General features: G+C 32.1%; 1 protein-coding gene across 4 annotated transcripts; it reads right to left on the minus strand.

Moving 5' to 3' along the window:
- Positions 1 to 15,271: 15,271 nt before the first annotated feature.
- On the minus strand, positions 15,272 to 59,461 carry LOC124539097 (ichor). 4 transcript variants are annotated; one of them, XM_047116435.1, is made up of 5 exons: positions 59,313 to 59,430; positions 58,640 to 58,705; positions 58,424 to 58,570; positions 29,851 to 29,895; positions 15,272 to 19,116 (listed from the first exon to the last, which is right to left on the minus strand). In XM_047116435.1, the coding sequence occupies exons 4-5, from the start codon at positions 29,868 to 29,870 to the stop codon at positions 17,640 to 17,642; spliced, it is 1,497 nt and encodes a 498-aa protein (XP_046972391.1). In that variant the 5' UTR covers positions 29,871 to 29,895; positions 58,424 to 58,570; positions 58,640 to 58,705; positions 59,313 to 59,430; the 3' UTR covers positions 15,272 to 17,639. The 4 variants fall into 4 exon arrangements, with proteins under 4 accessions (XP_046972391.1, XP_046972379.1, XP_046972384.1 ...); XM_047116423.1 differs by lacking the exon at positions 58,640 to 58,705 and having other exon boundaries at positions 59,313 to 59,461; XM_047116428.1 differs by lacking the exon at positions 58,640 to 58,705 and having other exon boundaries at positions 58,424 to 58,639; positions 59,313 to 59,435.
- Between the last annotated feature and the right edge of the window lie 1,487 nt (positions 59,462 to 60,948).

Genomic DNA, 60,948 nt, shown 5'->3' on the forward strand with positions numbered 1-60,948 from the left:
TCGGAATATTAAATTTCGTAATCAATATTTTCAAATACAACAAAGAAAAATGTTTTATTTGACTGATAAAATTTAATGGTTAATACATAACAATTTTAAGTCGTTGGCCACTAAAGACTTTTTTCTTATATATTCAACTAAGAGAATCTTCCAAACCAAAATACAAATCTTGCTACTCCTGCTGCTTCTCCCACGTACTACAGCAGTCACGGGCCCAGTGTTGGGCCGTCCGTTAAAACGACCAACCCTAGAGTATAAGTAGATATTCCGGTTCGACTCGTATGATAAATGCGATCTGCTTTCCATCTGTGTTGAGCGAAGATACGTCAGTATTTTATATCGATAAAATTGTATTCGGAATTAGTTTGATAAGGAATAGTTATCATATTAAAGATATGAAAAACATTTCCTCTCAAATTGGACAAATTTATGATGTGTAAATACGGTTTCAGTGATAAAATTTTTAATAAGCGTTTTTATAAGAAATACCGGTACACCAAATGGAATCTAGTTTATTGGTCCTAATATTATCATTCATCGTAGGGGTCAGTGCTGGCTGGCTACCTCAATAACAAATCAGTTATTTGAAAATAAATTTATTCTTTTTCTTACATAACGGACACATCACAAAAGTTAAATTATTATTGGCTAATTATTAATAAATTAAAAACTAAAGATTACACTAAATTACAGGTAAAAACACAAAACATTGTCAGGACTCTAGCATTTGGCAAATGAGAATCAGCTATATAGATCTACCAACTTACATTGGAGCAGCGTGGTGGAACAAGCTCGAATCCTTATCATAAGTGAGAGGAACTTTGACAAGAAGAGATGAACTTGAGAACTTTGAGAAGGACTTTGAGAGTGGAACATTAACAAGTTTTAACTTAACTTTATATTTATGAGTGTTTTATCGGTTGTCATGTCATGATCCTTATCCCAACTTTATTTAGAGTCGGTGCAGCAAGCCCTCTTTCATACTACTCTGTATGACGTCCGTGTATCGACATCCCGCAAGTTTTTCCGACTATATCCTCTTTTACTTTATCCATCAATCGCTACTTAGGTCGACCCCTTCCTCTATATCGTTTGAAATCAAGAAGTGTTAAGACAAGTTAAAAAATCCCACAAGAAAAGTCTAGGTTAGCCTTTTTCTAGTCTGCCTTGTTAAAATAAAATAAATAAAATGAATATAATACTTAGTTTAAATCCATATCATGAAAAACTTATTTGTGTCTAACATTGTGTTCACGAGCCAAGTCTCCGCGGCAAAAACTGTAAATAACATCTAATAAAACGACTGAGTAACACATCTTTCGTAATAGCGAACACACAAAACCGTTTACCGTTAGTAAAATCGCAAAAATTCAGCAAATATAAAAGAGTGCCATCGCTAAGTGTGTCAGCTCGGTAAGAGCGAATGCGGGAACAGTTAGTTCTGACTTTTACTTTTATGCGCTCCCCACCACGTGCGTGTACACAGAAACGCCTTAAACTCTACGAGTAGAAAAACAACTGGGCTATGTTATATAGAAACGGTTTTGGTATTATTATTACAATACATTCAATACAATTCAATTATTACATTTGTAATTAGTTGTGCGAACTAGGCACAGATATCAATTAAAAACATATAATTCTTTTTTTAAAAAATGCTCTTAAAAGCTCATGTTATAACGTTGACTTAAATGTAAAGCTATCACCAGTTCGGAAAGTAGACTCTACCGAAAGGAGTTGGCAAGAAAATCTTTGCCACCATTTTTATTAGGTACAAAGATTTTAAGTATAGTACGATTATTTTTTTCATATATCCTGCCCAATAATCAATAAATACTAAGTCGTCTATAATTTCTCCAATATCACGTAGGATGAAGAAGACACGAAGGAGATTGATAGGTATGTATTACATTAGATTTTTTTACTCTATCACCAAAAAAACAGACGTTTAAAACTAAAAATATTGTATGATAAGATTGATGATATTATATTTATGTATGAATATTAAATAAAAATTGTCTTTTTATTAATGGACTTTAATTTTGTTCTACTTAATATTAATACATGAATTAATATAAAGGACTAAAAACAAATGTCAACAATATTCAATATCAACAGTAAGACTTTAAGACAAACATATACAAATATGCGGAACCGTCAAGGCCATATTCGCACATTGAGTGAATCCTCACACTTTTTTTAGATAAATAGCAGTTTGTACCGACACGGGCATGTCGCAACTAAGAGACAGTTTTTGATAGAATAAGAAAACAATTATATTTCTTCGATTACTCTCGAAGGCCTTTATTAATAAATTTTTTTTTTTATTTAACAAAATTTTATCTGTTGTTTTTCTTTTAGTTATATAAAAGTACTGAAAGGACTAATTTCCCGCTTTTGGAGAAGGATAATTTAATATTCACAAGAGACCACCATCAAAGTATAATTAATCTATTCAATAAAGCTGGAATCGTTGTAATCAATACACAATCGACGAAGCTATCGAATAACATTAAACAAACCTATGGCTATTATAAATAAAATTTTAACAAAAAGAAAAACCGACTTCAAACAAAACACTTTTTTAAAACAAATAAAAATGTACTAAAAAGTAATAAAAATAATTGCATATTTAACATATTTTTGAGAGTCCTCCTAGGTAAAATGAAATGAAAAATATTAGACTACTTAAAAGTCGATTTACGATTATATAATGTAGTTATAGTTATTGTTATATTTGGAGCCGGTGTCAGCGACGGGCACACGCTTCAACAATCGAAAGAAAGAAGCGATACGAGCCTCTTGATTGACCCAGTATAATATCGTATAAAAGGTAATTTGTAAGAAACATATTTCTTAAAGTATTCTCGTATTGTTTTTTGATAGATATAGTATAGCATTGGCTGACACCGACTCCAAATATAGCAATAATTATAACTACATTATATAATCGTAAATCGACTTTTAAGTAGTCTAATATTTTTCATTTCATTTTACCTAGGAGGACTCTCAAAAATATGTTAAATATGCAATTATTTTTATTACTTTTTAGTACATTTTTATTTGTTTTAAAAAAGTGTTTTGTTTGAAGTCGGTTTTTCTTTTTGTTAAAATTTTATTTATTTTTTGATTTTAAGTGAAGCTGATGTAGACTAACATTTTTTCTTAATATGGATAGATTAAGCGTGCCGTTTATATGAATCAGTAACTACTTCGAGGACAATTTCAAAAGGAACTTTCGAATAAAGCAAAAATAGACTTTCGAAAATGCGGATTTAATACGTCACGCGGCGTAAACTACAAGGATCCCTCGAAAGAGCTGTAATCGAACTCAGCAAAAAAACTTTGAAAAAGACCAACTATATTTCGTACATCATATGACATCACATCACATACACAAAATTTAATTAAAGATAGTAAGAAATTCTGCTCCATATCGCACCTTACCTGTGAGGCGTATAGGAGTTCCATCACTACATATTATAAAACAACGTCGCTTTCTCTGTTCCTATATCTTTAAATCTACGCAACAGATTTTGATGCGGTTTTTTTTTAAATATAGTGTGATTCAAGGGGAAGGTTTGTGTATATAATACATGAACAATATAGTAAAGAAACACTGATAATTTTAGAAGTTTGCGATGTGATGTCGCAAATAAACAAATTCTGTAGTATATTTAGTATCAGTATTGCACCCGTGCGAAGCCGGGGTGGGTAGCTAGTTGATTATAATATTCGACTATGATAATTACATAAACATAACCACATTACGGAAGGTGACTCAAATATCCAAATAACCTATAAATAAAAGATTCGACTGAGTATCGCTAACGTGCTCCTCAGAATTGTTCCGTTCCCTTCCGTTCCGTTACTTTGTCATGGATCCTATGCTCAGAACCTTACCAAACTTTCACCAAATTACCCTTGAAGTATATATTTTATAATAAAAAAAGAATTATCAAAATTGGTTAACGTGATTTTCAGTTATTCACCTATTTGTCGTGCATATACATAATGCAAATTTAAGACTTATGTCGTTTTCATATGGATACCATCATCGGAAAAAAATAAAAAAAAAATGGGACCCCACGGGAAGCACTACCTTTCAAACAAAAAAAAATTTATCAAAATCTGGCCACCCAGTGAAAAGTTATGAGGTAACAAACATAAAAAAAAAAAAAAAAAAAAAAAAAATACAGACGAATTGATAACCTCCTCCTTTTGGAAGTCGGTTGAAAAGGGTTATACACTTACAGTCCTATAGTAATCACAAATCTAATAGTAATAGTAAAAAGTAACTAAAGTAACAGCCTGTAAATTTCCCACTGCTGAGATAAGGCCTCCTCTTCCATTATGGAGAGAGATTGGAACATATTCCACCACGCTGTTCCAATGCGGGTTGGTGGAATGCACATGTGACAGAATTTCGATGAAATTAGACACATGCAGGTTTCCTCACGATGTTTTCCTTCACCGCCGAGCACGAGATGAATTATAAAGACAAATTAAGCACATGAATCAGCGGTGCTTGCCTGGGTTTGAACCAGCAATCATCGGTTAAGATGCACGCGTTCTAACCACTGGGCCATCTCAGCTCTCAGTAATAATTCATCGAATTTTTAATATTTTAATTACATACATTATTTTTCCATCCATCCATCGTGCTAGAGATCCGAGTGTATCTTGTACTTACAAACCTACACCATTTCCTCTGCCCCCGAGTTGCCAGGAAGAGATCGCTCATTAGCGATTTCCCTTGCGTACCCATATTAGATAAAAATTGGTCGTATAGTTTCTAGTATTAATATATCTTTAATTATAATACAACTCTGTTCCACGTTAATAATTACATCCACTTCAATTATACTAACAAAGTTCCGATGGAAATTTTGTTTATGGTAGAAACGCAAAAACGAACATCATAGATTTTAGCAAGGTCTCGACCAACCAGCGCATTATTTCGATGTCAAACGTTGTGTATGTTGTGTTTTCTTGTGGTTAGAATATACTACATAAACACACATATAGAGTGGATAAAGAGCCTTTCCGTTTTTAGAACTTTGTTATAATGACAACTCGATTTTTAAATGTGTCTATGGTGTGTTTTCATTGTAGAAATTACCAATCTCTGTGTTACTCAATTCTTTGCAATTCTTCCCTCCACCTTCTGAAAATAATTGCAATCTAATCTGAATTGTAATTGGTAGATCTCAAGTGATGATGTAATAGGAGACCAATGAGCGTTCAGTATTTAGTGGGCTTAGATAATCTGACATTGATCAGTTTTCTGCATTCGAAGGAATATCTCAAGTATAAAATAAAAATACCATAATGAGTTGTGTTATCACAAAAATACATTGCGTAGTAATAAACTAATTTACATATTTCAGTAGGGTGTTCAGTTAAAAAAAACTGTATACCTACATTCTCATGTTTGTGATAAAAATCTGTGGACAGGAAAAGTCACTTTAAACTTAAAAAGATCTGGCAAATCTAACTGTATTTTGAGAATACGTGACTCCTCGGGCGTGTTCAGACGTGTTGTGATAAACATTGCATGGTTATGATGCAATTAAGTTAAAACAAAACTTAATACGTTAAAATGAAAGGTATTTAAATGACAAAGTTTATTGAGAAAAACTTTGTATGAGTGGCGTTTTAAATAATAAAATGTTTTTATCTGGTTGTGTTGAATAAAATCACAAAAAATCAAAATGTAATAAGGTGATAAATTAAGGCATGAAAATTAAATATCCTCACCTTTTTATAGTGTTGTTTAACCTAAAAAGTTAATCAATATTTAATTCATTAAAAAGTCTAATAAGTAATATTAATAATTATAATAAGTATGGATTTTATTATATGTTTAACTAGCTTCTGCCTGCGACTTCGTCCGCGTAGATTTCGGATTTGTGACAGGATTGCGTATCTCAAAAGAAAATCAAAATAACACAATACAAAAAAAAATAGAAGACAATTCTGCTTGATTTTTTACACCTTGTGTCCTAAAAACCCAAATATCTTACGGAAACCTATTTTATCCAAAATAAAATTGCCTATGTTACTCGTGAATAATGTAGCTTTCAAATCGTGAAAGAATTTTTTAAATCGGTCCAGTAGTTTTTGAGCGTATTCATTACAAACAAACAAACAAAGTTTTCCTCTCTATAATATTAGTATAGATAAATGAGACATTCTTAGAAGGTATTTCAGCAAAGTGTGAATATTTATCAACTGCGAACACCTATCAACAAACCTTAGACTCGATATTATCTTAAAGTCAAGTTCACGCACAAAACAGCCCGTAGTTCCCACCACGGAGCTATCGTGTTTACGGATGTGGCACACGCGTCCGCGATCCGTGCCACTGGCCCACTTTCCATATCTGCCTCTCTCTCGCGCGCTCTCGTCGTCTCGCTCGTGTCGCCCGCGCAAACGGAACTTCCGTTTAGGTTGCACGGTCAAGGTTATGGGTTAGAGATTCGGTAGCAAGATTCACTTGTTTGCTGGTAATCATTATAACGTAATCATCTTTATTTGCCAATCGCGATATAATCTCTGTAGTCTTAAAAAACCTTTAAGATAATAATGGGCAAACCAATATTTATACATATTATTTCATTTCTTAACTGTTTTTTTTTTATTAAAATTGAATTTTTATCGCGATATATCAACATACACGTAGGGCGTGGTCCAACCATAAGGAACGAACGTTTGTAGACGGTGCGGGATTTGATGAGATGTGGGAGAAGGATACCCGAAAGTTTTGGCAACCCAGGGCCTATATTCAGCATTGGATCAACATTATTTTCAAAATTTGCCCCTAATTATGATGAATAAAGTAGTTATTTCAATTTAGTAACCGTCTGTTAATAATTACTCTTAGTAAAGTCTCTTCTTAGAGAAAGTTTGGAGTTAACTGCACCAGCTACTTCAATGCGTGATGGTAATAGATGCGAATCTACCAGTGAAGGCATTTTTCATAATGTTTTTTTTTTTACAGCGGGAGATCAATTATAAAGAGAATTTAGTACATGGATTCAGCGGCACTTGCCACAAATTTTGAGATAGAAGAGCCGATTCAAATTTAACTTTTATAACCGGAGTTCTACGATTCTCAATATGTTTCATATCGATATCTTAATATCCTCATCTCATCATTTAACTTTGTTTACTAAAGAAGTTTTGGAAAAGGAAGCCAGCCTCCCATGCAATGAAACTACTTGTTTACAGGATGCGTGTGATTGCACTGTTTTATAGATCGGGTTTTCCTGGAATGTTTCCTATTGAAATATAAAATCTCACATTACATAGCAATTTTTAATAATTAAATACCTATGGATGTGTTTCTATATTTATATAGATCTATATGATCAGAAAACAATCAGCCCAATTACACATATAAATGATTGAGGTTTGTAAAGATCACAATCAAAAATACCATAAATACTCCTCATTCAAAGAGGCTCAAATTTTTTTTCAATTTAAGATGACCAATTATTATATAAGTTATAATGTGCTTTCAATATATTTCAATAAATTATATTACAGGAAAAGTATATATTTCAGTATCTTCAGGATACGCCTAAAAATGTAAAATTATTTTTGTATGCAATAGTTACAAATATGTGTTGTGGGCAGTAATTAATGAAATGCAGGAAAATACAACCGAGATTTAATGGTTGTAGTTGTAATAAAAAATTATCTGGGTCTTAAATACAATTATACAATATTGAAATAAAGTCATAATTGCACGTCTCATTTTTAATTATAATGCAGATTCTATCAAAATTAACCTCTAAGAAAATCATTCATAACACATTTCTCAAACAATACAAAGCGAACTATAAACAAATAAATAAATTACAAATATTTGTCTTGATCAACTGAATCTGCTTTAATAATATCAGCTCTGAAGTATCACTATGTATTTGATATATGTCGTATAATGTGGGTCAACGAAACACCCGACCCCAAACGGCAGATCTATACGGTAATCATTTTGCAAATCCTGTGTTGATGTTTTGCATTTTCTCGAGTATAATCAAGTATCAAGAAATCACACTCCGAGCTCGCGTTCACAGTATACATTGATCGTACGAACAATTAATGGTATTAACCTAAAACGCAACTTATCGCGGTGCAAGTTATAAGAATCTTTTAAATATCTTGAATAATAAGATATCCATAGTGGAACCTATTTTATGTAATATATTTGCAAGTTAAAACATTTATTTGGTGACAGGGCTTCGTGTCAGCCCGGCTGGGTAGTTACCACCCACACTTCTGATATTCTACCGCTAAGCTGAAATACTTATTGATGTTGTGTTCCAGTTAGGATGAGTGGGCCAGTTTAACTACATGCACACGGGAACATTTGAGTTGCCAAGTTTGGTAGCTTATATGATAATATTTCTTACATTATTATGCCTATGGGCATGAACATTCTATTAGAAGAAAAATAAATAAAAGTAGATATATACTTCAGATATAAGTGCATACATAATAGCATACACGCCTTTTTAACAATATACGAGTGCAGGGCTAGACTTACGTGTGTGAATAACATCACAGTACGATATTTACGTATACTAGTGTGAGTGTACTTTTATTTGTAATCATTTTTCCCAGTGTAAAATTTCTATGCAGTTGCGACATTCTCTGTTCTAATGAAAAATTAGTATTAGAGAAAGAACAGAATATAAGAACTTAACTATCTTTCTTGTCATCTTGCTTTTTTATTACTTATTGATTTTGTAAAAAATGATTTTAGATCCTTGCATACGTTTCATTATATTGGATATTATTATACTAATATATTCCATATATTTAAAGTGATCGTAAATACATGGAGCCATTATGATCCAGTTAGAGCTTCTTCTCGGCTGAAGATAGCAAGTTCCAACTCGTTGAAGTACAACTAAATCTTTATTAATTTCATTAGTATTTCATAACTTTACTGATGTACGGCGGAAAAGAGAAATATTGCGAGAAAATCTACATGTACTGCATTAAGTAATATGAATCCACAACCCCTTAAAGACTCAAGAAAGACTTACTATAGACACTTACTGTATGTAACTTTATTTTAAAAGTTCAAAACCATATTTATTTCACGTATCAATGAACTCGCCGCCGTCTCCATACGTAACGTCGCCACCAGGCTAAGCCTTAGCCCTCGAGAGGTCGCGAGACGCAGGTTCAAGTATGAAGGGCAAGGCGGCTGCATTTCACTGTTCCTAAAGGTTGCGCTGACCTTTCATTTATTACCAGTTTCTGATATGGGTCGATGACACCGATATTTCGCTGATTTATCGGGGTTAATGGAGTTTCGCGGTATGTGTTTCAGTAAATTTCATCCTACTTAATAATGTACATTAATTCAAGTTTCTTACTTATTTCAATGAAGAGTTTGTTTTAAGATTCACATTATTAACATTCATTAAATAAGTAAGATTTATTATATGAAAGAAAACATTTTAATCAAAACTATTGGTTTCACATACAGAGACGTGCAATTTTTTGTAGAGGCATTTGTTAGGCGCCGTACTTTTTTCAATTACATTGATCAAATATACGTTTGCCTCCTATTATTACCTTTCCCTAGCTTAAATCTTATACCCGCTGTATTCAAGAGAGTACCTCTTAGAGCACAATATATATATTTCATACCATCTTATGACCTACTTTTAAGATACAGATATGAAGAGGGAGCGATGGGGCTCGCTTGCATACTAAATACAGCCTGTGTGTTTGTATCGTATATGTTTTTGTTGTAATTTTACAGGTGTAAATGTATTTTTTTATCACTACAATAAGGTTATTGTAGTGATAAAAAAAATATTTAATTATTAAGAATTATAAAAAATAAGATAGAGCAAAAATATATACTAAATATATTTTATTTCGTTTCCTTTCTGATATATATTTTTATTTGTCAAAGTTTTGTCCCGCATTGGAACACTGTGGTGGAGTATGTTCCAAACCATATATACATACCATATACATATATACCATTGAAAATCAGCGTTGGGTTCTTGGAACCCAACTTGGAAGCTGAATGGTACCCTTATGGACACGTTAACTATCATTGTGTTGTTTTGTATTAATAGTATTGTAGTTATTGAGTAGTTGTAGTTAGTTAATACGTTTTGTTTGTTGTTTTTATTTTTTTTTGTTTTAATTTTTTATACTTCTTATTCTTTTATTATGTGTGTTTATTTTGTAATGTGTCCTAATAAACATTTCTTTCTTTCAAACCTGCTCCTCAATGGGATATGAGGTCTTAGCCCAGCAGTGGGAAATTTACAGGCTTTTGCTGTTGTTGTGTGGTACCCATCAAGACAGCCTTGCAAAAAGCCCCACCATCAAGTAAAAAAAAGATACAATGTATATTGACACACATAATTACATATCCATAGATATAACCTATTTTTAGAAATCTCATTTAAATAGATTATTGTAGTTTTGTCTTAGAATAAAAAGTGTAAATGTGAAACTATAATAAATGTGACTTTTAATGCATTTAAGTTTTAACAAAGACCGCGTAGATTATATTAATTGATGCGAATGAGGTCTCTCTCTATTGAGCCGTCATTGTTGCCAGGAGTGATAAAACTATATGGTTATGATAGTTCATCAACATGAGTAACTCACACAGTTACTTTGAGATTAAATTTCTCCCTCTTTGTGGGATTTTTTACAAAAATAAATTATTTTTTATTAATGCATTGTATGTATATTTACGGGTATGCTTAGGTACTGCATATTTACTTTTTTTTACACTATTCATGTACCTGAGTTATATTTAGTATTATCAAGGTTGTTTGAAAGAGATTACTTCGAATAAGTTAGTTTTAAGTACGCACATTTATTAATTAACCCTTCGTGTACATTGCGTGCACTGATGAATTTTTTCTTCCTTTTTAGCTATATTTGAAATTGTTTTAAAAATGAAAATATTTTAAAACTCAGTGAACAAGGCGAAAAAGAAACACTACAAATATTTTGGTATTTTTTTTATTACGTTTTAGTATCGCCCTTAAAAATATATGAACAGAAATAAGGCTTGTTTTCTTATCTTGTATTATAATATATTAAGGTGGTATTATTGTATTTACCAAATAAGTCACTTCAGCTGGTCCCTGTGCGGATCGCGTGCGCCGAACGTCGGAAATTTGATCTTTTTAAGTTTTAAAAAATGCATTTATTGAAGAATAATAATAATTATTAGTTATATACCAATTGTTTCGCGGTTGCATATTTTAATATTCAATTTATTGCATTCGAACATGAAACAACAACAATAACACAAAATTACATTATGAAATTCTGAAAATGTACTCGTATGTAATTTTTTTAATATCAAAAAATTTAAAAGAAAGTTGCTGTTCTAAAGGTTATAATAGAACCAGTCATTAATGGCTAAATATCTTTGGGCGAAACATATTCTATACTTTGTTCTTTATTTAAAATTGACATTATCATAAAATAACGCCATTGATCCGTTACTGTTATTTTAAAGATATTTTTCTAAATTTATTTTATGTACACTAATATTATTTAATAAGGTAGTAGAAAACATTTACTTTAACTTTGTTTTTATTTTACGTACTATTAAAAGAAAAAAATCAATAACGTGTGTTTTGTATTGAATCAATCTTCATTTGAAATGTTTAATTACAGAACCCAATAATGAATATGGGTACTTCCTAATTGTTACATGACTCTATTTTTGGTATAGTGATTCTGTGCTTTATATTTTTGTAAATTGCCGTAGTTAACACTCCCATATATTAGAAAGCACGTCAAATCAAAAAAACGCTCTCGTGCCTGATTTTTCAATCATGTAGAATTTTCCGTCTCATCGTGACTTATCCAATCCAAGTTATTAGCATATAAGTCATATATATGTTAACATTGTTCTGATCAATATATTTCTGCGTTATTCACCTACCTTTCATTATGTAATTGTCTGTACTTCATTTAAAGTTTTATATACAATTATATATACGCGTGATCAGCTACATTTGCGTTCAGTTCGTTGCGAGACACGCAGATTTAGTTTGCAACGCAGCCTACGCTACGCAATTACAATTATGTAAATAAATCATTATCGTTCATTATATTTTAAACTAATACAAATGTTTTATAAATAACTTAAGACCAGAACTTATATATCACGTTCTATATTATATAATGTAAATCTTACCTATCTCCTCCGAAATTATTGGAACGATTTTGATGAATATCTTTGTGTATTTGGTTGAGTGGGTGGTTTACACTACACCTGATTGCTGTATTAAAATTATTGCTGTGATCAAAAAGTAAATAAAATTCGTAAATAAAAAATATTTCCTTCGATGCCGGGCGTTAATTCAAATCGGGCGGCTCGATGAGCAGACAAAATTATTCCTATTTCAGACAGTTACTCTTATATTGTTCTTTAATAAACACTATATCTAAATAAACAGAGTCAGATGGGTCAAGCGAGCAACCAATTGGAAGGGCCATGAAGGTCCTGGAGCAAAAAGGAAAAAGGGCAGATCAACAGGTCGCTGGTTCGACAAGATACCAGAAGTAGCAAGAAGAGACTGGCTGAAAACAGATACCGACAGGAAAAAATTGAGGAAACTGGAGGAGGCCTATACCCGAAAGGGACCAAGACATATTTAGCTTGTTAGCTTGTAATATTTATTTAGCTTAATGTACTTTTTTTTACTGTAACCCATATCTTGGATTAATAAAGGCTTATTTTTATTATTATATCTAAATGGGTATTATCATTTGTGATAAGTACTCAAGTATCTATTTTCTAAGACATGGTTCTCTTTTGTAATAGACAAACTATAATTATGTATAATATTATTCTTCTAGTCGTAAAAAGGAAAGTTAACGAGACAATAAAACAGCAGGGTTAATTTTAATTTATATTTATTTGAAATAACTTGTGTTTCCATCACGATACAATATGTACTGTGATAATTGCTGGTAGAGCTTTGCGTTTGTATGTCTGTGGTCCTTCATCTCATTATATATTCAGTCGCTAAATAATCATACTTACAATTATTGTATTCAGATATGAAAAGTAAGTGAGGCAATGTAACTATAACTATCAAGGTTTGTGACATATTGGCGATATGGGATTGGATAATGTTTCTTCAAACGCCATTGTCTATACGCAGTGATGGTTACTACGAGAATGTCCGTTGGCAAATATAACTACGTATGATGATATCAAATTAATACCACTAAGACCAATTTTAATGCTACTCTAATGAAAAAAATATAATATTGATGATAAAGAAAATTAAAGCCATTATGCACCAATGATGTTAAGCCTTTTTTTCTTCTTAATATTTCTCAACTAACATTATAAGTATTTTATCAATGAAATGGGTTAAAAAAATCGAGGAAAACATTTTTTTTTATAAAATCAAAACATGTTAGATTTTATGTTTTATAGCCCACACTATTAAGTGTTACGATCATGATACGTTTTGAAATTAAAAAAATAAATGTTTTATGAAAATCTTTGATATTCATTTATTATTTCAATAAATAAACTCAATATAAAATAGTTATTATAATTATACTGAAAAAGTACGAGTCTTAATATACATGGTGTTATGAAAAGGTGTAAGTTCGTAGCATACGTGCTTACTCCGCGCATGCGTCGCTCGGTGAAATCACAGTAAGTGGGTTGGAGAAAGAATCTCGCCGGCAGGTAGCGTCAGCATAAACAGTTAAACGATGATTTGTCAGATCTTTTATATTTATTTTTAAATATAAATTTACATTGATGTATTTTTGATAGTCATTTAAAGTTTATAAATTAAAAGTTATTTTGGTATATATCTCATGTGTCTTTTTTACCAGTAATTTAGAGTTAAGAAAAATACATTAACGAATCGAGCAACTCGTCCGTCAAATTTCTTGACTTGAAAATGAGACGACAAATCAGGACACAAACAGATTCACTTTCACTTTTATAATATTTTTATTGACTCTTCAAGCATTAATACCGTTACGGTATAGAATTCAAGTCTTATATTAACGGTGACATAAAAAAAAAACAAGTAATTAAATTATTTTTAGCTGGAAAATTAACTTTATCAAATAATTTTTTTTGTATAATTTATATCAAAACTAGTAGTCCCTCGCGGCTTTGCTCGCGTTTTAGGGTGTTGGTTGTCATGTATTAGACAAAATAAGTAGTCTATGTCCCTTCTAGGAGTTCAAGTTTGCTTCATACCAAAATTCATTAAATTCGGTTCAGCGGTTTGGCCGTGAAAGAGCAACAGACAGAGTTACTTTCACATTTATATCATTAATAATAATAATATAGAATAGTATGGTACTTACCACCTCGTTTATCTTAATATACTAAAATAGACTACATTTGGAGCCTGGAGTCAACCAATTGGCAGTGTCGTGTTGTGCATCAGATGAAAGCAGTTGTCGACCAACTCAACAAGGTAGATCTCCGGTCATCTCATTGCCCATCGGACTATAATCGGTATGAAACAGTATGAGTTCTAGTGTACAAACTCACTGTAAAGTCTATAGTTGATTGAAATTTACCAAGAAGAAAGAAGTTGTAAATAATTTACGTAACTTTAGATACTTGACAATGTAATTGTATAGTTACTAATTGTTGATTAATTTCTATGTCTTTACAATTAAATTATATAAATCGATTAGAAGTCAATTGAGCATGAAAATCATTAAGTTGGTATTAAGCAATATGTCCAAGTTAATCATTGAACGTAAAATAGCTTGGTATCTCATTTAAAAAAAATATTAATAAATCGCGGAAAACGAGTAAAGATCTATATTTATAATATATATTTTTAGTCTCGATAAGAAAGTCAAATATTCAATTTAAAGTAATTTTTTTAATTAATTAATATTGAAAATTAAATAATTAAATATATTTGTATTTTTTCTTCTGTCTCTATCAACGCGTGCGTGCAAGGTCTCGTTTATATGTGAGCTTGTGTGCGCTCGTTTTCTCTGTGTGCCCTGCACCTGTCGCGAAAAGGCAATTCGTTGTGTGTACATTATGGCTATTTTCACATCCGACTTTCTTCCGAGACGCCCGGGAATCGCCGACTGTGTGAACCGTGAATCTTTCTCTTCGTCGTTCGCACCTTTGTTTGATCTGATGTCTCGTTTGACACACTTCTTAGACTTTTAGTGAGATATTTGATACGGGCTCATTAGATATCGATTGTAAAAGTGTTTGCAGGTTCGGTGAAATGACAGACAGTTTATCATTAACAAAAAAATCTCCATTTATTTTACATTAATTTACAATTTACTTATAATGAAAAAAACCTCTCGAAAATATAACATTTTTCCTTATGAAATACGCGATTATCATTAAAGTTAATCAATCCACTATCAAATAAATGTCTTATGTATAATTGTATAATTTAAATAGATTGCAATAAGTGTTATCAAAACGGCATGAAGGCACATTACTTATTTGATAGTACACCGATTTTCTTAGACACGCTAGAATGGACAGAAGGATTTACAATAAAATTACAAAAATTATAGTTACAAATAAATACTTAGAAACTATGTCGCTTAATTCTAAAAAAGGTACTTTATTAAGTCTACAAACGCTGTAGGAAACGCTGCGTGTGAAACACGAAAATCTAATGATAATTAATTGAAATAAATCAAATTAATTTTGAAATTTTAAACAATCATATTGAATATTTTAGATCACCTTCTCACTCTATAATTGACGCTCTGTATTTTTATAAGCGTTTCACAACCGCGCGTTTGGCCCACAGTGAGTAGCACGGCTTTATCGCCTATTCAGGGCCCTAAGGCTCTCGCCCTATAACGCCCTAAGCTTCATTTGCAGACGCTCGCAATGTTTAAAATAATTATTTATACGTATGAAATGTAGTGATGGAATGTCTGAAAGGTCTATAACGTCTATAAATATATAAAACCTCGCATGTCATGGATATTTGTCAAGTGTACAAGTTATGGAAGCCTTAAGATTTATAAGAGTCGATATTCTTTTATTTTTCTTTCGTTCTTGATGATTATATACATATATACTTGATTATTATAATGTTATATCTTTATTGAACCGGCATAAATAAAATAATATAAAAAATCTTATTTATTTATTTAAGAATACATTTATTTATACGTCTGAAAATATCCTTAGAGTTTTCTTTGATGTCAATTATAAAGTAAATCAAAGCTAGTAATTGAATAAAAGGAAGCCTGAACGAGATTCAGACTTCAGCGCCATCTGTGTCTGTCACAAGAAAATAAATCGACGCCTCGAATATTACGTTATTCAGTAATTCGTATTACACGAGCCCTTCATAGTGAATATTACGCAACAACGGATCGCTGTTATTAGAACATCGGGTTGAGTTTTTCTCCATCCGCTTCCCGGACGCGTCGAGTTCCGCTCGCGTGCGCCTGCGCACCGCGAAGGATTCTTAGCGTTTTTTCACGATTTCGGGATTTTGTCGGAATTTTAATAGATGATGTGTCATTGTGGTTTGTTAAATATTATGAATTATTAGAATTTAGCATGCAATTACGATTAGTTAGGAAAATGAAATTATGTTAATATTGGAAGAAGACGATATTAATGTTTTTTTTTTTAATAATTTATATTTATATGGAATTTGAATTGACGATATTTTAAATTGTCTTTTAGACTTTAGCTTAAAATATTAAATTGTTAATCATTACATTGAAACCGGTTTCACTGAAAGACTAAACATAAACTAAAAATGAGTTTATTATTTGGTTTGTACCTTCGTACAATTAATATGACGTACTGACCTATCCGTAAGCATTGCGTTACTTCTTCCGAGTAATAATAAGTGTTAGCATTTAATTAATAATGTTATTTTTGTGACGTGTTAAAATACGATTTGGGATCTACGCGTTAGTAAAGTTGTTAGAAAAAACAATAGAATGCAATAAAAATATCATAACAGTAAAACGTAACATTAGTATCGCTGTTAAAATAGCCTCAATCGCTTTGTCTCATCATTACACGAAGTACCTAAAATTACACATTATAAAGCTAATCATTAGTTTGACTATAAATAGGTAATCGGAGTAAGTATTCACACAAACGAAGACAATTATTAATAATGGGGAAAGTCGCGAGTCGCAAGTACACATTACTGTGTTCACGTTCCGTGGAAAATCGACTATTATCTGTCATGTGCGAGATAATGATTTATAAACGTACAATAAACGAACGAGCGAAAGAAATCGCCCGTCGAAGACTTACCACTACTGAAACGAACGATTACAAGTCGTCAAATAAACCTTCGCTACGTAACGATATCATAAACAATATTATCTACATCAAAATAAATTTGAAGAACTTAAAACTAGTTAACATTGCACTTGTCCTTAGGAGGAGTGTTAATCTACAGGGTTATAATACGTGAACATCGTTCTTAACTAAGTTAAAAGACAATGATGCCGATTTAATAGAAATCATATACAAATAACCTAACATGAGATTCTAGAGAGGCACCCACACAGATATGTCCGTCCACACAACACTCACGCACACAACTACGAGCTATAGAAATGCTTCATTTTGAGCTAGCGATGTAGGAGCCGCCTGTCTCCTAGTCCCGCCCGATTCGCTTGTGAATTTGTTGGTGCTTTATCAGATGCGCTTTCTGACGAAAGGCTTTCGCGCACACGTCGCATCTGAATGGTTTTTCTCCCGTGTGCGTACGAAGATGGACCTTGATATTGGATTTGTTCAGGAACCCCCTATTACAGATTCCGCAGCGATGAACTGGTTTCTCTTTGCCGAGTAGACCACTCAACTCGGCCGATGTGGCAGATGCAAATGCAAGTGAACTTCCGTGAAGACTGCCTCCGTTACTCGCTTGTTTTGCCTTCGCTCGACTTCGCTTGCTCTTATTTGATGGAGTAACCGTCGTCGTGTGGGCGTGGGGATAGCCTAGTAGTCTATCTGGACTACAAAGGCCATCTGGTTTAAGGCCGAGAGCGTAATGGGGTGCATAGCGGCCGTTGAGAAGACCACCCACTCCATCAGTAGTCGACACGGCGTTGCCGGGAGGTGATGATGTCGATATCACGTCCATACCATAACTAGTCGAGCTAGGTGCTTCTTGTTTAACAGGGGGGCCGTTTTGTAATCTATTTTGGAGCAAAGGCATGTAGCTATGTGATAGAAGTGACTGTAGCGTTGAACCCGCTTGTCCCAAGTTCTTTTGAATGAACTCCTGGGTTTTCGTAAAATCTTGGCTAGATTTGCATGGATAATCTAAACTAGACTGGTGACTGGATTGCGATGGTGGTGGGGAACCGGGAAGGCCGAACTCGGACAAATCTTGCGGTACAATTTTATCTCCATGTTGGCTGTAAGCGCCAGCTATCCATGCGTCGATATCCATCCAGCTGTCTCTAGAATCATTTCTCTCTGGGTCCTCTGGTTGCGACGGAACCGTCGTGTCGGCGATCGCAGATCCGATGATCGCCGCAATATCTTCTATAGAGCTTATGTCATACATATCCTGTTTGGTGTTATCGTCGAATATTTTTGTGGGCGGTGAACAAGACTTCGCACAAGAATCGGCGACGCTCGGCACGGATGATTCAGGAAATGGTTTTGTATCGGGCACATCTAGAGGGAACGGTTTGACGTCTTCTAAATCTGGAGGCTCAGATTCAGCTGCGCATGTCGAGGAGGAGACGACATCGTGGTCTGCACCGTAACCGCTTTGCGTGGGGTAATTGTTATTCTCCTCTGGAAGACGTTGTGCGATGGCGTGGAAGTGATGGCCTGAGATGCCGTTGATGGATAGATGCCCAGTGTACCCGGTGAAGGGAGGCAGAGGCTTGAGCTCTGCGAGCGGAGGTGGAGCGAGAAGTGAATCAAGAAGCTCGTGGCAGGGCGGAGAAGAGTTGTCCAGCTTCGGGTCGAGCCAACAGGCGCCCAGCAGGAGCTCGTCGCCGCCGGGCCCGCCACCCGCCACGCCCGTACACTTCATGCCGCGCCTCACCGCGACGCCAGAGCCAAGGGACACCCCGCCACCGCCATACTTGGACGCCGCCACCCTGCCGCGCTGTCTGTAAAGGAAAACACGTATATTATTAATGTTGTAATTTATATGTAGGTTAGTCGAATACGAAATCAAGATATTGGCGCTAAATAATCGTTTCCATTTTGCCGGCGCGCGCGCCGCTTCGCTTCACTAGCTATCGGTGTTGCTACGATAGTGACTGCTTACTAGTTTTATTTCATTCGCATACTAAGAGACTGATTTACGTTATTTCCTTGCAAAATAGTCATTTTGTAATTCATATTTTGTCAATCATAATCATTGTCAAGCGGATTGGAATAACCGATGAACGATACCGTTCGATACATAATCTCTGAGCACGCCACTGGTATCAGAATGTAAAGAAATACATAAGTATTAGTAGATGTATCGGTAATTATATTCACGCTGTGTATGAGGCATTTCATCTTCATGGAATTCGTACTACTTATCTAATCTGGATTAAAGTAGCGTATATATCTTTCTAATAAACTACCTGCATTTAAAACGGTACCATTTGATTTTGCTTCACGAGTGGAGAGCAGGACTGAAGCACAGTCGTCCGAGTATTTAATGTTATTAAATAAATATTGTTTGTATAGTTAATTAAGCAGATTGCTAGCGATGAGCAGACGGATAGCCGTACGCGATGCAGTCAGCGATCCACTTTGCGAGTATATCTAAGCATGCACAATTAACCGAGTTATTCGAGTTAGCTGACCGTGTTCTTTGTAACAGCTAAACAGCAGCGAAAATAGCTTATATTAATACGCAAATTTCAGTGTTGGAAATTGAAATACATAAATAATTGAGTGGTAATCAAGTAATAAAATATTTGGTTTTGAGTATTTATGATTATTATACTAGATTTTTTGGTTTACAGAAAAGCCAATAAAACTTAGTGAGCATACGTAAATCTTAACCAACCATTAGTTAAAATCTAAATCTTGAATAAAGTTTATTTTGATTTTGATTTTGAAAATCAACTCCTGTATTAGGAAACCAAACTCAAATTCAACTCAAACTCAAATTACTTTATTCAACGTAGAAGCATTACTATTTCTAATTGATGGTCAAATTAAACACTGCTATTTGTAATTATATGGAATAAGCAGTATTAATTTATTCCAATTAAGAGAGGACGAGATTTTTGTATGAACTTGTTACTTCGTGAGTGGTCCTCTGGGTAGGTTACCCAATCATCAAATATTCCACCGTCAAGTGGCAATATTTAGTGATTTGTATTCCGACTTGAAGGGTGAATTTGACAGAGTAAAATACTCGTACATACATAAGGGACATAACATCTTAAGTCCCAAGATTGGAGACCAACCTTGGAACGATGGAAGAAAGGGATACTATACTTCTTACAGTCTCAATGTTTTTGGGCGGTAGAATTATCATTGGAGGGCCATTTGTGAATATGCCTATATTATGTACTTAAAAATAATTACTATTTGATTTTCATTAAACTAATGCAGGCTTTTTACATATGCATCACAGATTGTATAGTTAGTTTATAACAACATTTATTCCTAGTTTTTTATATAGTGTCGATTACCAAATCTTTCAAAACTATATCTAATCATAACTCTGACGTTAGTATACAATGCACTATTCATTATATAATATAGTAAGCAATATTTTTTCGATACTATTATATAGACGTAACGATATAAAATAATTAATCTCTAAAGTATATCGAATCGTTTCAACTAATCATGGTTCATTTTGGGTATAAAAAAATCTATTGTCAAATAAACGTAAACCTTTCATTGTAATCGACGTTGCCCAGTCCAGTTTATTATGTGTAGTTGTAACACGCACACTGTCGCAATGCTAATGGCGGCACGCAATAATTTGCAATCTGTGTAAAAAATAAGTTCGCTTATAATAAAGATTTGTCTCGGCTTCCGAATCGGCCTTGGGGTGTTTTTCGTAAATCGTTCAGTTCGTAAAGGCGATTGCGCGGGTCGTTGGCCCGTGGCGAGTGACGAAATTGGAAAAAATTCAAATAGACCCGATTGCGTTCCAAACGTGACTGCAGTGAAAATTCGTTTAATCTTGAGAAAAATTTGTAAGCGTTTAATTGTTAATAACACGTCGCCTTCAACAGTCTGTAAATAAGCCACTGCTGTGCTAAGGCCTCTTCTCCCTTGAGGAGAAGGCTTTGGAACATATTATATTACGTTGTTCCAGTGCGGGTTGGTGTAATACATGTGGCAGAATTTCTAAGAAATTAGACACATGTAGGTTTAATCACGATATTTGCCTTCACCGACGAGCACAAGATAAATTATTAACACAAATTAAGCACATGAGTATTCAGTGGTGCTTGCCTGGTTTTGAACCCGTAATCAACGGTTAACAATAATATTTGCACACATTCCAACTACCGGGCCATTTGGGTTCTTGTTAATAATAATAATTTAATTAAATAACTCTCGTCCAACGTCTCGAATAACCTCTACGCAATAAAGATCTAGAATAAATCAAATAAAATCATCTTAGTCGACACGCATTGGTTTAAACTGTGGCCCGTTTATTAGTATTCCCATTATAAATATCATTGTTTACAATTCATCATGATATTTACTGTAATTAAAGGGATAGTTGGCACTTTGTTACGTGCTTTTGTTGAGAGAATTACTAATTTATATACGTATTCTTATGTGTTGTTAAATTTGTGATAGAATTCAGTATAACAATAGTTCAGAGCTTCGGGTTTAGTTGATATTATTTGAGTTAATAAAATTTCATCTAGACGACAATAGATATGATCGCCGATAAAGACAATGTGCGTTTCAGCCACCGTTCGAAATAATAAACAAAAGCGTTGTTTTGAAATTGTAACGGATATAAAATAATATAACTTATTTCAAAATCAATGCAATAAATTATTTAAGTATCAATTACTTTATTAATGACAGTTACAAATTATGGATTGACTTACTGAATAAATACTTGAATAGAAATTTTATTTGAAATGACAAGTTGGATGTAAAGACAAGCTTCTCTAACGCTGAAAACGTGCTGCGGGTTTATTCGATTTTTAAATATATCTCAGATCGAATTACAGTTCCATCAATCACAATTAATACAACATTCTTACAAACACACCAACACAAATAAACATAGAGATTTATGATATTGATATAACACATACATAACTCGCGTAAAACGTACGAATTTATCACGCGAAAATCATCAATTTCGTTAAATCAAACCATCCGTTATATTTTTAAATGTTCGCGTGCGAAACCGCGCCGGTGTTTGCTCGTCTCGATACAATCGGCTAAAACGCGTATTTCATCCGACGTCTATAGTAATCAATGATGATCCGAATTCGCGGGAAAGTCTTGATCACATTATCCGCTCTGATGGGCCTCGCCAGTGAAAGTGCTAGGCGCTAGGCGACAGCACACCTAGACTAAAAGACTAGATCACTTAACCCAGTTTTTTTAACTGACAGTAGACACAAAGAGCATAACGTATGTTTATAATTTGTAAATATTTAAGTTAAACGCATAAACGTAACGATAGTACGAATTTTTTTTTTAATAACGATAAGTTAAACGAGATTACTTTCACGTTGGTCTTGTTGGAGCTCAAGCAAAATTGATTTAAAACGTAAATAGAAAGCTAAATAAATACTTTTATAGTTGGAACGCGATGACTTCAAATTTATCTTAAAGCAGGCTACTCACATTCGTATGTAATACTAATATTAGTAATATTTAATATTACATTCGAACAAATTTGTTTGTATGGATTTAATGAATATGTTACAGAAATAGATTATAAACCTGAATAGTTCATTCGGTACACCTTCAAAATCCCATTCCTTCTCAAGCGAGCGAAGATGCGGACTAATACTATTAAACCTCTGAATCTGATTATAATGTATTGACAGCGGAAGCAAATTTAGGTTATTTTTGTAAAAATGCACATAATTGTGAAAAATACGCGACCAATCGATTATAATAAATCGATACATTAGCTCAAATGATTAAGTCAAATATTTTGCAACTTTCTGCTCATCGAATTTTAAACTGACATTTTATTCAAATATCTTTAGAAAAAAGTGAAATGTAATTGTAATGGACAAAAGTTGCTCCGTTTTATAAAAGGAGTCGAGTGATATTCTATCAGTGAGATTGGATTGAGAGGATGGTTGAAAATTTTAAAACGTACAAGATCACTTATAAGAATTATTTTCGATCCGCAAAAAGCAAACGTCAGATATTAATATTATAATATTCATTAAATTAAAAAATACATTAAATGTATGCGTAGTTTTTGGCACGTATCACAGCTGCATAGAGCAAGCTGCTGCTAACGTTTGTATGATTTTAGCATCTATCAGTTTATAAAATATATCCATACTGTGAGGACAGCTGTTAACCTATGACACATGACCGAATAAGTAGATTTTACGAAATGGCACGAGTTCCTTGTTTGATTTCAAAAGAATAATAATATTTTTATTTTTGTTTCATAACCGTGTAACCGTTTAAATACTTCGCATGATGTCTTAAGCTCTCGTTGAACTCTTTTATTAGTAAATCTGGAAATGACGCATCTTGGTACTAAATTTTACATTCAATATTTATTTCAATTGTTTTAAAACAATTATTAAGCTATTAATTATGCTATAATAACATTGTTTTGGTGAATATGATGATGATAATAATGCCTCGAAATTTAACAGAAACATTTTGGTACATTTTGCTAAATAAAACTTACGGTAACTACATTTTGAATAACGCGTAATTCTTATAGGGTATATTGTAATTTGAAATTGAAACAAAGATATCAATGTTGTGGAGTAACGTTTTAATTGGTTGCTGTCAAATGTCTTGATAAAAGATCATTAGGTTAGTTATTAAAAGTTAAACGGTAATTTATATCTTAAGTACGTAGTCCAATCTGTAACATCTCCCTAGCCTTGAGGTAGGTTAGCTTAGTTCTGTAGACATCAGCCGCCATTGTAGTGAATCAGCGCCGTGAAAATCGAAAACTTGATCGCACTCAAGCGACTTTCAATCTTATTGCTAACATCCAAGATCGAAAATTATTAGAGGCACTTACGACCTACCGTTTATGAGCTGACTTTACGCCACTGACACACTTCCGTGTGGGTACCGTTAGCTGGCCCTGTTCCGTTCACCCCTCTCTTTCACTCTCGTTTGCGTCGCGTACGTTTTATTTGCTATCTCGCTCATCAGGCGACAAATTTTCGATGCGGGCGCGAGTGTGGGTTGGCCCAAAAATTAAATTCGTGATAGGATTTTTTAAGAATTCGTTGGTGGGGTTGGCGCTGGCATATTGGTCATTGGGTCACGTGTCTTGAAGCCTTGTCGAAGAGTACAGACCACACAAGACATGAGATATCAATATTTATTATCACCTTTTCAGTTACTTTATGACGTATATAATTAAATGAAGATATTTAAATTGAATTAGCGGTTTCTTAAAGGAGAACAGATGAATGAAAATATTTAAATCCGTTAGCGAACACAACGCATTGTTAATGGAACACCAACCTCTTGTTATAGTTTATGTAAGAGAAATTGATAATCTCAGTACTAACTTATATTGTTATTTATTAACTAATATAATCATTCAGCATATTTCCGGTCTACTATTTCTCACAGTGTATTTGTGTTTAATTCGTACTACTTGTTTTATCTTGATAAGAAGTCTATGTCCGTCGGCAAGTATCAAGATCTTCAAAAGCTTAATTTCTCATAGAATTATACAAGCTATGAAGCGTGTACTGAATTTTATGAACACATATTACAGGTTAAAAGTTGCCTTTACATAAACAAATGAAATAAATTTATTTTAAATTTACTAATTAAACGCAAGTATGCGTAAAATATAACACCTTTATCTTAAAAAAAAAAACTGAGATTCAATGTTACATACTTACTACCTGCTGGAAAAATATAGCAAATAATATATTGATTCAGATACTAAATGAATATTGTTTAAATTAATGTCATTGTTTATTATCAGCGTATATTTCAAGACTTTTTCAGCAATGTATTGATTATTAACTATATTTATAGTTCAACTATGTTAATTAAATATTTCATTCAAACGTGTGAGTATTTGTATAACTGTTAAATAAAAGTTGGAACAAGTTTTTCATCTAATTATAATGTTTATATATCAAATACCTAGCTTTTAACGGGACATCATGACTATTCAAAGATAACAAATATAATATTATTAATATTGTTATATAGACGGTTTAGTTAACGTCACTTATATTTGAATCGGCAATTTTCCAGCCTGGTTGTGTTTGCACTCCCGTGCCGTAGCACGTAAAGCATTGAAAGTGAATCGAGAGGGCACTAGTGTTTGCGCGCATATATGTGAACTTTAAGTACTAACTGAGAATCTGACTGATATCGGTCACAAGATCATATTTAGTCGGCATACAAAAAGCTGTTTCAATTTTATAATAAACGAAATCTATACAAATTTTATAAATGGGAAAGTAACCCTGTCTGTGTCTCTGTCGCTCTTTCAGGACCAATCTGCTGAACTGAACTTGATGAAATTTGGTATGAAGCAAACTGGAACTCCAAGAAAGAACATTGGGCTAATTTGACAAATGACAACCAACGCCTTTAAATGCAAGCGAAGCCCCGGCCAACTACTAGTGTACTATTAATATAATATATGATTCACTGATAAATATACTTATATCTTTGATAACAAAAAAGTCCTTTACGGTGAGCTAGCGGTAACAGCCACACACGGAGTAATTAATGTTGTTTGTTTATCTGCTTGCGCGCATAACCGTGAAATCTATTATTATTGAAGTTATTTAGATCGAAAAACATATGAAATATTATAAAAATAATATTAACCTAAGCGAAGTTAAAGTAAAATAAAATACAGTACCTCGTCGTCCCAATCCAATTCATCACAAATCAAAATATAAGAGCACAAAATGAAAAACAAAATTCCATCTTTCACAACGCACAACGTGACCGCACAGAAACTTGACACCAAATGGAAGATCTATCATTTAACATTACCTGTAAACTAATTCTAAAAACAAAACAATACATTTCGAACCAAAACTGTAAAAATTCAAAATAAATCAAAGGAATTTCACCTTAATGGTGACAGCTGTAAGGTTGATATGGTTTGCGAAAACCGCTCATGACAAAAAGGCGGTATCTATGATCCTAATTGCCTAATAAAGTCGGCATAACTACATGTACCGTTATGGGCCTAAAATAATATTTAGGGTTTATTGCAGTGTATATAATTTAGTTTCAGTTATTACCGTAAGTTTACAATTTTAAAATGATTTTTGACCAGTCGGCTCAGTTGTTAAACACCTGAATTTTAGCAGATGATAGCGGGTTCATACCTTTTTATTCAACTAGCGGTAAACAATAATAATGTAATACATTTCGTGAAATTACTTCATCAGAACTGGAAGCGTGATGAAATAAGCCAAAAACCATCCCAAAGGATCAGGTCAGAAGAGGAGACTACATTGGAGAACATGTTATAGTTATTGCTATACTTTATTTAATGGTATATGAACCAAAAGTAAAGTCCTTATATCTTGCCGAACCCCTCAGGCGCTAAGTATCGATATTTAATGAATTTAATAAAATAATATCCGATTATTCGCTAAGTGAGGTATGACCGTTGCAAACACAGTTTTTAAAATAACCTTTAAAGTTTATTTTAAACACGCATCACGTGAAATTTAATGGACGGATTATTCATGAACTCGGCGCAGTAGTGGCTTATAATTTTGGACAATATGTAGGATATTATCTTTATTGCTAAATATGAAATTTATTTACGAGTTATTTTTAAAAATCTGCTCATCAATTTTTCAAATATGTGAAGCTTCTAAATTTAAATTACCCGACATATACATTAGTACACGGTTTAATTTTATTTAAAATTAATAAATAAATAAAGTTATTTCAAAGAAATAATTAAGTAAATAAAAATTGCTCCATATACTGTTAAAAAATAAATTCAAATCACATTTATCGTGTACTAAAATAAATATTTAAATACAAACAATACTGTTTTGTTTCATTTATATAACAGTAAACTATTTACACGTTTATCTCAGACTACCTTAAAGTTCTAAGTGACAATGGTGTCGGCGTTTTAATACAGAAAACATCACTTTTATAACTCCTAAAGATAATTTGCATAAAGCCGCCTGAAGTAATTGAAGAACAAAAGGCCTCGGCTTCTGTGATCCTTGTAATTGTTCAAAGCAAACAATCGCGGTACCGTTATCAACGGGTTTGGGGAGACGTGATCGTAAGTCATAAGTACGTAAGATCTGGAGTGAGTTCCGAAAACTAAACGAAACGTTTCATTCGAATGTTATTATTATTATTATTATTATATTATACACAATAAATGCATCTAAACTAGAATTGGTATTATTTGACATGTTTATATAGATGAATATGTACATATTGCGTATTTTTTATTGTATCAAAATTAAATTGTATATTATTTTATTTTGTTTTTTATTAATTAAAAATGATTTAGATACTGCAAAGAGAGTTTTAATGTTTTTATTAATAAATGAATTATTAATGAATTTGTTCTGCTTTCTTTCCAATGTCGATATCTAAATTATGATATGTGATAAAAACCCGTTATGTTTCTATATCTTGTTTGTCTCAGGATACGAATTGTTGATTTTTACTGCCATCAATAAGTAGCTATAATGCTATAAGCATTTAATAAAAAAATGGCATTATCTCAATGCATAATCTCAAAATTGGAAGTCTAAAAATATTTATAAAAAAGTAAGAAAGCGATGTTTAGTAAAATTGTTCGAATTACACGCGTAGAATCCTGCAGAACACATGTTGCAGTATCTACACAATACTTTCTAAGCTTATTGTAATATTAATAATGATATTCAATTCAACGATTAAATCGATCATTAACGTAATAAAATCCTACCGATTTCATTAAATAAGTAATTTAATGATTAATCTCGTAAGACTTTACCACCGACGCAGGACTACACATAACGTAACTAACAAAAATAGTTCTTTAAGTATCTTTCACAACCATTTAAAACGAATACTTGTATGTATCAGTGACTTATAACTTGACAATACATTGCTCTTATAATTTGTTCTCAATAAAAAATACTTGATATTTTAAAATGTCATAAGCTATATTTTTCAGCGCGACAATGTACTCTCTAATTGAAACCCCTGCATGCACGAACGTGCATCAAAATGCAAATAAGCTCAACACATTCTCACAACGACCTTGGGACCTCATTTACATAAAATAAACATTATTTATTGTTACCGGAACATTTGTAAAGGATAGTAAAACAATTAAATGTGTCAAAGACGAATATATCATACGTTAAGTTATATTCGTTTCTGTTCATTTTGGAAACGTTGCATTTTATTAAGCAATACATCAGTAGCACAGTTCTGTTGTAATCTATTGCAGGCTCTATAACTCTTAATAAATAAACACTTTATAGTAGTAGTAGTATAGTAAGCTATTTGTTATGTATTAGTACGAACTTGTGTTATACGTGCATATTAAATTTATTGCTATATACTATTTATGTATTGTTAAGTTATTAATAGAATGTTCAACTTAGCGTTTTAATAATTATTTCCATAATTACAATTTTTATTATAACTGTTTGATTACAAGATTTACATATTAATATTATGTAATATGAAGGTAAATTAAAGTTTGTGATGTCAAGTAGAAATGTTACGAAATCAATTGTAATACTAAAAACCAAAGTCTAAAAAAATAATAAAGTACTCCCACAAAAAAATCATTACCAAATGCACAATGCTCAAAAAAGCGGCTCCGTGAGCGGTCATTGTCCTTTTTTACGGGATAGCCCGGGAACTAACGGGACGGGTTGTCGACCCCTGGCTTGACCTTGGGAATCCTCCGAGGAATGAGAAATGAGATAACTTTAAGTTTTTACCTTCAAAAAGGTAACGCGCTTTTAAATGTTATGATAAGCTATTGATATTCGACGCATAATCATTTTCATTTATACATTGCAGTCAGTTGACGTGATTAATTAATCGTATTAAAAAAAGGGATGGTTTATTGACCCCTTACGATAGTGAGATAGTATGAACCGGTCATAAATAGTATTGTTATTAAATAGCTTATGTACGTATGACAATACTATGATTGACTTTTTTGTATTTCAATTATAATACCTAATATATTTTCATTTTAATATAATAGTATTGTTCATGTAAAGACGTAAGATATATATTATGTATCGACAAATGTAATCAGACAAGCGTCGTTGGTAGCAATCACTATCCTCTATATAAATTGGCGCTTGAAATAATAAACATTCCTTACACCGTCAATGCACTGGGACTAAGATAAGATGTTATGTACCTCGTACCTGTTACACTGGCTGACTCATTTTTCAAACGAAAACGGTACCAAGTATTGTTCTTGAGTGTAAATAGACAATAAAAACTGACCCTTAAATAAATCACTTATCAATTCTATCAATGAGTAGTCAACAACAGGTTCTTAGATGTCATGTCCCTTATGACTATTATCCTGGCTTACCTCACGATAGCTGATGAAGCGGTACCCTTCGAATGATCATAGAAAATATCAACTTAATCGATTTATTTGTAAATATGTATTAACAGTAGAAACAAATGAATGTGAGGTAGCACGCGTATAATATTATATACATATATAATAATAGAGTTCTGACCTTATATTATTTTCCGGCATTGCTCCCGCCTCGAGAGTTTTGTACCTTGAAATAAAATGCCAAATGTTTTCATTATAGAAATTTTGAAAAGTACAATTATATTTTTTAAAGTTTTTTTTAATTCTAAGTATAGAGAATCTCCTTATACTGAATTCTAATTATCATCAATGTAAGTTCAATTGACGAATTGAGATGCAGATTGAAATATACATATTTAATATTTATAAAATTCTAATTGGCGATTCATACAAGGTATATAATTTTTATACAGAGTAGATCCCAATACAAAATATATTATTATTGAATTATCTAACTTCAACTACTGAGTTTCCTGCCGGTTCTTCTCGGTAGAATCTACTTTCCGAACCGGTGGTAGTTTCACTTGATTGTAAAATGACTTCAATTCAAAAGTACTTGCAGGACCCTACTTGAATAAAGTTTATTTTGATTTTGATTTTTTGATTTCAACACTTTAAATAATGGCTATCGAAGTGTCTAAGGACTGTTTGTGTCCCAGTGAAATGAATCGCGTACTACATACACCTCGTCTGTAAGTAAAATTAGAACTAAACTTTTACTTATACATACGTTTATTAAGTTTGACATTATATTGATAATAAGCGGACACACAGTGTCATTAAACGTAAGTATATCATACACTCTCACTTAGTAAATAGAAAATTCAAAACGACATCCTTATTTCAGGGCGATAAGGTTCAAAATTGACCAACGTTGTAAATTGTAGCCCAGCTTTGTGAGTTGACAACTTTTATATATCGCACTCGGTCGCTAATACGATTTTCTTTTCGCTCGCTTTTCTACGCGTTTTTGAGTAAACAGTTTTGCTCTTTTTGTAGGAATGAGTTTCACTTTATATATTGCTTAGCACTTTTTTATTTATTTATTTAATAAGGCAGGCTGCAAATGGGCCACCTGATGGTAAGTGATTATAAACCCCCATAGACACTATAAAAACTTTGAACCATCCATTATCAATTTGCTGGCCTTAGGAACCAAGATGTCATCCCCTCTTATGCCGGTGAAGTATCAGACGAGTGGGGAGTAAACTTACCATCAATTAAGAGACATAAACTGTTGATCTACCGTCTAAAAATTTCTTACATTCTTTAATTCGTCAACTAAATATCTAATACATGTTTTAACTATTTTTCGCCTTTATTTCGAATATTAATGATCGATGGCATAAAAAAAAACAATGTGTGTACGGATGAAGATAAAGAATGAAAAACAAAGTAACAGTAAATATGAAGTTCAGAAGAAATAAACGTGATATTAAACTTCGTATGCACAGATTTAAGGGTGTGGTTTTTTATTTTACTTTTAATAAAAGAGTTCAATGTTTAAATATTGAATAAATGAACTGAATCAAATAAGATTTGTATTAAAGAGGTCCTAATTATGAAAAGTGACTGAATCTTTGTTGATAGAAAAACTGGACGAATTTTCTATAGCTCGCATTCACTTTGAATGGGATGCAGCAATGTAAGCTGACCAACGAGTAAGTAAATCTCTACTTGTATTGAGAAACGTGTCGAATTTATCTCAAACGCTTGAGTAGCGAAGCAATAAAGATGGGCCGATAAAATGCCGAGAGTGTGCCGATTGCGGGCCGACATTATTTCGATCTATTTCTAGATATGTCGCTCTATATTTTATCTTAAATCAAATTAAGCTATCTTAATATTAAATTCAACAAATTTTAACAATATTTCTAGATATTTTATATTATTATTTAATATACTAACCTCATAACTATAGTGATGTTTTGGTTATTGTTTGATATATGTATGTACGTAAAAAGTCAACATAACTATTTTATGTTTGTTTGTTCGAAGTTTAAAAAATTGTTTTGGATAAGTGAAGCTTCATTTTTAATGATGGATGAGTTTGATTAATAAGGCTTCGTTAGTTAAATTATGTTATAATTATTATCAATTCAATTTTATCAGTGAAAAGTCCTTATTCAAACTTGGGATACCAATTATCACTACTCTATAAACAAACATAAAATATATGTGATCCAGTTTGAAGGGTAAATGAACCAGTTTAATTACACAATTACATTTGTCTGCTAATTGATGGTAGAAAGAATGCTTCCTTATTATTAGTCTTATAGCATCCTAATTAGTACATTCCAATTTAATACAGTAATACGTACTATAAGATTGTTAAGACGGAGGTTCGCTATACCAATAGGTCAATCAAGCACATCTATGTAGAATGTAAGGTAAATACTAAGACATTAAATAAATTATACTATTTAAGCCAAGTTATTATAACAAATTTACTAAATAATATTTAAATTATAGATTTTCATTTGATTTATTAAGCACTCATCACAAAACGTCCAGACGGATTACCCGTCCATCAATTCAGGCCAAAAATAAAGTTGTTATCTTTTTATGTGGGACGGAGGCTGGGCCGAGTTGAGATGTGATCTTTCATCCTCATAGACTAATTACCGTCGGAGCGGTCACTGGGTCGAGATACAGCAACCTTAATTTTTATATTAACAAGCCATATATCTTCATCCGTGAGAATTGAATGTAGTTGTGAAATATCCTACAGGCTGACACATAGTACGAAAATAAATAAGGGAACGTATTCATTTTGATTGTCTTTTTAATTTGATAATGTAATACTACTGTGATTCGCTTATATAGAAACAGTTTTCCTGATTGAATATGAATGAATATACACATATAAATCATAAGTTTTATATAATCATTTACATCTTATTTAATTTAATAATCTAAACGTATTTATAGCTAGCCTAATTCTTTTTTCATTTAATAGTATAATTGGCATTTACGTTAAATAATTAACATTAAATTTACTTAAATAAATAAATTAATATTTGTCAAACACATATTTATAAATAAACCACTGCATTTTTTATATATATTGTATTTAGCATCTACATACACGTGTTATTCTAAACGCTAACAGCAATCGCTAAACACGCCAGTAAATAAATTCTACTAAACCAAGGGCTGTAAACGAAGAACAAGAGTTCTAGCAATTTTGCACTCTTGAGAATTTCATGACGAAAAGTTTAATAATTTTATTGGTTCGTATTTAAAGGACTTAAAATCTATAACAGAAATAAAATTACTCGACTATAACAGTTAAAATTAAACAAAATATATACACACGTCTGTATAATTGTATTGAAACATTCTTATGTACCGCGGCAAATGTCTGTCAGACTGGATTCTGGGTCAACTTTGTCTTAAGAGGGGCTTTTAGTTAAGAGCTTCCTGCTTTATAGCCAACATTAGTACAACAGGGAAAGGCAGATAGTGCGACCCAGTATTGTATACATTCTGTACTTGCGTATTAAACAATATATTATATTGAGCGAGCTTGTGGACGGTAGATGTACACTGTCAAAGCGTCCGTTATTACCAATGAATTGTGTTTTATTTCGTTTTTTAACTTAACTTCGTAATGTTAAATGGATAATTTAAATCAATGATAAGTTGAAATGAAATTTGTTTATTTTCTTTTCATTGACATCCCTATTAGACCCATATATATGTACCTGAACATATAGGTCATATAAAGTAGGTATACTTTAACATGTCTGAGTAATTATAATTACAATAATTATAATCTCTTTATACTTACAGCTTAGTAACTAAAGTCATAAACAAAAAAATAATTAAAAAATCAAGCATTAATTACGATCTGTGTATATAAGAGAGTCAGGATGACAACACATGAAACGGTTTCTGTGAATTATTTCGACTTCGCCCCTTTGTTGCGAGAAACGTACCAACTGATTAATCTTCAGTTTTCAAATGCTGAATAAAGTGAACATATACTAATTCGTCTTTTACTCGAATACTCATTTGTCTATTACGTGAGCAGCTGTCACCGACCAAAAGCAATTCATATAAAAGTCGAGCCAGTTAATGACATGAAACACCGTTTCAGTAACAAGATATAATTTAACCCGCCATTAAACTATCCGCAAACAAAACAATTATCATCCGATACAGATGAATACGAGATAATCGTGAGAACAATGTTGAAATACAACAATTACGTTGGTAATGAAGTGCTATCGCTAACGGTGAGTGCGCGAAATGGTGGTAGCTTGGTGAGCGGTTACCGTTACCGCGACAGATAAACCAAAGGTCGGCCTGCTCGAGATTAACAGGCTCGTATCATATATAATTAATTTAACATTTACTGTCGTACGAAGGGAAAATACTTGTAACGGAAATTATTATTAAAGCAACATAATTTTGCATATACATGAGATATCGGCTTCGCTCGTTCGGACGTCTGATAACGTTACCAAAGTTGGACAAGCTAGAATATTATTTTATATGAATAAATAATAAATTAATATTGGACACAAGGCACATAGGGAACTAATGAATTTATTCTACATCGACTCGGTCCTAAATCGAACCCGGGACCTCAGAGTGGCGTACCCATGAAAACCGGTGTACACACTACTCGACTACGGAGATCGTCATTCTATATAAATTCATTATATTCGGTATTTAAACTGCAACTGATCGCTTTATACAATGTTTATTTTATGTTGCAAGCATATTTTATATCTAGTGATAGCTGCTATGCCGAATTTAATATGATATTATTAGTTATTTAAGCTGCGATCCATTATTTATCAGAATATTATAAGTAGCTTGGGCTACACGGAAACAGATATAGACAAATAGACTACTCAAGCCCTTTGTGCGAAGCGGTAACTGGAAAATTAATAAATACATATATTTAAATAATTGTTTACAAATTAAGAAATAATTCTGATAAGATACTTGTTTCTTTATAGTAACCCATGTGATCTCCATTTTATCAATATTATAAAATCTAAGGATGTTGAACCACGTTATACATATATATATATATTTTTTTTTAATGAGACAACATCACATACATTACTCTGATTCCAATGTAAGTAGCTGAAGCACTTGTGTTATGGAAGATCAGAAGTAACGACGGTACCACAAACACTCAGACCCAAGACAACATAGAAAACTAATGGTAATCTACATCGACTCGGCCGGGAATCGAACCCGGGACCTCAGAGTGGCGAACCCATGAAAACCGGTGTACACACCACTCGACATATATTTAGAAATTACGTCAATATATGTCTTTTAGAGCGTTGATGTACATATTTAAGGTTATAGTAACACTTTTCTGAGAAACATATGAAATTTACTCTTTGCTTTCTGAAATTAATGTCAAATTCATCACTAAACCTTCCTACAAATAATCTTAGCTTAATATATGTAAATATTAGTTATATTTTTAAATGATTATCAAATGTAAATAATAATTATAGGCCCTCGTGTTGATACGCAGGCCCTACACGTGTATACTTATACGTCGATTCAACACCTTTGCTCAAAGTTGAACCTTGACTTGGGACAGGTGGCGAACCGCGGAATAAACAGCGACCATTACCATCTCTGTACACCTTCCGAAACATTCGATAACATCGTTCGGAAAAAAACATTCTACACAAACATATTAATTATGTACAGGCTTGAAAATTTAAAAATCGAATACAAAAAAACATAATAAGGTATTTAACGCAAAACAACGAACTCACTTCTCACTCGTGGAGGCTTTTATAGGCAAGGCATAAAAAGCATTACATATACTAATGGAAATGTAATGTGTGTCTTAATTCTTCAGTTGTGTTACATTGCAATTGTGCTTTGTTTTGTAAAAGCTAACAAAAGTAAGAAGCTTTTGTGAATAAAAAAATCGATGTAAATTTTTCGTCATAAATTATATATATTATTTAACAATGATATATAAATGCATGTTTGTAAGTTTTCGTGTCGTTATTGCGCCAAATTGCTTGCAGTCGCGTATCTTGATGTGTCATATATTATTAATGTGACTTCTTTCACAAAATTAATTTACCTTACCAGGTTTTAATACATAATTACTATTATAACATAAATTTAATTTTACATTGAAACAAGAAGACAAATATTATTACATATTATTATCGTTAAATAATACGTCATGTGTAATCTGTAAATTTCCCATTGCTGGGTTAATGCCTGTTCTCTGTTTGAGGAGAAGGTTGGCGGTTAGAGGGTTGGTAGATTTACAAAATTTTGCAAAATTTCGTTGACATTCGATATATGCATGTTAAACACAAATTAATCACATAAAGATACAGTCTTCCTGTCTGGGTTTGAACTCCCATTCATGTTTTAAGATGTACGCGTTCTAACTAAACGTTCACTGTGCCATCTCGGCGTTAAATAATACTGAGTCATATTTCAATTAGTAATAAATATTATTACATGAAAGGGTGAGGATTGAACTAACTTAACGTAATTTAAACACCCGACTCAGCCCTAATACCGTTGCACTATGCAGGCATGTAATCATATAATATATAACTATTGACAACTTTATTACAGTTGCAATTCATTTCTGTTATTTACTGTATGCAACGTATTTGGAATAGCGATGTCTGCTAGTAAATTGAAATCGATGTAAACGTTACTTTACCTATATAACTATTAAAAAGAAAACAAATCTATGTATAAGTATGTACGATCATAATGTAAATGTCTTATAAGCTGAATAAAGCACAGCACGGTAATGATAGATAATGTATAATCACATATTGAATCATCATAGTTGAAAAAATCTTTGTTTTAATAAAAATATAGTATTAGATAGTTGGTTGACAAGGTGGTGTGATATGATATAATGATATTGATAAACAAAATCAGCTTGTAGTCCGACAGGTGCGTCGCTACCGAAATGTCAAGAACAAATGCCGAAGTTTGATAAATAACGTATATTATACACTAAAGCAATCGTTATAACGAGCCTTTTAATATCAAATAAATAGTGAGGTGGCTATAATAATATATAAAATTAAATATTTCATTTTAACGACTCATTTATCAACGCATCATAATAATTACTTAGATAAAGTTTTTTTCGATCAGTGAAGCGAATTCTTCAATTTCTGGTATGCAATTTTCGTCGTAAGTATTTAACAGTCAAGTTACTTATAGTAATGTTTTGAAAAACGTAGTAGTAAGATATTTATTTTTGTTTGATGGATTATAAAATAAATTTGCTTGTTCAATATACAAACATTACACTTACTGATAGTTGAAGTAAAAACAACCGATCGTCGGTTCCGAAAAGAACACAACTTATAAGAACCTTTTTATAAAGCGTGTATTTTCCTGCAACAGAATAAGATATAGTATGACATATTTTGTGACTTAATGAGGGATATACTAAAATGATATGCATTTATAAATTGTTAGGCTGGCATCTTCGGGGACGTATCATTAGTGAAGTTTATATAATAAATGTAATTATAATACAAAAGAATACAATTATCAAAATAACACGTCACAGTACTTTAAGCCTTAGGCTGACCTTAATTTTACAGTTTAATAATTAACTCTATAAATAAGCCGTGACACTTTTAATTAGAATGATAATCATGATTGTAATAAATATAAAATATTTACAATCAATATTTAAGCAATCAAAACGTGTTAAGCAACCTAAAGATCAGTCGGTCCATCGGCTGGCTTGTCATTCATTAAAGTATCGGCTCGCTTTTATCTGTCAAAAGTTTAATTTAATAGCGTAACGGGTTCTGTCCGGTCTCGTACAATTAAGAGTTCGCATTGTGAGTGATGATGTGATTCATTGGTACAAGTTTAATCACAAAAGTGTTAATTAATTTTACTTTCATTTCTCATCAGTTTTTTACTCTACATTAGATATTTAATATGTCCTAGGTGGATAAGAGTCGAGGTGGCCCAGTGGTTAGAACGCGTGCATCTTAACCGATGATTGCGGGTTCAAACCCAGGCAAGCACCGCTGATTCATGTGCTTAATTTGTCTTTATAATGAATTATCTCGTGCTCGGCGAAGGAAAACATCGTGAGGAAACCTGCATGTGACAAATGTCATAGAAGTTCTGCCACATGTGTATTCCACCAACCAGCATTGGAAAAGCGTGGTGGAATATGTTCCAAACCTTACTCAAAAGGAAAGGAGGCCTTTAGCCCAGCAGTGGGAATTAACAGACTGTTACTGTTTTTTTTTTGTACTGTATGTCCTAGGTGAAACAAAGTCTTGAATGAAAACGTGACAAATGCGAACATAGAAAACAACAACTTTACTCAGTAAAGTTTTCACGTTCCTAATTTGTGTTTATAACTTATTTCGCTCTCAGCAATGAATGAGAACGTCATAAGATAAACTGCCTGTGTTGGGAGAAATTCTGCCAGGTGTATGATAATAGGTATCTGCTAACGCATAGTAAAATACGGTGTCAAAGTGGAGTTGTTCGTATCTTCCTTATGGGTTGGCTTTGCCAAAGTATATCACTTGTTAAAGAGTTAGGAACGCAATAAAAAACCTTAATTGGAAAACTCCAGTCCCATTAAAAGTCCCATCATTTAAAATTATTTTTAATTTTATATGATGTTATATTTATTTAAATAAATTATCTATTTATTTTAATTACACGTTGAATGGAATTTATACATAATATCGCCAATACACGTATTAATTTGTATTGACGTTTTGACATTTAAACTCTTCGATTATGCGTGATTTGATTTTAAACGTTTTAATTTCAATGTTAATTATTTTAATATAATATTAAATTATATTTTATGTGTGTGTTCGCCACAGCTGACGGTCTCTCGTCTCAAAGAGAGAAGGTTTGGGAGCCACGCTACTTCAATGCGGGTTGGTACGTATACACATGTATACAATTTTACTCATCACAAGCAGGTTCACTTGCCTTGTTTTATTTCCGAACAGATGACTGATTATAACAAATTAAGAACCTCAAAACTTATTGATTCTTATCGAGATTTAAATCTGCTATATTCGGTTAAGATACATAAGATTAAGATACAAGATTACATTAAAGTTAAAACACTGTGGACTTAGTATCTGTTGATTTATAGGCAGGATATATATAAATTTAATTTTACTTTACTGATGTACTCTATATTATAGTAATGGAAGAGAGTAACTTTTGATTTTCTGGCCGGTTCTCTGAATCGGTAGCTTTACATTGCAATGCGATGTAACGTGGCGATTTATATGAACATACTTAAATAAAGAATATTTAGATTGGATTAGTCGGTACATATACATAGTATAGAATAAAACAATATCAAAAGTTGTTCCTCATTCAGACCGTATAATAAAAGTTTATTCGCGATACCTATGATTATAATCAGAATGACAGACAGACGCATAAGTGTAGTTGATGAGCGTGAAGTAACTTATTTTAACATTCGAGATTTGGATCTGACTGTGACTTTGATTCAGATTATTAAATTAAACCTCAAGCAAAACTCTTAAAGTAGGCCGAAATTACAATCGTACGAATCTATATACAAATATCTAGGTGTCATAATTATATATTATAAAATGAATGTTGGAAATAGCAATCGTGAATCACACGTATATACATTTTAGACCAAACGACAATTCAAATGATTTTAAGAACTGAGGTGTTATTTAATCTCGATATTTAATTTCCTCGCAAAATATATTCTCCGGTGTAATTGCTATGTCCATGTAGTTCATCTGTTTTTATTGAAAATGTTAATATGAAGTTCAATATACCGTTAAATGTATTTTGTCGTTCACTATTTCTGTTTTCGACTAACCCTGTTATCATTATTTTCATTAAGTGTCATTATTAAATTACTAAGTATACTAAACTGTTGTGAAATGACATTAATTATAAATTACATAGATACTTTTTGAAAAATAAGGCAAGGGTTCGCTTCGAAGATAAACATTTTCAATACAGTAAAACAGTTATAAGAAACTCAATACTTTTTAATATTTTTGATATATTCGTGTACTATATCTCATTTAATTATGAAAAAGCTTGGATATTAATTATCTTGTAAAATGCCAATTTAATAGTGCCTTATATTGGTGTGGTGTGTGTGTGCTTAGTGTCTTAAATAGGATTTACTCCTGTCAACTATTACCCGACCAGTTCGTATGATCATTCATAAACATATTACAACACTGATGTTAAAAGCGTTATTTTTTAGCAGAGAACTGCCGGCTGCCCGCACTGGCTTCTGTCATTAGGAATTCAATATGAGCTATAAAGGAATAGTGGTATTTAAGATTTGCATAAAAGAATCCGTAACAAAAATGCTTTAAAGTAGGTTTACGACGCGAGCCCGCTATGCGTGTCACCTGTCACGCGCCAGATACCTAACGATTCCTCTTAGCTTGTTTGAATAATACCGTGATTTTTAGTAATTTTTGTTTATAACGAGTAGATCAACTGTGTTTTTAATTAAGTACTTTATAATTTACAGCTGTTTTTTTAACTTAGTAAATAAAAAAAAAACATGTTAAACTGATATTTATTTATTTTATTATTAGATATTATTCTAGAACCGACGAAATTATAGAACCAAATCATTTTATTATATTATTTTTTCTAGTAATTGTTCAATAACTTATTAAAAGATCGCGCTTTCGACAGTCTTGACGGCTTATGATAAAAAATGTTTTGTAATGTTAACAGTTATACAAATGTAATAAAATATTCCCGTTTAAATATAAATCTATTTGATTGCGACGTTATTAAATTTATATCAATTATAAATGACACAATACAATATATAAGTTATTATTATTAGGAAATGAACAATAACATTTTAATGTTCTGTATTGCAAGAAATTTGTCTCTCGTTTTAAAAAGGCTTATTCATCTTTCAATGTATTTGTTGTTCAAAAGCATCGTTTACACAAGGCACACGTTATATCTATTTCGTGTCCTGCCGAAAGAAGGAACAGGTTTGACTCCCGGGTAACGGTACGCTGACCCCAATACATTTTTCAGAACCAGATGGACCTCCTATCTTTAACATCGAATTTATAAATCATTGCAGTTTGAATTTATTGTTTTTGATTTCGATTTAAAAACATATAAATTGTTTCATTAATAACTATTGACAAGTAATTTAGTTTTATATATGTATGTTATAAATTAGTTTTATATGTACTTTGGTGTATCTAGGTTATGAATAATTTGGAAATAAATTAAATTTTGTTTTTGTATGTCGTGATGTTCCAATATTGTTACAGACAAGCCTTTAAACTGTAGTATTTGATGGCTAATCGAGTAATCGATTTCAAAAAATCAATGGCTTAAATATTAAATGAGTAGGTACAATAATGATGCTGTCAGCATGATGATGTTGTTTGTACTGTGAAACATATTTTACATTATAATAACTGCTGGTATAGAAAAGTAGTTACAATAATTTGGTTCTTATAATATATTTCTGAACGTTTTTAAATTATCACACTGGATATTATTCAAATCTAATCGCAAACTTCTTGATAAGTGTATAAATCGTTATCTGTAAAGTGACCAGTAATTCGTTTTAAGAATCAACTTTAAATATAGGATCCTAATATGCTCAGTCATATTTTTTTTAATTATATTTATTAGGTAAGTGGACTAACAAAACCACCAGACGGTGAGAGGTCACCATTTCCTACAGATATTGGTAATGGATGAGATATTTATAATTTCTCATAGCACTTAAGAGGTTGTGTCCCATTTATCTGTAGTAACACCAGCTCACTAATTCTTCCAAACGGAATACTACAATAAATCTCCAAAAAAAATTGCTCATCCTCTACCACTAAGTAAACGTCAATTCCAATAAACTGCATCAATTTTTTTTTATCAAATTAGGTTCCGTGGTAATGCTGTAAAAGAGTTAAAAACAAACAGAGAGAATAACTATAGTTAGTAGATAACATGACTCGTTAATCAAAACGAAAGTAATTTGAACATTGAATATTTAGTAGATAATCTCGTGAATTTGACACCTTTGACCTAAATAGGCCAATTTCTAAATAACAGTGAAATTGTTTAACGTTTGTATTAAATCGATATACGCCAAGAAATATATTCCAAAGCATAAAAGCTTTATGTTAAAGCACTCAAATATAGTAGTTTACTTTTTACAAGTATCTTTTGCCAAACCATCTTTAAGGTTGATTACAATACAGTCTAATGAACTAAATATAACTTTATTTCTATGATATATGTAATTATAATGAATTTATTACTTAAGTATACACTATGTAATGCATTGTTATATCTTAATCAAGGATAATTATATATAATACTCTTTATTGCACTGAGAAATTTTACATAGAAGTTTTAAACATGAAATTTTTGTTTACAATGGCGGGCTTATTTCTAAAAGAAATTTCTTCCAGCCAACCCACAGCTGTAAGAGATAGTGTTATATAGCAGGTATAAATAGTGCAACATTAGATACTCTTAGTAACATTATATAAAAGAAACAATATTAATATAATATATATTACGCTTACATAAATATATATAATAGAATAAATACATATATATTAAATTATTATACTTATACTACATCTAAATACACAAATATTATAAATATATCTACCGTACAAAAATAAATAAATAAATAAAAAAAAAAAAAAAGATAATGGTAAATTTGTCAAATTTATGAAAGTTGTGAGAGAAAGTGCTCTTTTACTCTTTTTTTAAAGAGGTTGATATTTGGACTCTTTTGGATGGATTTTGGGAGATTGTTCCAGAGATTTGCTGCACGTACCGTGAAGGAGTTAAGCAGAAACTTTGTATTACATCTAGGCACTTCTAACTCTGAAGTAATACAGGAACGTCTAGAACGTGTTGGAGGAGGAAGAAGATTGAAACGGGAGCGAAGGTAAGCAGGAGAATTTGGATCATTAAGAATATTAAAGAGGACTGAAAGGATGTGCATATCACGGCGAAGGCGGATAGGGAGCCATTTAAGTTGAGTACGAAATGCAGATATATGGTCATATTTACGTAAGCCGTAAATGAACCGAATAGCCAGGTTTTGAAGACGCTCTAATTTATTAAGTAGCTCCTCAGTCACATCCAAAAAGCAGACATCAGCGTAGTCGAGGATTGGTAGAAGAAGAGATTGCGCTAGCATAATTTTTGTACTGAAAGGGAGAAAGTATTGGAGACGTTTAAGAGAGTGGTAAGTGTAGTGTATCCGCTTGCTAACATCATTGACTTGGGCCACCCAGGACATATTGCAGTCAATAACAAGACCCAAGTTCCTAACTGAATCGCAGTAAGAAATTGGAATCCCGTCATAAAGTAGTTTGGGGACTAGCCCCCAGTCTAGCTTGCTTCTAAGCCTGCTACTGCCAACAATTATGGCTTGTGATTTTTTGGGATTCACAAGAAGGCCAAAAGATCTAGCCCACGACTGAATAGCAGACAGGTCCATATTCAATAAATCAACAGCCCTGGGTAGCTCAGCCAAACTAAAATGTCGATAAAGCTGTAGATCATCTGCATACAGATGGAAGGGAGAAGTAATAAATCGGGAAATGTTATTAATAAAAATAGAAAACAGTAATGGTGAAAGTACGCCGCCTTGAGGGACACCAGCCGTGAGCTCTAACCAATCTGACGAGGAATCGTCGGTTTTTACACATTGCTGGCGTCCGAAAAGGTATGAATGAAACCAGTTAATAACAAGAGGAGAGACGTTGACTGCTCGAAGAGTACCAAGAAGTATGTCAAAATCAACGGAGTTGAAGGCGCTGCTAAAATCCAATAGAGCAATTGCAGTGAGCTTGGTGTTATCCATAGCCCACCGCACATCCTCCGTTATCTTCAGCAAGGCACCAACAGTGCTGTGGGATGGACGAAAACCGGATTGGAAAGGACATAACAGGTTGTAAGTTGTAAGAAAGGAATAAAGTTGTTCGTGTACAATGGACTCAATGACCTTAGAGAGGATAGGGAGGATAGATATAGGACGATATTGGGACATAGAGGTAGGATTGCTGGTTTTGGGAAGAGGTATAACGATAGCCCTTTTCCAGAGTGTTGGGAAGACATTGCATGAAAGTGAATAATTTATAATGTGAGTGATCACTGGTGCAATGTCATCCAACACTGGTAGAATCATATTAAGGCTGAGGCTATCGCTACCAATGGCTTTGGTTGAAATAGAACGGACACACCTCTTGATAACATCTTCAGAAACCAACTGGAAAAAGAAAGAGGGACAGTTTGGTGGTTCAAGAGAAGATAAATAAGAAAGAGTCTCTGATTTCGTTATAGGATCTACAGTAGTGGGAGGGCTAGTGAAGAAAGAATTTAGCGCTTTAAGGTCAACGGAACTGTGGCAGGCTACAGGAGTTTTGCCCACACCCATTGACCTTAAAAAACTCCAAACTTGGGATTGACAGAGATTTTTAATTGTTGAGTGAATGTAGCGACGTTTTGCGTCCCTACACATTCTGTTGCAGATGTTACGCAATCTTTTATATTCTACAAAATTTTCCTCAGATGGATACTTTTTATATCGACTCTTCGCTTTATCGCGTTTTGCCATGGTGTTTCTGATTACTGGTGTTAACCAGGGAGCTGGTGCATGCTTCATCCGCACTGGTCGTGCAGGAGCATGGATGTCATATATACGAATCAGTTCAGTAGTTAGATCGTTGACCATGGCATCAATGTTATTCGAAGATAGTAGTGACGACCAGTCGATATTTCTTACGTCCTCTTTCAAACGTTCAAGGTTAATATGCTTGAAATCGCGCTGAATAGATACTTTGCCTCTAACCTTAGGAGGGCGCACTTTATAAGTAAGAAAAATTAAGTCATGATAGGAAAAGGGAGCAGACATTTGACCGTGAGAAATAACAAAATGAGGGTTAGAGACAAACATCAAATCAATCAATGAAGGCTTACAGCCAGGAAAGTAATGAGTGGGCGAAGACATTGAAAGTAAATGTAAATTAAAAGAAGACAGCAATGCATTCAGTTTCTGTGCTCGTGAATCGCCCTTTAATATACACGTGTTTAGATCACCCATGCATATTACGTGATCAAAGTTCGGTAAAAGATTTGCTAAAATGTTTTCAAGGTCATTAAAATAATTAATTTTGTCACTCGGGTTGTAAAGAACACCAAGTAGAAACCACCAATTATAGTCCTGTACAAAGTGAATATTATTAAAATACATGCTGATAATGCTTAACCCATAACAATACCGCAAGATAAAAAATAAGTACGTAAACTCAAAAACTTGGTAGGTTTCGATGGAATTCCATGTTAAGATATTTAGGTCACATTTGGTCAGCATCCTGTAGACGCGGATGTCTCTGGTCTGACTGAGCCACGCTTGACGCATCAAAATGAAAGTTTCATTATTAATAATTCAGTCATCGTCTGGATTTTTTATATAAAGTAAAAGTAAATAAAAAACAATGATAGCATTAAAATATTATGTATGTCGAATATTCCGCACGGCCTCACTATTCTCGCACTTAGATCTAGATTTACTAAAAATTAAGTAGGTTAATATATTAAAATAAAAATTAAAATATTGTCATATTTTCGAGTGAGAAAAAAGCCCGTAAGTATATATTTTTATTGTCTGTTAAAAATAAAAAAAAAATCAAATTTCGAATTTTACTAGTGCGTGTAATTTAACGCCACTAATTCTCCACTTTTTGGCTTAAACAGAATAGGTCAAGAGTACAAAGCGTCATTTTAATGGCCGCGCATCACGTTGTACTTGACTTTGAAAGGAGGTTTCGCGGTCGTGGGGAGGGAGAGAGGGGTGGAGGGAGCTCAAAAAGTGAAACGTCTCTAAGAATTGCCACCGATTCACGTAGAAGCGGTTAATTTTAGTTCGCATGACTTATAAGAAGTAGGTGAATTGTATTGTTTATTGCGACCGATGAAAAATAAAGTGATAATTAAATAAAGAAAACGACTCGTATCTTATGAAAAGCTCCTTTAAAATTTACAATACCGTTTAGCATTTTTATTAAACGATGTTTGATACTTTAATTACGGACTTTATAATGAATATATATTATCTGTGTAATATTTATGTTCAACCAAAAATTCAAACTAAAGAGTATTTATTTCTTTGCTTAATAGAGCGTCACAGAAACAGCCTGTATTGTTAAGTTACAAAATATTGACTACGCCTAAATCTGTTTCACAACGATTTCAAACAATTTGCGAATTTATTTCTGAATAAAAATTTGCTTAATCGTTATTAGCTTTTAGAGTTCCGTAATCAAACACTGAGAAATAGTGCGACACTTTTATAGTTATTATTATTCATTTGTTCAAATATTTTTCAAAAGATTAAGAATCAACTTACACATCAAATGACGTATGATAATTCGTTTAAAAAGTTAAGTAGTAATAATAACATATTAAATTTATAAGTTATAAAATAAATGTGACAAATTTGAAGAGCCAGTAGCGTCAAAGTGTTTTATTTGAGTCCACAAGACCATTATATTTAACCGGTTTATTTTACAAGTCCACGTGATTCCTGTATCATATATGGGATTTCGTTTAGTATTGAAATTACAGAGCCTATAATGCAGTGCGAAGATACATGCATCTATGTAAGAAGATATTTGGTAGGAACTACACGCTCATCAAATAATGTACCGCATGTACCGCTACACAGCAACTTGTAGTATTGTTGTATTAGTTTAGTGTAGTAGTGAGCCAGTGTAACTACAGCCATAAGGGATCACCTTAGTTCACAAGCTTCGTTGTGCATTGGTGATATTATTAATTAATAATTAATACTTGATATGGGAGGTGGTGACCACTCACCATCAGGTGGCCTGTTTACACGTCCGCTTACCTAAAGCATAAAAACAGATGCGATAAGTTTTCTGATTTCTTTCAATGAAAGCAACCAATTAATTTATAACGAGATAGTTTTATGACAAGATTTACAGTCGTATAATTTTTACATGAATCAACTTTGGTTTAGTTTAAAATCATTTAAGTAACATGACAATTAATTTAACAATTATTGCAAATGCATTATAACCGTTCGTTTGCCACTAAATAATTAGATAATAAAGAGAATTTTTTACATTCCGTTACATATAAAACATAATTTTCTACATAAAATCAAAGTATAATGATACGATACTCGTTATGCCCACGTGCAGAACAGTTAGCTAGTGACGTAGAGGCTAACTGACCACACGGTTGGCCGATCACCAACAAGGCCATACAATAACCCATGTTGCACTGTTTTACTTATTTCAATTACACGAAGTTTGTTCAAACGAGTCTATTAAACAGGGTAATGTATAGAATTTTAATATATTCTTTTACATCTGAAGTCCTAATATAATAAAATAAATTTTGATGTACCACAAATATAAATAAGGTTGTATCGCGTAAGAACTACATGATCGTTCAATTAAGACAAGCTATGGTCTTACAACCGAGAGAATCCTAATCCAAATAACTATTCAGAAATGTTATAACCTAATTAATGATTTATTTTATTTAATTTTTACTCGAGAAATTCAAACCTATTACCAGCCCTTCTTAAACACTTCACGAAATACAGAATAAATTATAAACCCTCAAAATAATATATGCCAGCTATGAAGGCAGGAATTTTTAAAGCGTTACAAAAATAGTCAATTAAATTATATAGAACGCATAGGCGTAATATTTTTGTCACATCTAACGGTGGGCCTGCCAGACCTGTGACAATTGTAATGAGAATAATGGTTACTAGTGTTACAGTTAAGTGACGTAGTTACTTGAACTGAACGCTCGGTTGACCACAAAATAAAAGACACACAATCGCCGTCATGCTCGTTGCAGCTTGCAGACTAATTAGTAACTTAGCTTAATTTTTGTTTTTGTATTTTAGTTAGTTGAACAGCTAAGTTTTAGGAAATATATAAACGACTAAATAATTCTATTATTACAATTCAGACAAAATATTAAGTATTTTTTATCTATACTTATAAATAAAATGGAGTGTCTGTTTTTAATATAAAAATAACTGCTTTTATTGAATGCATATGTGCGTATATACGGTACATATATCAAAAGAACATTTTTTGTGATTTTTGTGTGTCTGTTACAACTAATCTCGGGAACGGCTGGATTTATTTTGACCGGATTTTCAATAAATATAGTATACAAGTAGATAATAGTAGATAGCTGATGTTATAAGTAAGGCAGGTTACAATAATAACTTTTTTGTTAAATTCAAACGTACGCGAAGTCGTGGGCAGAGCTATTTGTATATAAATAAATACACTATTATATCTTGATACGGAATATAATTTACCTAAAAAAAAATAACGTGTAATCCTTAGCAATATCGCAGACCCGCGAATCGTTCTGACATAAGTAAAGTCAGAATCGAAGTAGGCGCTATAAATAGCACATGTTTATTTCCATACGAAGCAGGTACAATGTCCGTCAGATTACAGTTAGTGACGTAGTGGAGCGCGCCGCTCAACAAGGCCGTTCGATGCCCGACACGTGCGCTGCCATATAGAACAGGACTCGGAGGCGTGATTACAAATCAATGCATCTTATACTACAGTATCTTGTATTCATGTTCTGAAAGAACATATTTTCATTTGTAAAATATATATATTAAAAATATCTGTTCTATTTTGAAGTAAGACTGAAATTGACAGCATAGCAAAAAAATGATCTTAATCGTCGCGGTAGACTATTTTTGATTATATATTACCAAATTTATATATACTACATATAATCGCTATTGAAAAGAATGTAGTTTTTGTTATATAAAAATTAATATTTCAAAATATACAATTTATGGTTACTTCAATACAACCAACCAACAATTTTGATGCAATTCTCTGGAGATACTACAATATATTTCTCTTAAAATATCGAATAAGAAAATCTCTCTAATTTTTAATGATAATAATCGGTGAAATAAATATTATTCAGGCATGTGGTAAACAAATAAAGAATTTATATCTGTACGAAATAAAGACATTAATGTATTAAAATAATCCCACATCTATAATAGTGTAGAGTCTAGTAAAGTGTTTTCAAGTTCATAAAAATTGTAAACACTACGCGCCGCATGCACCGTGCTTTAATTTGAATGGAATTCGAATAGTAATTGCAAATCAACGGGACACTTCTAATAAATACGCGATGACCACTTACGAATTATTCATAACAATTTTTCTTTAATTATAAGAAAATTGAGATAACGCCTCTATATAGAGTCAACTCGCTAACAGCAATTATTAAGCTACCTTACCTTAGATATATTATATACATAGTAACTGATGTATTATTATTTATTTATTACGAAGTTAACGTTTTACACTATTATTAAAAATGTATATAAGGTTATTTCATATCCAGGCAAGTATTACTGAATTTTCCTTTCCTTAATTAGGGTTTGTTTGACCAACCAACCACAAACTTCTTAGTGGAACAAAATAATAAATTATTTATTAAACTATTCGTGTTGTTGTAGAAAGAATAGTACTATAGAATCAAGTTAAACTGATCTCTTTTCTTCAATTTATAAGTTATACGATTAAAATAACGAATTTAAAGAGTCAGTAGCGTCCAAGTACATTATTTGACTCCACAGCGATAATATTTAACCGGTTTATCCTACGAATCCACGTGGTAAGCGTGGCCTCCTGTACCGTTATAACCGACTAGGGCTAAGTAATAAGTAATACTGACGTAGACTTAATCCGTGATTATATCAAGATAACTTTAATGCATAGAACACACATACCTACATCTAGAAAAATATTGATTTTTCTTATAATATTTAAATTTGAATTCAAAGTAATTTTCAGCTTTTGTTAAATTCCCGTCTCTTACTTAGTGTAAAAATATTGGTTGAAACTAAATAATGTCATCACTAAATAATGTTACGGAAAGAAAATTTAAGGTTTCGTGATCACGAAACCGTATTTCAATCCCCGTTACACCGGACAAGGACCTTTGGAAGATAAAGGAGCGGTCAGACGGTGGCGACTTGAAGGGTAATTAACGCTTCGAACGGTAGTTTTACTAATTCAATAACGAATGTTATCTATTAATCCTTTATCCGTCTTTATATATTTTCTATTATATTAGAAATTAAAATCATTTTTTTTTTATTTAATATGTATCTATATTACTAAATTGGGCCAATTCATAATTTGTTGCGACTTTATTATTAGTATTTTTAATCTAATTTAAATAAGATGAAACATTAATTCTTTATCTTATCATTTAAAATCAATCACGTCTGCCCGAGTCCTAAGTCAAGATTCCTGTGAGACTCGCTCTCAATGAAATGTGGGTCAAGTTTATTGACAAATCAGGACGTTGCCCCTTCCATCCCTTTCCTTTGTATCGCTTTATCTCCCTCTTCTGCTATGGAACCTGCATAAGAGCTGTTTATAAAGTTCGGCATAGGATCATTTTTATGTACTGTATTATATTTCATTTATTCGTTTCTGAGCAAAGTTACCGTAAGAATAAAAGACTCTATAAAATATGTCTTTTTAGAATAAGTCTTGTTTATATAAATTTGAACAAAACTTATTTCCAAATTTGATATATATTGGAGTCATTAACTCGAGCGAATTTAAACCTGCCTTTATATTACGTAAGTCTCAATATTTTAAGTTCAAGGCATACATTTATTGTTTACATAAATTTATGTTTCGAATTTTAAAATTATTATTATAGAGTTGATATTTCAAAAGTGTTTTGCATTTGTTTTCAATATTTGCCTCCCGAGTCAATTAATTAGAATTATATTCCTGTCTTTTTTATTGTAATAATATTTATAATCACCGGTATAAGCATAAAATTATAGATTTAAGAATAATAGGCAATATCCTCTCCATAAATATGCTCCCAACCCTTTTGTTACCTAGTTCCCATCACAAAAAAAACTATTTACATCCGACTGGAACGGTCCGGAAATAGGTCTGATAAACACGTGTTCGTAATTCGATACTATAGGTTAATAGGACGGTACTACTTAGGTTGTCTAATGACACACTATTAACTATTAAAATTATGTTTAAAAATAGAAACATTAAGGAATAAGTAACTCGTTAATGTCATAGGAATTAAAAGCCGATGTAAATAATATAAGTCTAGATTGCTCAGTCGATAAAACCAGAAAAGTCCATTGCACGGCGAGGTATTGAAGGGCTGTTATTATTAAATAATATCTCATATACAAACTCTTTCATTCGTCGAGAATCGATTAATCTTTTCATCATTGTGTCGAGTAGCGCAACAAACTTTAATTTAAAACGACACAAATGTTTTGACTGTTTTTGAATTTATTTGACACAATGGTGATGGATTATTGACTGCGAAGTTGCTTGTGAAATTTTTGATTACAATCTCTTTGTAACATTTTATATGGAAAATTTATTTATTATTTTATCTATTTCTAATTTTAAATCAGTATTTGTTCAATCTTTATAAAATTTTAATAATTTAATTCTATTTAGCAATAAGCACGACTTAAATTTTGATTTCTTCGGAATGACTTTGTTAAAACGTGTAATATTTTCAATTTCTTATCTGATGTGATTTGTAAGGTGAAGATAGATATCATAGTCCCAAAGCATGCCAAGTATTCCTCACAAAATAACGTAAACTAAATTAAACTAATAGATTATAATTGTAATATAACACTAGTTTCATTTAGTACGTATATGATAATTTTTCGGCATATCTTGTCATAACACAATATTCGTCCATTGCTTTATCGTAAAAATAATTTCGGAAGTAGTAAGTTTTCGTAAGTAGTGCGTAATGGCTCAGGTACCGAAAATATTCCCACAACATTGAGCACATGTTCTTTTTTTACCAAATTGAATTCAAATATTGACTGATTGAAGGGTTCGTGGGACATCTGTCGCGCTCCTTTATCTGGAGAAAGCCTCACGCGACGGGAAAGCTGGAGTATTTTGGTAACATGTGTTTTGAACCTTATTGTTCGGCGCGTCATGTGCTCTTTAATTCTTCAAGTCAGTTACCATTTTTAATGTTACATCATATTTTTTTATTAACCGATAGCTGATTTATATATTTTTTATTCGCTCTTTGAACTAAGAATTTTTTTAGGAATTTATAGAAAAATAATAAGTACGCATGAAAAGAAAACTGTTTTTTTTATTTCATAGCTTAACATGAACATAACATTAGTATAACAGTGAAAACAATCATGTGTATTTTGTTGATTATATTGGCCTCATTATTTTTAAATGCTGTAAATCAGTAAATAGTAAATATCCTTAGAATGCGAATCGCGGTCGTTAAGTTCATTCTGCTTCATTGACATGTATTAGAATTCAACGCGTTCTGTCCATAGCGTCTTCGAATCAATATTCAATGTTATTGTTATTATTTATTATATACAAAACGTATTGTTTATATCGTAATAAAATATATATTTTTAAATTATAAAATATAATATTAATCAAACAATTCGATTTGCTAATTAGTTAAGTTACAAAATATTAGTACTACGTTAATTTTTATTTAAATAACAATACTAACGGAAGCCTCTTAAATTACAGCCTCGGCCTGGTTGTTGCAACATAATCTAATGTATTAAAAATATTTATTAGACTTATTAATTGATATTATTTTTGTATATTGGCATATCATTGTATATAATACATCAATGAGATTCTTACGACACGACGAGCATAATTCAGTAATATTTATAAGTAAATAATAAAAATTTAATTTAAAAAATGGCGAAATAAAATCAGTACTGAAAACCTGTCAATTTTCAATGCAATTAGATATTCTATTTTTAAAAAGAATAAGTTAACGTAAAACAACGTAAGGCACAACTAAGATTACGTCTATGAGTTTCTACACAATACAAACAGCGAATTCTGTAATTAGGTATATTTGCAAGAATTTTCCTTTGCAAGTATATTACTATGTATATGGATGGTCGGAACGGATCTTACTACAGCTTTCTCTTCGTCAACGTGACAACATGTTCTCAGACGCTATACGGTTGATGTTCTAGATCTATTGTCATCCTTATATCAATGGTTTAAGGTGCAATTTAGGTTGCTTTATCAATTACTCGCAAAATAATTTGATTGGAAATAATTTCCAAATTGATATTGATTGAAGACATTCAGAATTAATATTTTAATTTTAGCTTAATTTTTTTTGCTAATTATTTGTGTTCATGTTAATAATTCTTAAAATAACTATTTTTTTTAAACTCACGTTTCAATTAATCATTGAAAACATTTATTGTACCTATTGATTGATGACCGTTTAATACATTTAAGATTTTTTTTAAATCATTATAAATTTTGATACTCAAAAATTGTAATAGAAATGTCTTATGATAGAAATTTATATCAAATAAGATTTTTTTTTTAATTTTTGTTTGGAATATAAACAAGAGAAAAAGGCTTAAATTATACTTTGATTAGCGAAGAAGATAAGATTTATCCAAATGACTGGTCACACTATAGTGTTCAAACAATTTGAAACTCAATCAAGGCGAAAGGTTAGTATCGTCAGCTGATCGCTTTCACCGGTGGCCAATGTCCGTCGCACGCGCATGCGCGCCGCACCCGTTGCGTGATACGCCTGTATATGTGTCTCAGTCTCGCGAATAACTTCAGCTATTCATTAGCTAGCTGTCGTCTCGAGTTATTGAACTATTTGTCTGGTGTCTAGCGCTGCTTAGAAATGATTATATCTGATTCTATATACCTATTTTATAGTGTACTCTTGATTATACAGAAGCTACAACGAAATGTTATACATACATACATATAAACCCCTGTTTGTGTTTGTATGTATGTATTTCTTTTATATACACAGTGCTTTAGTGCATTCTATAGGTACTAAGGAATCTATTTCGTATATTATCATATAACTAAAGGGGGTACAAAATAGTACAATCATTTTTTTCATAAAAATCCAATGTTTTATGATGATTTTGTAGTTATTCGCACGCATTCTTTGACTCACAATGTATATATATTTAGACGTCAATAAATCCGGACATAACTTAACCTTATTCGTAAACTATCACGTTATCACTAATTGTTGTAACCTCTGATCCGTAGCCTCAGAAAGCGGTCGTCTCGAACACGTTACAAAATTCAATGAATCACGTCTCAAGTTGACCAATAACTTTCAGAGGCTACTTCATCGGTGATCTATTGGGAATCCCATTATTTACAGAGCTTGGGAAATCTTAGTTGAGCATTATTAACGTTTATCATTTAACTCACTGTATTTATGTAATCATTGTAAGTTTAAATTAATGAAAATTATTAAGGAATAAATTTGTTATGCTTGTTCATAGAGATATTCTAAGTCTACGAGGAAAAAGATCTTCGTTCAAATAATTTATGGTCGAACGCTGATAAATACAGGAAAAGAACGAGAGAAACTACCTCTTAAGTATATATTAAAACACTAAACAGAATGTCTTAAGCAAATAGCTTATAAACTTTCACTAACATAATATAACTTATTGAATAAAAACCTATATAATAAAAGGCAGTAAAAAAAAACTCTAATCAAATAAAATAGTGCAACAATGAATCACTCAAAAATGCGCCGAAAAAATTTATCAATCGTAAATTCAGCGCGCCCGTCGTCCAGTGAAAACTGTTTACGCACTTGACATTACCGTCGCGTGGTCATTGCCGCCGCATCTGCGGCTTGCGAGTGAAAGTTGCCACTATGTGTGTCACTGTTAGACCTAGCCACTGGGTCTAGGCTCTAGCGTTTCTATTGCACTAGGTTTTCAGCGTATCGTACGCTTTGTGTATCGATTCATTGCGGTATTTGTTAGTTGATTCATTTAGTTAATGTATTGTTATTTTTAAATGTATGTAAATTACATTGTAAATGTCGTTTTTTAAAAAAAATATTATCGTTTCGGATATAATTCTTATGAAGACTCTTTGATTTATTTAGGAGATATTCATTTGTTTTGAACATTACAAGCACGTTCATAATAACATATTCTTTTTACGATTTATTTGTATATACTCTAAGAGATATAATCTTAAGCCTGTAATTACAGTGTCTCCATTATTATTCAAAACTGAAAACTTCAATACAAACTTTATGCGCTGTAGATTATTTAGTCAGTATCAAACCAACCAAAACGCAACACAGCCCTTCCACCGATAACTACGTCTCCGTGTTAATTATTAAGACACGTTGAGCATTGTGCGAAATAGCCGAGAGAGCAGAGGGTTCGTAACGCTGAGTGCCGTTTGAAATTAATTAAATTATCATAATCCGTTGAAACGACCCAGTACTCGTTTTGTGAGCATATTTCACCGCTTCGAGTAAAATCTCGGTCAGTTCGTGACCAGGGGACTGTAATTAGACGTTCAAGGAAAAATTGAATATTATCTTTGCTCTAATTATATTGAGCTCACACTCGGATGAGTGGCGGTAATTGATACCTCTAGTTAATGCGAAACGAAATAAAACTGCCTCGTTTGTATTCGCTTATAAGTTAATTTGCAATGACTTTTGTTGTGCCTTTTATTTGTAAAAAAATAATAAGCAATATCGTTTAAAATTTTAATATTATTTGGTTATTTTTATCGACACTTTTTAATGAATTAACTAGCGACCCGCCCGGCTTCACATTGATGCATTGTTGATACGAAATAAACTACAAAATTTCTTTTTAATTTTCAAGTGTACTGTAGGTTATACTGTAGGGTTCAGCCGGCGTTTGCAATGTAAGCTCGGAAAATGTGTTTATTTTCGACATCACATTCTAAATTATCAGATTTTTCCACTATATTGTGCTGGAATTATACATATAAACCTTCTTTTTGAATCAATTTATTAAAAAAAAAACCGTTGTAGGTAATATTAAAGATAATATCATACACAGGGACAGACAGACCGCGGCAAGCGACTTTGATTTATACTACGTAGTGAAAAACAAGAAGTTTGCCATGTCAATATAATATTCCAAATTTTATTGAAAAAAAGACACTGAAACGCTTCCCTGTTTTTAAATTTTAAAAAGATAGTAAATAGTATATTAGTCAAATTCTATAATGTACGAGTTTCATTAGTTCAAAAAGTACAAAGCGAACCCATATAATATCATTATTTATGACATTTCGTATAAAACATTTGTTAAGTAATTTTACATTCAAAATATTAACTTATCACTAAATTCCATTAAATTGCTATATAAAAAGAATCGATACAGTCATACAAAGCCGACTTTAAATACATTCTTACGTATACCATTATAGCTCATAATTACTAAACATTTAAGATTAGTATCGCTTGGATATTTTGAGCGAATAATACTAAAATGTTAACAGATATGTCTCTAATCAAAGACAATAGCACGCCTTCCGTGTGCCGCCCACTGTGGTGTCCGTGTTGCTTCACCGCGATCCTCTTATCTGACTCACTAAGATTTTACTAATGAGGTTACTAAGTTGAAGGATCGATGTGTCATCGCGACCTCCACCAGTGATTTTGGGTTGGATAGTCAAATTGGTTTTAACAACATGTTGAAATTATTTTAACAAGAATATTACACCTGCTTTTTTGACAGACGAGATGTCATAAGCATAATATGTTTGACTTTTGTTATATATATTTACTGAATGAATGTCTTTGGGTATAGACTTTATTTAAATTTTTGGTGGTCGCACCACAAATAAATAATTCATTTATTTTTATAAATAAGGATTCTATTTGAAAATACTAAAAGTAATGAAATGTGAATTCAAATGATCAATACCTACCAAATATATGACTTTAAAATTAGTTAATTATTTAATTTTAATTATCTTACTCGAGGGCAATTAACACTGGAACTGCTCGAAATATTGACTATCTATATGTCTGTCATGTACACTGTCAATGTGCTATGAATTTACACTGGCTTACCGAACAAACCGAGAAACAAATAAATTGTCTTAGAATATTGTAACTATTTATATAAATACCTAGAAAGAATATGTATTTCATTGAAGTAAACACTAAGTGTTAAGTTTGCTAATAAATAATATGATGTTTTTTATAGAATACTTTTAAATAATTATATATTTTTTTATCTTTCTTTGCCTTGTCATCAAAAACAGATGCTCAGATTGTTTCTATTTCACAGGAATATTCACAAGTTGCGTTACAAGTGCAGCCGCCACCGGTTTCGCTTTTAAAGGTGTGATTTTTGGGTTACATCTCGAGTTGCGCATACTTTTAATTAACTTACAACACATTTTGACACTACTGTTTACATGAACTCTATCAGACGTTATTTTTGCTATTTATAATATACTTATAAAATCGTTTGTCGTAACTTATTACAATTGCACAAGAAAACTAATTTTAGAAATCCGATATTTGGAACATGCTTTTATATATAACGAACCATTTGATAATCCTGAGATGCAAAGTAACTCTGATTTCGATAAATCGAATGTAAGAAAATGCTTTAAAAAGAAATTATTTACAAGAATTCCATCAAACGAAATTAAAAATATTTTTTTTTAGTAATATATATGTTTAAAAGCAATAAGTATTTTACGTAGTGAGATAACAACGCAAATGTATTTTAGACCCGAATAAGTATAAAGTAGTGCAACTATCAAAAACACATTCGACGCATGTTATCTAATTAATTCGACTAATCCTGACTGGTTTTGTATTTGTGCAAAATATATTCTATATAAGGTCAGTCACCTGAATAGAATAACCAGTGAGGTCAACAACCGTATCGTTATTTTACCGAATAATACTAAAACAGTGTTCAAGGCTGTTCGTATACGGTATATTGTAGTCATATATCACGGCTCAACATTGCGTTCAGCCGGTGCCTGTACTTTGTGCAAATACGTCAAATATGTTATGAATCTCAGTTTCCTTATCAATTAGGATTCATCGAAAGTTCTATTTTCAAACGCTAGTAGGCTCTTACTCGAGAGAGAGAATATCTAGTGAGTTTCTTGCCGTTTTATCGGTTAGTATTTTGAAACATTGTTAAGTGCCTTATTATTATAATTTAATCCTATAATTTGACGTTTGTTTATAAAACCATACTTCAATTAAGAAAATTAGTAGTGAAATTGAATTCTAATTAAATATGAAAAACCAAATAATTTTAGGTATATAATGACGTTCATTTTTAATCCTTCTGGGCTTTCCTTTAAAAGAAAATAAGCCAAATGGTTTTTATATACCAACATATATAAAAATAAATATTAAATTTCATACATTGTACGTATTAAGATGTCATTGCAAAGTTATGCCTACTTGATATATTATTGTTATTGTTTTATAATTTGGTCCAAAATACACTAATTGAAAGATTCATTTTATTAAGTATTTTTCTTAATTTGAAAAATGATTCATAAAAAATATAGACATTTATTTCTGTATATTCTTAACTATATTAAATATAAACCTAACAACACTGGATTATTTAATAAAAGTTTGTTAAAATACTAAAATAAAAACGGTTCATGACCGCATCGTTTTTCTTATTTATAAAAAAATAACTTCGCAATAATAATAAAAAAAACAGCAAGTGACTCATCTCAAATATCACTTATCTCGTTTCCGAATCTTACAAATGTAAATAGGTCAACGACATGTTAAATTTTTTGACTCACCTGAAATATTTAAACAAGACGGTAGCAGCGGTGTAATTTGTGTCAAATCCACAACAACATGATACACTCAGTCCACTCCTCAATGTTCCACTGCACTGGCTTCTAGTCCGGAATGGCAAGAAGTTAGGCCGAAGGGTGGGGTCAAGACTAAAAAACAAGAGGACGCTTTACTAAAGGCCCTGGGTCTAGGCTAGGGCGAGTTTACGATGTACTTACCTAGAAACAATTATATAGTATATAGAAACTATAGGAAATATATTGGTAGGTATATATAGATGATATCTATAAAGGCAGATATAATATATAAAAAGTTGAATAAGAATTCGAAAGTAACTAAAGTTGTAAAAAAAAAGTTGAGATTAAAGATACTCAAAACTAAACAAGTCTATATGTATTAGCTAAAAAATTTATTCTACAATATTTATATTTTTACTAAAATTCCAAAGTTTGGAAAATTATTTTAACATTAATAAAAACAAAAGACAATAATTCGTGTCAGTGTAGTGCGGGATCGCCGTTAAAACTGTAAAAAAACTCGTCGAACGACCTTCGCACTATCGGCCCGAAAACTGACACGATTTACGGGAAAAGCCATTTCCATACACAAACTACTGATTCGTATCGATATAGTACATGCGGTTAGTAAATAAAACTGTTAGATATAAAAGAGCAGGAGTCATGTAATTGGCAAAAATAAAAGAACGATAAAAAAATATAAATATTCCGACGAATATTTACAAGGGGGGAGGGTAAAGAAATAGAAATAAAAAAACTCGTCCAGGTCCACTCAATGGTACTCCAACACAACACGTCACTTTATTTATGCCAATGACATTTCCAGAGAACTCATCGTCCCGTTTTTTTGGGAAAGAGCAAAGACACAACGTACACTGTTTTTTTTTCGCTGGTCAGCGGTCACTGATCGAGTGTTGAGGGTTAATGTCTTTCACTTCACTTCACTCCGGGAAGGCGGGCGCGTGCGCCGCGTGTAGTCGATCGACTGCCGGCGCGCGCGCACCCCACTCACTCCCACCAAAATTTTACCACCACTGGCTACGGGGCGCGCAAGCTACGGCCCGCTATGCTATTGAGAGCGTAGCAACAGTTGGGTCTTTTCAGTCGTGAATAATTATAAAATTATGTGCAATAATTTAAAATAGCCCGCAATTTGAAAAAAATAAATAATTGATATTATACTAATCAAATATTTTTATAACAATTCGCTAAAAATGATTAACTGGCGATTGAAGTAAAATATTTAATTAACGTTATAATCTTAAAGGAAATAAGTAATCACATAATGGATGTTAATAATAAACAATAATTATATGGAAGGGTTTGCGTGCAAATTTGTGAGCCTCGGAAATTAAACAATAAATACTCTTTCAATCAAAATTTTTATACGATATAATACATATAAAGGCTAATGTTATAAAAATAAGATCAAGTTATTTTATAGCGACGCATTTCTCTTTAGATTGACCAGCCCTGCGGCATACTATCTCCGATGCGTACACGCACACTAGCTCACATAAACACGACACGCACACATCCACGAGACGACAGGCCTACAGACCTACAATTTTTCCTTTCACCCAAAGTGACACTTATCTCGCTAAGAATAAAAGTCAATTTACCTTAAATTCGATGTAGCGTTCCATTGGTAAGTGAGTTGGTAAGTGGGACACGCGATGGTTTTCTTTATGGGACCTCTTGAGGCCTCGCAAGGTCCTCCTCGGCTTATGATAAGACGATTAATTGTCATGGAAATTCTGTTATACGATATTAGATATGTTATTTGTACAAATTATTACTACTAAGGTTGTCTTCAGGTTTTAGAATATGTTGTTGATTTATAAGCACATTTTCCAGAGTTTCCACATTTTTCAAAAATGCGAGTACATAGCGAAAGTAGGCAATATTGCATCTTTATTCTTTAGTACCTATTATGATATGCCGATGATTGCGAACAAAATGTGTAAAAACAAAATTATTGTACACATAGGTACGTCTAATCATGTTACATGTAGAGATAACGATGAATTTATAAAAAAAAGAACATAAAAACACACTGTTAGTTTTAACAACTTATAAAACATTGTTTGAACATTTTTTCGTGTTCTTATTCTTAGGAATAATATCGTGAAAGCTATTATTTCACTCATTGATCCAGGGTATCTTCGACATCAATGCTATAGAAATTGCTATGATAGTTGTATAGTCGTATTTTTATATATAAAATTAAATAACTAGCCTCTGTATTATCAAAATAAATATACATTTTTTATCAATTTTAAACCAAAAATTAAAATAGGTAGTGTTTAGTGACTACCTACAATTTTCTTATACATCTTCAATTGTACATCATAATAACTATTTATCAATAGAAGCTCAAACCGAAGTGACTTAAGTAATGACAAACAAAATAGTGAATTTACATTATTTAGTAGGTACTTATTTATGCCTCCTGTCTCAGATTGACAACTTTAGTTAGTCAATATTGTACAAGCAATTATAATCTTTAT

Source organism: Vanessa cardui, chromosome 2, assembly GCF_905220365.1.
Source record: "Vanessa cardui chromosome 2, ilVanCard2.1, whole genome shotgun sequence".
NCBI classification, from domain to species: domain Eukaryota; kingdom Metazoa; phylum Arthropoda; class Insecta; order Lepidoptera; family Nymphalidae; genus Vanessa; species Vanessa cardui.

What these genes read in the sequence shown, in the direction of transcription:
- LOC124539097 (XM_047116423.1), bottom strand. Translation starts at nt 29,870, where the DNA reads ATGCCGGAAAATAATATAAG. An exon ending in ATGCCGGAAAATAATATAAG is followed by an intron (nt 19,117 to 29,850) that starts GTCAGAACTCTA and finishes TTTCCTTTACAG; the next exon opens with ACAGCGCGGCAGGGTGGCGG.